A 60,948-nucleotide genomic window follows, 5' to 3' on the forward strand; every position below is an offset into this window, starting at 1 on the left:
TCGCCACCCATTTTTGTTTAAGAGAAAATGGGTTTTCTATTCAGGTTAAATGATTCAGATTTTTAGACAAATAGGGACTCCACTTTTTCACCAGCCTAGATGCAGAAATTCAAGAGTTCTTTGAATAAAGAGAGGGAAGGGGTTAGGCACCCATTTCCTTAGTTGCAAAGACAACCCAGTTTGAGATCTATTTAGACTTCTAGGAAACAAACTAGGTTTACTTAATCAACAAACAATACTAGAACACAAGAAACGACTGAAGGACGATAAAGTTCAATAACTACTTGTTAATCTGATAATGATTTATTGATTTATCTAAGTTAAAATTTTATTCTCCTGAATATGCGAATCCTAATGTTATAGATTACATAATTTGGTTGCTCATCATCCTAACACATATCAACAAAGATATTGTCCCTAATGCATGTCATGTTTCAAAAACAAGTTTGCATATATTATTTGCAGCAACTAAATTTGTCATCCAACACATTGTTATTCACACATCGCATCAAAAAGTAACATGAGAAGAAAAAAATTCAGCACATGTATTTTTTCAAATCATTCCATGCTTCACATACAAGCAACCTATTCCACATTCAACCTAGAGGTCAACCTTAAACCACGATAACTATTTCCTCTTGAGCCTAAGAGATCACAAGGGAAATTAGATTTCAGCATAGTGATCACTTCTAGAACATAACATTGAACACATGTTAACACGAAATTTACATTTCAGCATTAACATGGAACCTAAAAATCATTGTTTCCATCATTCAATAGTTTCAAACACAATGCAAAACATCATATTTCAGAATGGTAATGGATTCTAAGCACAATAAAAATCATTGTCCTCACATGTTATGCTCTTAAGAATGTCAAGACACAATCAAATCCAAGCTGAATTCCAATAACATAAACATGTAACAGTTCTATTATGTCAACAAGCTAAGGGAATCAAAAGGTGGATAGAACAAGAGAACTTACCTCTCTTTCTAGTGCCAAGCATCAACCCAAAACATCACCAAAGAAACAAAGAAAAGGGTTTGACAAGTAACATTCAAGCATATACAATTTATGTTCAAATACCAAAAAAGCATATAATTCAATTCAACATATTTAAAAGCACAAGAACATTAACACATGCCTAATATTTGGATTTTCAACCATACAAGAAAGAAAAGAATGGGGAAAGGGGGGATAATTCAATTCCACCTCCTTAATTACAGCATTAGAAACAATAACAAAAAACTATATCATAGAGCAACTCCAAAGCTAAACAATCAAGTTTCAAGAAACACTTATGATGGCATCTTAAACCATTTGAAATGAGACTAAAAAAGGCATTAACATACGTGATTTCAGATCTTAAAATGAATGGTATAAAGGGGGAAACAAGCTTAAAACAATTACCAACAAATTGCAAAAGAAAAAGAAAAAGAAAATAAAACCACGCACTTTGACACTAAGAAGCCTTTATGATGGAAACTTAAACCTCTTGAATTTGGATTTAAACAAGCCTTGACATGATTCATTTCAGATCTGAAAACATGTATTAAAGTGAAGATAAACAAGACGAAAAAAAAGAAACAGCAACAAACAAGACTAGAACATAACGAAGGGCTGAAGGACTGTAAAGTTCATGGAAAACAATTTTTTTTTCAAAAAAAATGTCGACCATGGTTTAATGGGGATGTTTTCAAGGAGTGGGTACTTAACTCCCCAAACCCCTCTCCTCTCTCCCTTAAGTAGCATGGCTAACATGAACCTTAAATTCCTTCAACCCTATCACAACAATAAACAAGAAAATGACCTAGAAATCAAATAAGATTAATAAAAATCAAGAAAAAACAATAACAATATGAGTTGAGAGGGTTACCTAGAGTGTATCATTGACAGACAAATTCCAACAACTAAGACGGACTCTGAAATGCACGTTGAAGGTTATCCTTCGTTGGTAGTTTGATTCCAAACGTTCTTGGATGGTAGGAAATATATATTTCAGAGTTTCTTAGACTTATCTATGAATTGAGTATGAGATTGGGAGAGTTGGAGTGATCTGGGCGCCTGTCAAAACCCTAGGACTCCTATTGGCATAGGGTTTGGATGTGTTTTCACTCAATGTCAAGTTTTTCTAAACCGGGTGTTCTCCTTTCATTTTTTTCCTCCATTTTCCCTTCAAAAATGCGCTATTTTATAGAGGGAAGAAGGCAAACCACGCCTACAACTTCTTCTCTATGCGTCCAAGACTTCATAGGGCTTTCTCCATGTGTGAAATACTGAAATCTCGAAGATTTTGCTTGTAAAAGCTTCATATCATCATTTTTCGGTGGTTCTCCATGAATGATTGAAGATTTTGGGGTTTCTAACCCCCCCCTCCCAATGAAGTGGTTTTCGTATTTGACCTTGAAGGGTTCGAATTAGGCATGCTAATGGCAGAAAACATAAATTAGAGATGGCCATAATGGCCTTTATGTCACTTCCTAGGTCCAAGAAGGGATTTTGGGGTTTTTGGGTTTATTTCGCCTATTAGGAGCATGCTAATTGGTCCAAATGTTTAGAGGGGATTATGTGAAGGAATGACATCAGCCATTACCTCCTTAAAACCCTAGATCAAGGCCAGCTAAGGGCGAATTAATTTGGAGCGCCGAAATAGAATCTTTTTAGTTTAACGGTCAAATGGAGAAGTTAGGCCATAAAAATTGACGTACTGGGGTTTTTTGGGTCTCTGAACATGGTGGTGAGGTCCAATTGGTCAAATAAATCTGGGATGATGGAGATCCATGGCATGATGTGCTTTAATCAATGAGATTTGTTGAAATAAAATATTTTTAGTTTAACGGTCAGATGGAGGAATTAGGATGTAAAAATTGACGTACTAGGGATTTTTTTGTCTCTAAACATGGTGGTGAGGCCCGATTGGTCAAATAAATCTTGGATGGTGGGGATCCATGGCATGATGTATTTTAAACAATGAGATTTGCTTAAATAGAATCTTAGCTTGATGGTGGGTCAAATGACAAAATCTCGAGGTGAAATTTGGTGAGTAGGCATTACTAATCATCTCGGGTTTGATGGAAAAGATGGATCTTTGATCAGAAATTGGATTGGAAGATTTAGCTCAGGTTAAGGTTTCAATTTAGAATTTTGTTTAGTAAACTAAATGAGATAAATAGACAATCATGTGGAAGAGTAAATATATATAAATATATACACGTTTCTATGTCTTACTTTGCTAGTAGTAATAATTTGTTAGATTATTAAATTATTAACTAATTAAATAATTTAGTAAAATACATAAATAAATAAACAAAACTTTATGTATTATCAACACAAGACTGGTAAAGGCTATCTCAAATTAATTAATTAATTTAGCACCGTTAATAGGTCGGACTGAACTAATGGGCTACCGAGCCCATGAACAGGCTTAGCTCGGCTCATGGCCCGGCCTAGCCTAAGAGTTGGCTCGTGGATCAGCTCGGCCCGCGGCACGGTACGGGTCTATGCAGGCTTGGGCTAAAATAAAGTTTTAAGATCTTTTTTAGTTTATGTTAAAATTTTCATTATTTTTTTCAAAATTAAAAAAAAACATGGCTTAGCCTAGTTCATGGCTGCGACATGGCACGGGCTCGAGCCGCATATTATCTACAATTATTATTTAATATATACTTTTATTTTCAATTTTATTATATTATTTCATTTTATTATTGCATATATAAACAATTGTATACATCAAAATTCATATAAAATAAAAATTTAAGATCTTTTTAAAAATTTGTATCTATTTTTTAATTTATGTTAACTGTTTTATTATTTTTTTCAAAACTTTTTAAAAAACATGGCCAGCCCGGTCTGTAGCACGACACAAGCCTGTGCAGGCTCGGGCTGAGAGCTATGTTGAGTCGACCCCCGAAAGTATCCCAAGGGAAGGAAGCACGACACGACTTGAAATGGCCCTGTTGTAAATAAAATGAGAGATAAAGGCAATTTTTAACAAACTAGTGGATAAGCTCATGCGATGGATGGGTGAAAATGAATGAACAAATAATAGTTAAAACTATAACTAAATTCATTAATGCAAATCAAGTATGATAAAGAAAGCACAGTTTAGGATGAAAATATCAACGTGACCCCAAGTTGGGAAGAACTTGGATTTAGGCCATTAGAAAGTGGTTTGATTGATGTTTGACAATTTATGATTATTTCTTTTCTATTACTTTCTCATCTGTTTGTATGTGTGTTATCGACTATCTTTCATGCCCTTTTTTGTATTGTCTCTAATTTGCACTTTTCACTACTTCATCAGAAAATATAAAGGGGGTTTTGTTGTGTCGACATGACACAATTTTGCAAGTTGTCTATGTTTTAGCAGGCCATGCCATGCTGACTCGTAGTCCTAGGTGGGTAGTGTGCCCTACTTGGCTTGAAACTCTTCAAAGGTTAGGCCTACAACACAAGCCCAGGCAAGCTCAACCAGGTCGGGTGTGAGAGGTATGATTTTTAATTTAAAAATTGAAAAAATAATGAAAAGTTAAATAAATTAACAATATAGACAATAAATTGAAAAATATTAAAATTTTATTCCATATGAATTTTAATGTATACAGTTGTTTATATATGAAATAATAAAATGAAATTAAAAAACATACAATATAATTTGAAGAATAGGTATATATATATATATATACACTAGTAATTATGCACGTCCCAATTGAAAATTTAATATATATGGTTAAAACATCAGAACATGGTACCATAAGTTGGATACAAGGAGGCATACAACATTTAAGAGATGAAATCATGTCGAAAGAATAACATAAGGTCTTGGATATTAGGCTTTTAGCATTTGTGCCCCCAAAACTAAAAAAAGGCTTTAAGCTGAACAGGTTGTCCAACTTTGATGGTAAAGCCTTATCTAAAGAAACTTCTATTGGAGGACCTTCTTCTGATGTTTGCATTCATCCAACAAACAACTAAGTTTATATATATATATATATATATATATATATATTTAGCAATAAATAATATATAGATATGTTTTAGGTATGGTATATGTATTATTTTATATTTAATTTAATCTTTATTTTTTTTATTTATAAAAATATTAAAAATTATAATTTGAGGCCAAAAGTTTTTGTTTTGTTTTTGTTTTTGTTTTTTGTTTTTTGTTTTTGTTTTTGTTTTTGTTTTTGTTTTTTGAGAATCACAATTCTAGAGCCAACCATTACACGATTTACACCCTTATTTTTAAGTACAAAGTTTATTTAGTTTCTTGCTTAAGTATCAAAATTACACTTGCAAATCCTTTTTCCACCAAACTTCTAGTTACGTAAGGCTAACAAATGTGGACATTTGATTAAATTTGCACCTTGGAAGTTTATCTTTTCGTGATATCAAGTAGATAGAGGAAAAGAAGAGCGAAAAATAAGAATATCTCATTTTTATAGTTGTAGCAAGATTATTAATTAGCACAAGACTAACAATCCAAAACAAGAAATATTACAAAGCAATAACCTTTCGACAGGCCCGAATTCTTTATGGTGAACATGATTAACTTGATAAACTCTTCAAACTACTAGAAGTAATGATGTGTAGTATTGCTTTGTTTCTCCCATTCCAATATGCCAAAAAAGACCTTGGTGAGGAATTCAAGAACTAAAACCCACAACTCTAACTTGATCTTGATCCTGAACAAGAACTTGGAATTGTTGTATAAACAATATATTCCAATAAAAGAAAACTTAATTCAAATCTCAAAAATCCCAGAAAACATATTCTCGGGTTGACCTAATTCACATAGAACGTCAAGCAATAGGATAGTGCATCCAATTAACACTAAGATTTACTAAAGAGTGATAAACTGTAGAAATCTCTAGATTCCTAATATCATAAAAAACAAAATAAAAAAGCCTAGAAAGTACATTCAACATAAACTCAATCGAATTAAAAGATATCAGGTGATGCTATTGTGCATCTTCTAAATCCTAGGGTTCATAAATTGCATAAGAACCCTATAATTGATGAGGTGTTGCAAAGAGCTTGACCAGGGAAAATGGGTCCAATGCAATTGGTTATAACTCAACACATAGAAAATATAATCATGGAGGGCTTTATAAGAATCTTGAGGATATATATATATATATATATAAAGATGAATGAGCATTTGGTGATCATAGAGAATAAGGGCTTCAATTCATGAATTGTTTCGAGGCATGACAATAGCAAGGAGGGAGGCTCCAATTCTATCATTTTCTTCTAGTAAGTGAAGAGTCATTGAATCGGTTCATGTGAAAGAAGAAAGTAACACCACTAAGAAGTTATACTGCTACCTCTCTATTTTCCACTTCGGATTTCCTATTCACCTCTCCCTACTCTCTTCTCTACTAATCCAATGAAAAGGTGCCACTTGCCTTTGCCCCATGTGGCAAGAGTTTAAACTTTCAATAACTAACCAAAAGTTGGCCTTCATTGCTTCTTCTTTTCTTCAAAAGAATAAAACTCACCATGAGTTTTCAACATTTCTCTTAAATTCACCACAACTTTTCAAAATGTCTAAAAGTCACCATGTCAGTAAGTTTTTATTTTCCAAAACTCACCTTCCGTTAGTGCACCATTAATGCTTCTTAATAGAGGTGTCCATGTCAGCATAAACAACAATTTTTATGACCAAATTACTCTTGAATGGTGTTAGAGGAAAATGGTATTTTTCAGTTTTCAATTTTCTTATGTTTTTTTGAATTTTTAGTGTTTTGTTATAAATTCTAATGTTTTTTACATTTTTCTATTTTCTACAATCTATAAATTTTCCTATATTTTTTGTTATTCATTTGCAATTTTTATGTTTTTCTGTAATTTTGGGTGTTTTTTCTACAATTTTTATTTTTTGATTATGTTTTTTAATTTCTATAGTTTTAATAATTTGAAAATAATTTTTTATTTTGTTTGAAATTTCTATAATTTTTTTGTAATTTCTATGTTTTTATGTATTTTATATATGAAAAAATGTTTTTTGAAAATTTTCCTTTTTTCATGTCTAAATATTAAAATGGTAATATATTAACACCTGTTAGTTTGTTTTGTATAGATTTTATATTTTTCTATGAAGGTTAAAATAGCAATATATTAACACCCGTTAGTCTGTTTGACGTCAAGTTAGTGACATGGTGAGTTTTAGATAATTTCATATATATACACACACATATATACATACTAACTAAATTAATGTTATGCCATGTCGATTAGCCTCTCTGTGCTCCATTAACCCATGGGAGCAATTCTAGAGGGGTGCAAGATTCCCCTAGAAGCCCATGGAGTTGCGACCTGGTATGGCAATCCCTCCTTTTTTGCCGCATTAATTTAGGAAGAAAACCCATTAACTTAGGAAGAAAACCCATTAACTTAGGAAATCTTTTCATATAATCTCTCTATCTCTAGTATTTTCCTATAATTTATCCCAATCTACACAAATGGAAACTTGCCTAAATATAATCACGTGGCAACCTTCTCTTCTTCATTAGAGTCCCACTCCAACTCTCTCTCTCTCTCTCTCTCACACACACACACACACACACACACACACACACATACACACATGAACCAAACACTTACCCAACCCCCTCCTAAAATTTCTCCTAAACTATCTCTCCCACCTAAAATTCCTTCTAAAACACTTCTTAATCTAAATTACATACCCAATAAACTATATAAAAACCAAAAAAACGTGATTAAATTTAATTTATTGTGAAATATTTTTGATATTTTTAATAATTACTGATATTATTGAATATTTTTTAGTAAATATTAACACCCAAACTATAACTTTTCATAATTTCGTAAATTGAAAAAAAATGCTGAAAATTACTGATTCTGGTAATTTAATTTCAGAAATTTTTAGAATTAATTAGTGAAATCAATAATTACTGAAAATTTGATAGCTAATTAAAATATTAATAAATACAAATTTATCAATTAAAAATTATTGGTAATTTTCATTGAAAATTTTATTTCAATAAATATAAATTTATCTTTTATATTTTCAGTAAAATTTATGTTATTGGTAATTTAGGAATAAATAGTTATTGATATTTTCAGTAATTTTGGTCAATTTATTAATATTTAATGATATTATCAAATAATAATGAAAAACTTTCAGTAATTTATTTTTTAGTGGAAAACTAATTTCAATAAATAAAATCTATTTCTTTTGTATTTTTAGTAATTTTGATATTTACTATAATTTTTTATCAATAATTAGTGATTTTGGTAATTTAGTTTAGTGAAAGTAAAATTATAAAACTTCCAATTATTCGAATAAATAATTAGAAAATTTTAATAGTTTCCATAAGTATTGGATAATACATTGCCATAATTATTGGAATCATATTTATGGGTTTGAAGGACAACCCCCTTGATAGGAATGACAATGGGCGGATTTGGAGCGGGGATCATACTCCTTTTCTCAATCCTGAGTTAATTTCTATTAATCCTATCCCCACCCTGTCCCTTATAAGGTAGTTTCTATCCCCACCCCCACTTGGTTGGGGAGGCCAGATACTCAATGGAGATGGAGAAATTTGCCATCCCTACCCTCGGGTTGTGTAGCCCCATAGATCAATAAGTTTTAAGCCCAATAAACCTTAACATCTTTTTCCTGTGCATTGTGCAAAGGCCGCTAGTATTCCCTAATTTTTTGTTATCCACGAAAAAGACTATTCTTTGCCTCTTCTCTCTGCTTTACCATTGGAAACCTAAATAAGGGAAAAACTTATAACCGGTTAGAGAAGCAACAAGGATGAATGGAGAGATGTTAAAGGTGACGGCAATTAATTCCTTTGTTAATACTTTTTTTTTTTGAAATTCTTCATTCTGAAATTTTAAAATAATTAAAAGTATCTATTTTTTTTATATGCTTCTTCTACATGGACAACAAATATCTATTTTTTAGAAAAGGTTTATGCAAAAAAAGGTTGATATTTTTTATTTTTTTATGAATTCAATGAGAAATTAGCATAACGCCTGGTCATTTGTTGCAAAGAAATAGGACCCTTACCACCACTATGGACGGGTGGAATTGTTTCATTGGGTTAGTGGAAAATATAGTAGAGTTAGTAGGAAATTCTCGGTCTTCTTTAGTTGTGTTTCCTAGCCAAAAAGGAAAGCAAGTATGTTCATTCTTAAATTGTGTCAATTAATGTGAAGCATTTTATGAAGTTATAATTACATGTATGCCCTCCAGAGACCTTAAGATATAGGGTTAAAACTGTCCAATAAAAATTTCAGAAGCCAAGACCCCCTATTTATACTTTTATAAGTAGCTATACACACACACACACACACACACACACACACACACACACACACACACACTTTTTGTTCTATATCGTGCTGACACACAAGCCTCAAAACCCAAGCCTAACACAACTTGGGGGTATGGGCTAAGCCCAATTTCTAAAGTAACCAGGATGTGTTGGGTATAACCCACTTTATAATTTCACATTTATGAGAGATCAAATATTGGAATAGCAAAAAATGATGAAGGTAAAGGGATCATGATTCGATCCGATCTAAAGTCTGATCCTATTTTATCATATCTGAATATCTTTATTACGGATTTTTGGATCGGATTGGATAATTGGGTTCGAATAAAAACCAATTCGGATTCGAATCACCCCTATTCGATTCAAAAGGATCCAATATGTTATTTATATTTTATTTTTATAAATTTTTATATTATTTATTAAAAAAAACATGTTTATATGATGAAAATAGTTACAAATACTTTCATTTTTTATGTTTTTCTTTATTTAAATTTTTATATATATTTAATAATTTATTATTAAAAAATAAATAAATCTGATTGGATTAGATTTGAATATCCAACATCCTTATCGAATTCAAATCTAAATCAATATTTGTGAGATTTGAATGGACCTATAATTTATCAGATCGGATTCGGATATACCTTGATTTGAATTCGATTTGATCCATTTGCATGATTGCATCCCTATAAAAAAAGGAAAGTGCAATCAGGATTTTTGACAAAACATTGTTAACATCCTCATTTTTATTGTAGATTATAGAAATATATAATGATTTTAGAGAAATTAAGGTACAATGGCTAAGGAGGGACAATAATGAAAATATAAAATACTATATATAATATTATAAAATACAATTGGAATAACAATGAATAAAGGGGGCAATAATAGAAATAGATATGTAATTGGAATAGTAATGACTAAAGAGGGGTGATAATGAAAATAGATAAATGGATTGCTCATCTACCATTCTCAATTTTATATATGGTAATAGAAATAAATAAAAATATCCTATCTTCATTCCTCACTTGAATTTTTGTGTCATAAAAATCAGGGTATAATGATTGAAGGGTAATAATGAAAATATAAAAATCAAGGTCTTTTGACAATAACCATTCTCATTTTTATAAATGGTACATATATGTAAAATGATGAAGTTTAGTGGCAGCACTGTGAATAGTTAACAATGGCACCATTGTAAATAATTACATATTTAGTATCAAACATGAAAAAGGAAAAAATGAGAAATGGGAAGTTATGATGTTTTATTCAATGTCATCATTGTAATTAATTAATTTTGTAATGATAATGGCTAAAAACATGAAAATGGAAAGATTAAAACATTATAAGATTTCATTTAGGTTATATAAAAAAGATTACATTTGGCAAATGCACAGCTGGGTGTACAAACTTAGGCTTGGGCCCAAGCTATTGGTTCATTCGGGTTTCATGTCAGTAGAATTGTGGACTTTGTTAAAGGGTCCAAAGCAAGATAACAAGGATGAATTAATCTTGGATTTGATTTAACTGTGACCAATCGGATGGAAAGGTAGAAAAGAGAAAGGAGAGAGCCGGAGAGGATGAGAGATGATTTTTCACTATAAACATTCAACAAACAATTAAGGATTATTGCAAACACATAAAAGAAAATGCTTATGTAATGAATTGAGCCCCAAAACACCAATTAGCAACCCTCATATCTACTGCAAAAGCTCTCTTGACATGCCTTAAATGCAATGCAAATTTGCCAACGTGAACACGATGGCAATGTCACGGTTAAAACACAATAATGGGGCATTTAGCAAGTCTTTTTTGAAATATTTTCTGAAACTCTTACAGTCAAAAATGACGTAGTGAGTTTTTGTATCAAGATTTTGACAATTTGAGGACTCTTTGGTTAAGGCATGTTTTTTGTGCGTTTTTTCATGATGAATTGAAAAAACCAAAAAGCTCCATTTTAAGCTTCCTAAAATATAGCCCAAGACAGGTTTCATGCATATTTTTCAGCGCAGAATGGGAATGAGAAACAAGAGATACTTTTTCTCGAAATATGGACGAATGGGAGCTTAACTCCTAAAGAAGCACTTCACGAAGCCTCCCGGAATTTGATTGATTTATTTATACCTTTTCTAGATGCGCAAGAAGAGGACATCCAATTAGAGGACAATCAAAACAAGGTTACTTTACCTTTTTTTTTTTACCTTTCATGATAGATTAACTAAACTAAGGAAAAACAAAAAAAGAAAAAGAAATAGCATTGAAATGTATTTTTATTGACCAATCAGAATTGCCTCCCAGGACCTATAATTGCCTCAAAATCCCAAAGAATCGAGCTTTCTTTTAGTTGTTGAATCTCTCTTTGATTGATCAATGTGTGATATTCCAAATCCTCATTACTAATGGTAATGGAATCGAAATGATCTCTGGATTGATCAGAAGATCATTTCAATTGGCTAGAATTTGTTACTTGAACGAAAATAGATCTTGTGGAATCATATTGAATATTTGACGATACATTCCATACCTTACTAAAAAACTGATCCTTGTTTACCAACCACACATTGTCTAACCAAATCCAATTCTCTTTCATACATTCCTCAAAAAATCCGATTCGTGCTGATTCTTCCCTCCTTTCTTTAATCCGTAGGAGGTCAAATTAGGGTTGCTGTTCAAATTCGTGAAGTCATCATGACACTCGAAATCATGTGCGGTAGCAATACCAAACCAAATACGACGAGTAGTGGGGTCCTGAGCTAAGCCTTGGCTAAACCTTGGAAATCTTAATGCCATAATGCTTTTCAAATCCTCCTAGCCATTATCCTACTACAATAATTCTCGCGAAGAACGCCCATGTTGTGGCTCTCCTCCGAATCAAATAGGAAAAGATCACAACACGATCTTCCCGGCTTCTAAATAGCCTACAGACTATTCAGAAAGATGCGCCAAATGGGGCCTAGTGCCCGTTTTGGAGGGTTGAAGTGTAGAGGATTCTGGGTTCTGGCTTTTCAAAGTGGGCCCCACACAGGCAGCAGCATATAAGATAGATTTGATGAATATGGAGAGCCCAAATTGACTGAATGTTAGTCATATAAAGGGCTGTTCATTTCAACCTATTTGAATAACCGACTGTTTGGGATGGTTGGGCTGTGAACATTCAGTTAAGATGGTTTAACTACTTATTCTGAATGAATTATTTAAAGAAAGAGGCAGAAGTAGTTAGTACAAAAATAGAGTGACTAACAGTAGATTTAGGCTATCCAAATTCCAAATATAACTTAAAGGTTGCTGTAGTTAAATGAGCACTAGTTTTGGGAATGCTTCAAATTTCGGGAGTATTCTAGAAAGTAGATGAAAAATTGAGTGGTGTGTTGTGTTGTGTGGATGAGAACACACCACACCCTAACGAAGTAGTTGTTCTGAACCGTGGATAAAGAATTGTGGAAGGCATTCTACAAGGTGTGGTGCATTTCAGTCCACACCATGTGTTTTGATTCCATGTATCACACCTAGAATATGTAGGGTTGTAATTGGATTGGACTTGGATTGCTTGCATCATATCCAATAGGATTTAAAGACTCGTATTTGAATTCAAATTCTAATAGACTCGGATTAGATTCAAATTTAACTCGATTCTGCTTTAAATTTTTAAAATACCAGAAAAAAAAAATTTCAACTTTTATATATACAAAATGAATGTAAATATAACACACTAAATTTATTATATATAAATTCATATATAATATAATATATAAAATATATTTTTACAATTTTAAATATATTATATATTAAAATTAATAAATATTATAATATAATCAGATACAAATGGGATCAAATTTGAATTCGAATTTATTACATAAACACATCATCCAAATCCAAGATAATCAGATTGAATGTTGGATGGGCCTTGGATTTTTGGGTGTTAATAAGGAAAAACAATATTTTATTTTATAAAAATAAAAAAAATCATTAGGTAGATAACATTAAATATTATATAAAACAAAAGAAGTAATATTTTATTTTGTAATAATATACATAATTAGGGGTGCAAATGGATCTCATCATGATCTGGTCCTATATGGTCCAATTTGGTTCACCCCTATTCTTTGGTTCCACTGCTGTTTTCTTGATCTACTCAATCAGTCAAGGAAGCTTCTTTGATAGTGTAGCTGGTGTATTCGGCATCTCCCTATTCAGTGCTATGCATGGGGTTTTTGATGCATACCAAGGTTTAAACCTCTCGGAGTAGAGGAATTGATCGTTTGTTATCTTTGTTCGTGTTGAACACATTGCACCCGAATCACCGTGCAATTGCCATATGCTGTTTAGTTGTGTTTACCCTTGCCATGCAACAATCAGATGCAATTCGTCAAAAATAACCCGGGAGTCATTCTTTTTTGCCTCTTTAATATTTATTACTTGTTTGGATTTATTAGCCATAGTTTAAGTGACACTTGTATGAATCGGTGAACTATTTGCTTACTAAGTTGAGTTAGAATCGAATTATCTTTCTATAATTGTTCTCTGGATGATAATTATTGCAGTGTGATAGCTAATTATTACAGAATAGAAGAAAATCGTCGCTGCTGAAGATTGCAATGGCGGTGGTGGGTGGAGATGATAACAGGGGAGGGGAAATAGATGGATGGCCTAGAGAGGTGATAGAGAGATAAAGAGCGCGAGATAATAAAAAAAGAGATTGGTTTGCCGCTGTCTCGTTTCATTTTCCGTTGTGAAGAGCTCGGTTTGCCATTGCATTCAAGATTTGAACGAAACTGCCGCTTCCATCGAAAACGCAGGCTAGCTTATCAGAAGGCATCCAAGTCTTCCTCAACGACCTTCGCCTTCCAAAGGATCCAAAACCAGTTTGAATTCCCACAAACCCCATCACCTTATCTCTTCTTATCTCCATCATAACCAACACAGTTTTGATTGCCAACATTGTTCCTTCTTTCCCATACAACAAAAACAAATCTAGCTTCACCATTCCTACATTTATAACCAAAAGTGGGCTTCCGAAAAAAAATAATTGAAGTGAAGGAGTAAAAGAAAAATAGAACATTGCGACACAGTTACTCGAAAGCCGAAATTGAATAGCAGATCTAAGGCTACAACTACGACCAGCTTGATAAACACAGTTACAGAGAAGTTCTCGACATTATACTATTTCACAAATCTCTTGCTGACATTGTTGAATGTTGATGGGTTTAATGACGATCGACCACGGATCGACACCGGTTTCTGGGAAAAGGAGAACCTTCTAGCATTGAGGATCGGCATAAGCTTTGTATCTTAATTTTTGTTAAACTCAAGTAATTTTGATTCATCTGTGATTGAACGTTCTTATGTCATTTGTGATCTAAAACCCTAAAATTCTGCTTCCTATTTGTTTTTCTTCTGTTTGATATGTGTTATAGTTTGACGGTTAATATTTAGGATGTATTGGGATTTTTGGGAATTCTGTCGACTATTGATTAGTATCATAATTCTGGGAGGAGGGTAAATTTTTCATCATTTGGGTTTAATTTTGAAAATTTTAGGAAAAGTGGATGATAAATTTGATAATTGTAAAAAAAAAAAATAGGGATACTTTACAATATATAAATAATAAGGTAGGGTAATTCAATTAACTAAATTAAGGTAATTTAAGAAAGTTGTCCAATCCCAACCCAAGTCCATCGAAGTTGCATCCCTAGTTCTAGGTTTCTCAATTCATGGAACACCTAAAATGCCGCTTTGGAAAAGCTACCTACAGTGGCTTCATTTACACCAATTTTTGCTTTTGGAAATTTTTACTAAATCCATTTTGGATTTCTAGAATTTGGATTAAGTCTTCATAAAACTGTCTTTCACAATGTCCTTATACCCACTTGCAGCTGTGCATTGGGAACAATGTTTTAACAATCGACATAGAACAAGAACCACTTTGGCCATGGCCATCGATTTATGGGTCAACGGTTTGACTGTTTGGTTCAAATGAATAATTTGTTCTATTTAAAAAAAAATAAAAAAATAAAATAATTAAAATAAAATGAAAAAAAAACTATTATTTGGGGTGAATGAGTTACCAGTTTAATCGCTTGTGTCAACAGGTCATTGAGCAAGCCAATAATTTTTGGCCAAATAACGAATTTACATGGTGTTTAGAAGCGTGAGCACTTTTTGCAACCGTATTTCAAGAAAAAAACGCCCATGCTTCCAAGACCCGTTTTTTCACAAAAAAATGCTTCAGCCACGTAGGCAGTGAGCAACACTATGCTGTTTGGTAAGGTGATTTTCATCACCATTTTTTCATGTATGTGCTGACAGATAAGCACCACATAGGATACACATCAGTCAACCATTGGGGGGAACGGGTCACTGATGCATGAAACACCAAATATGGCATTTCATGCATCGGTAGGGCCTCGATTTTTGAGGCATGCTCAATTTTTTAATAATCGGCTGAACCAAACAATGAGATACATGGGCGTTTGTTGAAACGCCTATGTGGATCCGATGTGTCACAATTTTTTTTTTTGAAAAGCGGCCACAATTCCAAACATCCCCTTAGGGTAAAATGGAACTAGTTGAATAGATGGTTATCGAGCTGAACGGTAAGACTGTTCGAGTCAACGACGGTTTGAAAACTAATTGGGAATATTCCCGATGAATAAAATCATACAAGTTACCGATGCACTACTTAAAAAAAAGGTATGAGGATTGTGTGAGAACGATTTTGTAAGGATTAATAGATTAACATGGTGTTTGGAAGCGTTGGCACTTTTTGAGACCAATTTTAAAGAAAAAATGCCCATGCTTCCGAGACCCATTTTTCACAAAAAAAAAAAGGTTTCTGTCACATAAGTAGTGAGTAATACTATGCTGTTTGGTAAGGTGATTTTCATGTCAACCGTTAGGGGAGGAAACAGTTCACCAATTGTTGAAATGCTTATGTGGATCCGGCGTGGCACCATTTTTTTGAAAAATGGCCACGGTTCCAAAAATCCGTATGGCTTCCATTTGGGGTTTACGTTTTTCGAGGATAAACGTGGATGCAACGTTTATTAACGAAAAACGTTTTCAGATCGTTTATTTTTTGACTATTTGGCACCGTTTATTCAAATACATGCCGCATGTGCGTTTAAAAAGTGTTTCCTCCAATGCCAACTATTTGGTATCATTTTTTTCGTTGACGTTTTCAGTTGTTGAAAATTGAATTGGGTGTGTGACATATACTCATAAATTCCACTCATCTGACCGTCAATCTCAATCGGATGGCCGAAATTGTTTCGATCCATTTTCCATACTAATGACAATCGAAACAGGGAAATGGATTAACATATTAAAAAAAAATAACATATATCAACATCCTCTGTAATCTGATGCCTATGACAGAAAAAATGGGAAGAACGAAGAAGATGAGATCAAACCTACCGGTGACAGTATCGCAAACTGAGAAGAACGTTTGAGATGAGATGGATATCACCTGCAATAGATCAAAAACCATTGAGAAAAAAAAGGGCGACAACTAGTAGAGGAGAAAGGAAAAACGATGGGAAGGGAACTGCCGAGTGACAGCGGCAGTGGGAATGGCAGAACCGATGACAAGAGTCGGAGAAACAGCAGTGTGTGGGAATGACAACGATAATAGTTCGAGGAGGGGGAAGAACGAGTTAGTTAGGGTTTAGTGCATACTCCTTTCATACCCCGCAAAGCACTGTAATGTTTTTATTGCAAGCCACATCATTTGTCATATCGGATCTACGTCACTATCCCATTGGGAAGCGGTATTTTTTCGCTTCCCATACGGAGCGTTTGGTTACTTTTAGGTTAATTTAGTTCATGCATGCATGTCAGCCATTTGCAAAAGTTATTTTTTAAAACTTAAACAAAGCGTCATGCATTTATTCATAGTTACCTTGAGATGTTATCGCTAGTTGTTATAAACTATTATAGTTATTATAATTTTTGGTTTTACCAACAAATAAATACAAACGTTTATTTAATAAACATAAACGAAACAAAATACGTGGAGACGTTTCCATTTTCTAGGGTTTTTTGTGATAAACGATACCAAGCAACTCCCGTTGATCAGAAAAAAACGAAATTGCCTCGCTGGCACCTATGTGGCACCATTTTCCGGTAAACGGAAGCCATTCCAAGTTCGGGTTTCTGTGCTCATACAACGCCCAAAAAACGCTGCATGAGTGCCAATAACTACTGAGAATACGTAATAATAAATTAATAATATCAGAAGCCAATAGAAATAGGACTCTGGACGTTAATTTCAGTTTCAGTCGCCTCCCGCCAATCGTGATCGTACACGTGGTTGTACATGTGAGAATGAGGAGGCACGGAAAGAAGTTCAAGCGACGTGCATGAGCACTGCCACGTTGTTGTTCCCTTTTGCAGTGCTAGCCCACAGGAGCCAGGCGTCTGTCTCTCTCTCGGCTCCGTTGTTCATAAATCTACCTCAGACTCAGAGTGATTTTCGATCATTTCTTTTAGGGTTTCATTGCCCTTTCGATTCTAGTGACCGGGAGTGCTTTCCTCTAAAGTTATGGCTGATTGGAGCTGATCTATCGGAGGATTCTTATATTAGTTCTGGTCCTTGTAACTACAATTAAATGCTCGAATTGTAAGAAAGATTCCGAAACTGTTTTCGTATGGTTGCCATTCCCAGTAAAATTGATGATTTAAGGGAGATACATGCATCCGTACGAAGGATTTCAGATTCTAAGAGATCTGATTCATTTATTGAACCGCTGATAAGCCAAATCGGGAACTAATATCGGGGGATTAGCTCTTAATACGATCTTTCTGAGTTAAGAGTTTGGAAGGAGGATCCAATCAGTTGTTGTAATTAAGATTGGTAGATTATCTGTGTTCATTCCTTTGTTATTATTACCATTATTGTTGTTGTGCTTTCGTATTTTTTTTTTTATCTGTAGAGGATACATTGATCTTGATTTAATGCTTAGTTTAGTTCATGCGGAGGTGCTGCGGTGTTTCTATGCAGTTTTGTCGTTGACGAAAACGAAGTTCTGGTATTTGACGAACACGAAGTTCTGGTCGTTTATTTTAGATGTTATACAACGCTAGATTAAGGAATATAATCGTTCGAGTTGGGTTTATTAGGACTTTTTCCAAGGGGAGAGTGCAGTTGACGAAGGATCTTCGGGGGGCTTTGGATGGAAGATTGGGATTAGCAGATCTTTCCAAACGCAAATTCAAAGGAATTGTAAAGATGATGGTTGACACAGGTGAATCTGCTAAAGCAGGAGTTATTGTTGATGTCCTTCCGGAGAAAGAAAGTATGGAGGACAGTGGCTATGCCAGCGGAGGGTGGAGAAGGTACCTTGTTTGTTTCGCATTGCTATTATTTGCATCTTACACATGTTAATTGTTAAATTTCTTCTGATTTTCGTTGTTGTTGTTGATATTGCTTGATGTTGTTTTGTCCTTATGATCTTTGAGAAATGCAGATAGATGTAATTTTTATTCTGTTGCAGCTTCCATCATATTACCTGTACTTTCTGCTTTTAATGGAAGCTGGCTCATGATTAAAATGACATGGTCAAGTAAATGTGTCCTACAAAAGGATCATTACTAGGGAATTTTGTTCAACAGGTCTTTTGTGCAAAGTTTCCATGAACCATGGTTTTCAAGGCTTCAAGGGGAGGCTAGGCGACAGTGGGGTGCATAGTCACCTAGTTGCCTAGGCGATGGAATTTTTTTTTTTTTAAAACTTGAATCCTAAGGTAGTGCCCTAGGTTTCTTAGCAACTAGTAACCATCATTCATTGATAATTATCTATGATTTTCATAAAATCTAAACTTCATATTCAAATATAGAAAATCAACATATTCATGAGAAGAAAGAAGAAGAAAGAAAAGAAAATTCATATTACTTGTTCAGGCATTTACTTTTTAAGTTTTTGAGGGATGAAGACAGCATGCATCAACATGTGTGTTGATTGAACCCTAACAAATAACAAAATAATAAAAGAAATTAGTATATAAATCCACAGAATGAACATTTTAGTTTAACAGTGTTTATTTTATTATTATATTTTCAAAATATTAAGAATATAAAAGTATTTCGTTGTGATATACACAAATTAGCTTGGTGATTAAGCAAGGTGATCCTCCATGAGCACCTTGTTGCCTAGGTGTCACCTTGACAACTATGCCCATAAGATATACTTCCACATGCATGCACATACATTCAAGCTAGGTGGTTTTTAAGCCATTAACCATTATAAAGAAACTGGTGGTGGAAGGTGACTCGAGCCTGGTTATTAGGTGGCTGCAGAAGGAAGACTTCAGTTTGTGGAAATACTTGAATGAGAAAAAGAAAATTAAACATTTGACTCAAAACATGGAAGTTCAGTTTCAGTGGACTAAAAGGTGTGCTAATTCCCTGGCAGATTCTTTGGCTGAGCAAGGGGTGGGAAGAGCTTTTCTTTTCTGGGCAGCTTTGTAATGTGGAGTAAACTTTTAGGGAGATATAAGAGATTTTACCCCTCCCTCCCGTTGTATCCTCCTTTTTAATCTCTTTATTAATAAAAGTTTCTGTTATCTATATAAAAAAACCATTATAAAGATATCCACTCATTACCAAAACTCTTTTTTACCATTGTTGTGGATAAAAAGGATTGAAACATGTCAATGGGGAAAATGATATGAGATATATAGGGAAAAAGGATCTGTTTGGAATGTTTTGTATGTGGATGCATGGAGAGATACCATGGAAACTAATCAAACATATGTTTGATTAGGTTTGAAATGTTATCCACACTTTGGTGATTGAAATGCCTCAGCTAATCTAGAAGGTTAAATGCTAATCAACCATGCCCAATTAGAACCACATAAGCATTGCATGTGTTACCTTATTTTGGCATGGATTCTCCTATCAGGGTTTTTATTTTCCTAAGTTTCATGTAGATCTGGTTTGGTAAATTACCCAGCCTGCATCAAATAGGAATGCATATAATTTTTTTTTAAGGTTTTGTTTATTTACTTAAGCTCCATAACATCCCTAACTCAAGGCTTTTGTGCAAATCCTAAGCTACCAGTCAATGACCAACCAAAGCTACCTAATAGCTCAAGTGGAATGCTGCTATAAGCTGTTGATTAGAATTCATTATATAGATTTCTTTTGATCTAGATGATTTACAATGAAATGTAGTTTGTCTTGGACTTTTACTTACATTAGATTACTTTAGACACGCTATCTTTGGGATATGGATATTCTGCATAGTAATCCGAGGTCATTATCAGCCTTCAGTTAATTGCTAGATCCTATTTAGTTGTCAACAAGTAATAATTGGAGTGTTTTTGCTGATTTTGGATTCAATATTTCTGCTGTTCTTACTCCTCTGGAAGCTGATAGCTTTTCTTTGAAAATTGCCTTTAAATTCATAAAAACATTTCATGAATAATGATGAGAAAATTTCCTACCTATAATCTGGGTAATGAATGGAGGCCAAAGGGCTAGGTCCCTGTGAGGTTTTCATGCCCTGCTTTGAATGTTTTATACTGATAAACGATGTTTGTTGATTTATGATGTCCAACTGATTATAAAAGGTGTACCATTGCCAGGGAACCATGCTGATCAAACTGAATGTAGAAATCCAATTTCATACCCGCTTCTCTCTTCTCTCTAAATTACCATGCCCCCTTCTCTTTGTTGGTGTGATAATTTGTTGCTAGATTATATATAGCTGTTGGCGGTGTAGGGAATATTGTTGAAAGGATGTTTACTGTTTGATACTTGGGTATGCGATTTAGACTATGTTCCAGGACTAGTGGTAGAGACTGGACAGTATGTAAAGCATGTTAAGATTCATCCTGTTCTTATTACATGGCTTGTTTTTGGCAGTGCATCTTATGACATCACACCAGTTCGATTCTTTCTTACTTGAAATTAATTCCTAGCATTCCTATTACATGCTTACTCTGGAAGGCATGACATAAATGGTTACTCATATTTTGACTGATATGACAGTGAAGATGGGAAGCTGAGCTGTGGCTATTCAAGTTTTATGGGGAAGAGAGCTAGCATGGAAGACTTCTATGATGTTAAAATGTCGAAGATTGGTGGAAAAAGAGTCTGTCTGTTTGGGATATTCGATGGTTAGATATTTTCTGGTCATTTGATTTAAGTGAAGTTATAGTCTTGAGAGTTGAGTCTAAAATGTGATAATCACAACATGAATGCAGAATAACAGGATGCATGGTGTAGATATGTGTTTTTTTATCTTACCATGCTATGGGTCTCACTGAGATGTTCAAAATCAAAGATTGGTGTATCACTGAAAGGAAATCATGACCTCCACCCCCCCCACCCAAAAAAAAAAAAAAAATCCAACTTATGATAATTATGATAATAAGAAGGAATTTAAATTGGTGTGTGGTCCAAATCTCTTTGGTGTCAACTGGTGTCTTGATATTCTGTTTGGATGGTAATTACCTTCTTAAGGGGTCATTGCTTGGTGCAATGTTGAAATCTTGGACTGACAAGCATGACAATGTGGGTTCAAGTCTGAGAGTGGCCACTTTGTTCCAAAAGTGCTGGAGGTTAGGTCTATATCTACTTTACCCCTCAAAAGACCCATTACATTGGGTAATGGGCTTTTGTGGTAATTACCATTTTATTGTCTTTAGACTATAAATTATACTGCAACCTTTTCAAAATAGAATTCTAGATTTGATTATGATATGTCATGACAGGTCATGGTGGTTCACGTGCTGCTGAGTTTTTGAAGGAACACCTTTTTGAGAATCTCATGAGGCATCCACAGTTCATGACTGATACGAAATTGGCTATAAGTGCGTTCAAGTTCTCCATCCCACTGCTATAAGTGTTTTCTTAGTGCTGCTACATGCTTACAGGCCTGTAGAAAGTCTGTCAATGGTAATGATATGGTGCGGGGATACCATCTTTGAGATCAAAAGACACGGAAATTGCAAAATGGTTTTCTATGCTCTTTCTGACAAGGAGAATGGTTAATGACCTCAGAAGGAACTTAAGGGACCTAGCCCAGTACATAACATCATAAAACTCTTATTCAAAATTTTAAAGGAGTAAACACTTCAAGGACTTCCAATAGCTTTTAGAAGGTCTTGATGCCAAACAACATAAATTTAGTATTGTTCTTTTTCCCGTTTCCTGGAAAAGCCACTGATTCTGGTCAAGCTGGGGGTTTCCAACCCTCATTTGAGGTTAGCTTCTTGTCTACCTAGGAGTGGCACTATTCCAAACACTTGGAATAGATATTCTCTTATTCCACTATCAAGGTTTGTGAGCCCATGATTGGAGTCCTGGGCTTTAATTCCTTTCATGACCCCAACACTGCATTTGACTTGCAAAGAAAATGAATGAAAATAAAATAGAAAAAGAAAAGTAAAGAAGTATGGGCAGTGTAGCTTCTTCTCATTCTTCACTTTTTCCTTTGCTTTCTTTGCCTTCATTTGTAAAAAATAAAAGAAGTCGAAGAGAACTTACCTTCCTAGTCTTAACTTTCTTTTCTCCTTTGGTTTTCTTGTCAGTCAAACAAGGCAGAGTCTATTGTTTTTATATTTTATTTTCCTTTCTTCCATTTTTGCAACCAAATGCAGTTTAAAATTTAGGAGGAAGATTATTGGGTTAAGATTTTACGGGCTCCTGTGCAGAACACTGTTTATAACTCATTAACTTTTGTTTTCATTTTTTTTGGTGAAACTGGGCAAACTTGCAGGTGAAACATATAAAAAGACTGATGCGGACTTCTTGGAAGCTGAAAGAAATACTTGCAGGGATGATGGCTCTACAGCCTCAACAGCAGTTTTGGTTGGCAACCATTTGTATGTTGCAAATGTTGGAGATTCACGAACAGTGAAATCAGAAGCAGGAAAAGGTTCTCCTCATATCTTATATTTTCTATTCACTGGTTTAAAGGAAATTTACCAATAACCTAACAATAAAATATAACGTTGGAAGTTTTAATTCACATATCGAATCATTCAAAGATATTTTTTTGAGTGGAATCTCAATTCAATTTAGTTAAAATGAAAAAAAAAACCAACATTGATGAAGGATGTGGGAATTGATATTTGAAGATATACTTGTCTTGGATGAAGGTGTGCAATTAGATTTTCTTTTGCACTCATGGCCAATAATAGTAAGGGCATGCACATATTGATGAAGGGGTCCAGAATCCAGATTACTTCCTTTCTGTGTTTTTATCCCTGCAATAGTTTAAATTCTCTTTGTCATGTTGATCAGAATACACTGCTCTGCTGATAATTTTATTGAGCAATGAAGGACTGGTTATACACTTCAAGAAGCTATTCATAAATGATAAGCCCCCCATCTGAAATACATGCACATAAAAAGAATGATTAGATTGTTCGTATGTATCACATATTCACATAAGTCTAAGGCCCCATTCGCTTTTCGGTAAGTTACTTACCCATGTTCTTGAAACACTTAACTGAGTAAGTGCATTTACCCATGTTCTTTTTATTTCCCAGGTAAATAAGGCAATGGCCATTTTAGCCATAAAAATCCATTATTAAAAGGGGCATTTTTTCCCAAGTGTTCGAAACTTTCCTCAGGAAAAAGTTTGCTTGTTCCCTACATAAATCTGGAAAGAACATGGATTTCTTGGTCAATCCCATTGACCAACTGTCCCCCCTCTCAAAATCCAAAAAAAGAACGCCCTTTTAAATACCTCTCTTGAAGGCATTCAAGCTGTGCAAAAACGATTAAGGTCCTTGGTTAAAAGAGGGCAAAAATTCAATATTCAGCCTTATCCTGAAAGGACATTAATGCTCCTTAAATTCAAAGGGTTTGAGGCACAAGGATTTTGTTTATATGTGATATTTTGTATTTACCATAAAGGATGATATACTTATATCTGGCCTTTTTGATCCTCTCGACAGTGTGGCCGGCCAGAAATAAGAGGAAGAGAAGAGAAGAGAAGAGAAGAGAAGAGAAGAGAGGGGAGAAGAGAGAAGGTTTTGCAATGTAACAGTACTGGCGGCGCCGGTCTTTATTTTACTATATATAGGGCGACAGAAATAACAAGGGAAAAGACCCTTGTGCCCCTGAGTACAATAATAATCATAACAGAAATAAAAAACGAAACAAAAAAAACTTTAATTAGCCAAATAGGCCCTAACATCTGCAACTAAGTTATTTTAACATTATTTTAACACTCCCCCTCAAGTTGGAGCATAGATGTCAATCATGCCCAACTTGTCACACAAATCTTTGTGCCGCACATGATGAAGACCTTTGGTGAAGATATCTGCAAGTTGCTCTTCCGAGCTGACATATGGTGTACACATTTCTCCACTTTCAAGTTTCTCTCTAATAAAATGCTTGTCCATTTCAATGTGTTTCGTCCTGTCATGCAGAATTGGATTAGCAACAATATTGATGGCAGGTTTATTGTCACAGTAGAGTGACGTAGGATTGCTTACTGTGAAACCCAGTTCACCTAATAGATTTTTTATCCACATGATTTTCGCAACCCCATGAGCCATCGCTCTATACTCTGCTTCAGCACTGGATCTAGCCACCATACTTTGTTTTTTGCTTCTCCATGTGACAAGGTTTCCTCCTACAAAGGCACAATACCCACTGGTAGACTTTTGGTCATTGACTGCTCCTACCCAATCTGCATTAGTATATACTTCCACTTTTAAGTGACTATGTTTCTGGAACAACAAACCAGCTCTAGGAAACTTTTTGAGATATCTCAAGATCATCTCTGTAGCCTCAAAATGAGTTGTCCTCGGGCTGTGCATGAATTGACTAAGGACACCCACTGCATAGGCAATATCAGGCCTTGTCATAGACAAATACAAGTCTCCCCACGAGTCTCTGGAACATCTTTACATCTTTCAAAAACTCTCCCTAACTGTCTCCCAGATGGTGATTAGGCTCAATAGGTGAATCGGATGGTTTTACCCCCAACTTGCCTGTATCTTCTAGTAGATCTAGTACATACTTCCGTTGGGAAATAAAGATGCCCTTGTGAGAGCGGGCAACTTAAATTCCAAGAATGTATTGTAAGGGGCCTAGATCCTTCACCTCAAATTTAGTGGCTAAGAATTTTTTTAGTCTCTGGATTTCAGTTTCCCAATCTCCTGTGATCACTATGTCATCCACATACACAATAAGAGTTGCAATTTTACCTTCACCTCTTTTCACAAACAGGGTATGATCTGACTGGCATTGTTTGAATCCCATCTGTTGGACTGCTAAATGGAACTTACTAAACCAAGCCTGAGGTGATTGTTTCAACCCATATATGGATTTTTTTAACCTGCACACCTTTTGTTCACTGCCTTTGGCACAAAACCCTGGGGGTTGGGTCATGTACACTTCCTCTTCCAAGTCACCATTCAAGAAGGCATTCTTGATGTCCAATTGGTGAAGATCCCAGTCAAGATTTGCTACCAAGGAAAGGAGAATCCGGATAGAGTTCATCTTCGCTACTGGAGCAAAAGTCTCTGCATAGTCCACTCCATATACCTGTGTAAAGCCTCTTGCTACCAGTCTAGCCTTGTACCTTTCAACAGTTCCATCAGCTTTGTGTTTCACTGTGAACACCCACTTGCACCCCACTGGTTCCTTCCCTTCAGGAAGATCTACCAACTCCCAAGTACCATTTTTGTGTAAGGCATCAATTTCTTCTTACATTGCATCTGTCCATTTAGGTTTTGACAAAGCTTCTGCCATGGTCTTAGGAATGGGGACACTATCCACAGAAGAGAGAAAGGCACGGTACGAAGGTGAAACATGCTCATAAGACACAAAATTAGAGGTAGGATGATTAGTGGTACAAGATCTAACACTTTTTCTCTTAGCAATAGGAATATTAAGATCATTGGTGACAGGGGAATCAACATTTAAAGGAGCAATGGGAGCAAGTGTACCTGGATGATGAGACGGATCTGCCTCGGGTGAATCCGATGGTGTTGGTTGCATGGTGTCCGGCTCCACGACTCTTGAACTCTGCTGGCTCTTATGGCGATGATGAAAAATCCGGAACGGAGGAGGGTCGGGTAAAGGAGGTAGTTGAATCCGAGAAGAACGGTTGACTCTCAAAGAATGAGACATCAATGGAAACATAGTACTTGTGGGCAATGGGATCATAGCAACGATACCCCTTTTGAGATGAAGGGTAACCAAGAAAAACACAAGGAATAGCTCGAGGGTCAAGTTTACCACGAGTAGGTGACAGGTTGTGGACAAAACAACGACACCCAAAAACACACATCGGAATGGTGGACAGCGGGGCTGTAGGGAACAAGAGCTGATGTGGGGCCTTATACTCTAGTAGCCGAGAGGGCATGCAATTGTTGATATATGTCGCACACAATACTGCATCCATCCAGAACTGTTTTGGCACATTCATATGAATCAGCAAGCCACGAGCAACTTCGAGAAGGTGACGGTTTTTTCGTTCAGCCACACCATTTTGTTGGGGTGTCCTGGCACAAGAGCTTCGCTGAAGTGACCCACTCGAAGCAAAGAACTTCGTGAGATCACTATGGAAATATTCCTTTGCATTGTCCAACTGGAAGATATAATTTCCTTTTGGAACTGAGTGAACACCATGCGTTGAAAATCTTTCACAATTTGTGGCACTTCATCTTGAGATTGCATAGGGTAAACCCAAGTGTATCGAGAATAATCATCAATCAAAGTAACAAAATACTTATAACCAACCGCAGTAGGTAGAGTAACAGGACCCCAAACATCAGAATTAATAATATGAAATGGAAATTCAGATCTTTTATTTCGTAAAGGTAAAGAACTTCTACAATGCTTACTCAACTGGCAAGTTTGACACTGTAACTGACTCACTGACAAGGACTCAAACAACTTTGGGAACATAGCTTTTAACGGCTCAAAAGAAAGATGACCTAAACGACTATGCCATAAATAGGCCTGACTCTCACTCAACAAACTTGTGGACTCAGTCGCCACTAGACCAGTATTATTCTCCAACACGTAGAGACTATCCACCATGCTTCCTCTACCAATCGTCTTCCCCGAGGTCAAATCCTGAAACACACATGAAGATGGAAAAAAAGTGATTGAGCAGTTCAAAGAGTGAGTAAGACTACTAATGGACAACAAATTAATAGGTAATTTCGGAACGTGCAGGATATTAGGAAGAGTAAGGCTAAGTAGGTGCCTCGGCCAGCTATGGTAGAAAAAGAACCATTAGCCAGTTTTACCTTACCTCTCCCAGAGAGAATGTTATATGTCTGAAATAAATTTGACTTACCGGTCATGTGATTTGAGGCTCCGGAGTCAATAATCCAAGGAGAATCAGTAGTATGAGATGACACATGGAAGGCTGTGGCATTACCTGATGTAGACGCAATTGAGGTAGAAGGAATAGGCCCATAATCCACTTGGCGGAGAGTCCTACCATACAATTCCAAATGTTCACGGAAGGAGTTGATAATATCTTCCTTAGGGTCAGAACTAGGATGTCTCTCCTGAGTTATAGAAGGACTAGTCTCTATTGATGCCATATTAGCTGAGTTATACCTTTTTTGATTATGCTGGCCTGGTTTCTTGCCCTAATCCGATGCTGACTTCTTACCCAAATCCTGTGCCCATTTAGGTTTTCCATGGAGATCCCAACATGTATCTTTCGTGTGTCGTGTCTTCTGGCAGTGAGTGCACCAAAGCTTGTTTTTATCTTCTGATTTTTTCTGAGTGTCACCCCTTTTAAAGTCACCGCTGACATTTGTATCTGAATTTCCCCGGACAGCTAGGGCAACTGACTCCCCTTCTACACCATTCATCACACTTCGTCTGCTTTCTTCTGACTGCACCAAGGCATACACCTCTTGGACTGATGGCAAGTCTTTACTACCCAAGATCTGTACCTCGATGGACTCATATGACAGATTCAGCCCTAGGAGGAAGGCAAACACTCGTTGCTGTGATACAAGTGACTTATAGGCCTTTGCATCTTCATCACACTTCCAATTCACATTTTGATAGTGATCAAGTTCTTTCCATATTGATGTCAAATCAGAATAGTGCATCAAGAGACTCCTCTCTCCCTGCTTGCAAGTAGAAGATTCAGCTTGTAGTTGATATATCTTGGCATAGTGTCTCTGTTTTGAATAAGTGGACTTCGCTTGTTCCCATATCTCACAAGCAGTTTTAGCCCACATAAAAGTCTTCCTTACATGTGGCAGCATTGAAACCAAGAGCCAAGACATCACCATGTTGTATCCTATACTTCGGTTCCTTTACTCTCCCATTGATGTATCCTATTCTCCCCCTAGCAGTGATGTAGAGTTTTATTCCCCTAGACCACTCAAGGTAATTCAGACCATCAAAGGGAATAACAGCCATGGGAAAGCTCATATCCATTCCCCCACTCACTCCATTGTGGCTCCCTGAGATCTCTGAAGTAGCAGAATTCTTAGTTGACATGGTCAAGCAGTTAATCAGTCCCAAATACCGGACTTAGGACCCCTCCTTACACCACAAAACAATGCTCCACTCAGTTCACACCCACACACTTGGGTTTAACAACCAGGTTGAGTACAAACAGTACAAAATTCCTGGACAAAAACTGAGGTAATATTCGGCATATTTCAGACCTGTATAGTTTTAACAGTCCCCACCTACCAGAATTCCAGAATGTCCAACAACCACTAATCAGTAGGAGAGATCCTTCTTACTTATAGTCAACTCAAACCATGAGAAGACAGGTCATCCTTGATCTACAGTTGTCGTAACACATGAATAGGATCATACGATCCAAGAAAACTGGGGTTACACAGGTTCGACAGCATTCAGCCGCCCCAGATTCATAGGGTTTTCACTCGGCACATGACCAAGGAGGGTAAAGAAGAGAAAAATAGGGAGAATTGTACCAGTTGTAGCTATTTTGTAGTCCAGAATCAGATTTCTGTTCTTCTAGTCTATTCGATCTGTTCTTTGGGTTGATCGATATTCTCTCTTTTAATCAGCATTCCCGCTCTGATACCATCTCGACAGTGTGGCCGACTAGAGATAAGAGGAAAAGAAGAGAAGAGAGGAGAGAAGAGAGAAGGTTTTGCAATGTAACAGTACTAGCGGCACCAATCTTTATTTTACTATATATAGGGCGACAGAAATAATAAGGGAAAAGACCCTTGTGCCCCTGAGTACAATAACAGACATAACAGAAAAAAAAACTTTAATTAGCCAAACAGGCCCTAACATCTGCAACTAAGTTATTTTAACATTATTCTAACAGATCGTTTCTTGTACATTGCTACACATTAAAGTGTTCTGGTTATACATTAAAAAGAAAATTATTTTCTAAGGATAAGGATTTCCCTTTCAATCTTTTTGCTATTTTCTTATTTTTCTTTTTCTTTTATTTTTTTATCTGTTACTAGTAATGTTTCTTGAATAAAGTTTTTACTGTGGTTTATTATCTAGTCCTAATCATTAGGGTTGGGTGCTTGATACTAGTTCTGATGTTCACCATATATATGTTTATAAAGGTGGTGAAAGAGGTCTTGTTAGCCTATGTTAGGGAGTGGAGCATTGGAAATGTATGCATAAAATGAAATTCATGGAGACATGTACGAACTGAAGGAAGAAAATGCTTTTTTTCTTGATTTTGCATTTATGTGTGCATGGATTTCTCATGCTTTGTACCTTGATAAATTGGTGTCAGCGAAGACCTTGAAAGCTAATTGTTCTTGTACTTCTAGAAGACATTCTCTTGCCCTTTTGCTTTTCCTCTATGCTCTTCTAGCTGGTTATTAGTTCTGATTGATGTTATATGCATTAAAGGAATAATGGATTTTAACTGAAGTTCCTGAAGATAGTCCTTGTTTCTTCCTCTTTGTCAGCTATACCTCTATCTGAAGATCATAAACCAAATCGAACTGATGAGAGGAAGAGAATTGAAAGTGCTGGAGGGGTTGTTATGTGGGCAGGTGAGACCCTTGTCTTGAATTACTAATTGAAAGTGCTGGGGGAGTTGTTATGCAGGCAGGTAAGACCCTTGTCTTGAATTACTGGTACTCTTCTCTAGCAGTTAAGGTTCTTTTGGTTGTTTAACTGCAAGGACAGACTTGCACAATCATGAAACACCACTTGCAATTTGCAATTGTTGACATGCGCTTGGGGTAGTTACGTGATGCCTCTGAACTTAGGATTAGTTATTGCCAAAATCTACAATGGATTTTGGTATGATTCCAGGGAACCAATTTTGGTTATTCTCATGTTCCAGATAATGAGATTAACTTTGCATGAATGAGAACCGCAAAGTTTTCCGATTTAATATCCAAACTTAAATGTCTTATTAGTTTTTTATATGGTGATAATAATCCAATCCATTTCCATCTTTTTTTGTGCTGTCAAAAAATAAGTAGACCATTGAATGGTGATTATAATCATCACATACTTCTTTATAATGGAGGGACCATGCAAATGGACCTCCTTGCTTCTCATATTGACGCCCATTGGTGGGCTGTTTTGATGTCCTAGGTGATTGATGTCATGGAGTTCCTTTCTTGGTTCTTGCGCTGTCATTAATGTGAGGCTAGAATCCATGTTTCTCTTAACAATGTGATATCAAGGATTGAGTTTTTTGCATTCTTGGGATTATACTGGCGTCATCCTAATTGTCCACCAAAGAATGAAGGGGGAAGAACCTTTCATAATCACACCACCTCTGATTGAAGACCAACATACTTGCCTTGTGGTGTTTTGGAGCATGGTTAGAATTAGACGTGCCAGAAACATAGTAGAGAGGGTGAGGAAATAATTTAGTTTTCAACTCCAAAAATGGGTTAAAAAGTGTTGAAAGTTCAATCTTAAAAGAAAATTGCTACATGCATGTTTTATGTGATTTTTCTGTAAAGTAACATGGGGAACTCTGCCTCTATCACCCTTTCACTTCCTCCCTCCTCCCTCTCTCTAATTTAATTGGGTCTCTTTTTTGAAAGGCGACAAAGTATTGTATTATATTACTATGAGGGTGAGACATCCTCAGACTTTACAAAATGCTAAACATGAAGCAATGTAGCATATAAATTACATCCCCAAAAAGCATCAGAAAATGATAGAAAACCAACCTGCCCTAATGGAGTCGATTTTAATCCCAGAGAAAAGGTGTAGAACTGAAACCCGACAATATCCAGAGAGGAAACCTTTCCTTGAAAGTTGAAACACCTTATTATTCCTTTCCTTCCATACCCCCAGCTTACTGTGAATAGCAAAAGATGCCACAAAATTTTTTCTTTGATAGAAAGCCCCCCACTATCCATGAAGATAGGAAATCTGCCACTGATCAAGAACAGACCTATTGCCTAGAAAAAAAGTTAAGGAAATGACTGGACAGGCTAGAGAAGTAAAAGGACAAGGAATAAGGAAAAGGTCAGCAGACTCAAGTGATTCCCCACAAAGGCAACACACATCACATTGTTGATGATCAACCCCTTCTTCAGTAGCAAATCCACGGTTTGGATCTTATTCCATCCAGCAGCCCAACAAAGAAAACCACCTTGGATGTGGCCTGGGCTCACCAAATCCAGCTCCAGGGAGTAGCTTGAAACTCACCAACTGGCATCTTATAACAATATTTAGTGGAGAAAGATCCTGAAAGCTCTCTCACCTAGATACGGGAGTCCCTTTGCTGTGGATTCAACTGAAAAGCCTCTAATCTTTTCAATAGCTCTACGACATAACCCACTTCCCAATCATTTAAATTACATCAAAATTTAGGTGCCCACACCAACTGATAGCCAACCCAATCTGTACACTTTTTCACTAACTTTTATTTGTTGTCTGCAATGTTATAACGACCAGGACATACAGAACAAAGAGCCTGGTCAGAACTCCAAACATCAGTTTAGATGAAAATCTGCTCTCCATTTCCGGGTTTCAACTGGATGTTCCTGTCAAAAGACCTGCTTTAAGTTCATCACCCCCTTCCACACAGAAGGACAATAAGATTGAACAGGCATGAGGGTTTCTGTTAGGACCTGTACCAGGCCCATGACTACAACTATGGGCCATTCACCCATCACGTGCAATTTTCCCACCACTAAACAGGTCGATTATCGCAGGGCACATGCACCATCTTCCCAGGAATGATTCCAGACGTAAGATTGAAAATCCCATGTAACGACCTGAGCAGAATATATAAACTCTTGTCGGCCATGTAATAAGGGGATATCAGAAAAACCCTTTTCAATTCATCTCTTTATCTTCTTCTCTGGAGGTCGGTTCCCCTCAAAGGAACCCTGTGACAGGCAGAACCTATTACTTTCTCAATCCATAGGGGACGGTGCTATATTTTCTGCTTATCACCTGCCTCCATAACTGATTGTGTTTTCTCCCAAACCGCCATAGCCTTCTTCTGAGTAGCCCTTTATTCATTACTTTTAGCTTCCTCAAACCAGTACCTCCCTTGGCTCACAGATTTCGTCCCACTCCATGCGATTTTTTTTTTTCCTCTTCATTTGGTCCTTCCCAGAGGAAATCCCTAAGTAGCTTTTCCAGTGTAGCTTCAATTGATCTTGGAACTGTGAAACAATGACAGGTAAATAAGTGAGGAGATTGGATAAAACACACTGAATAAGAGTAAGCTTACCCCCTTTGACAGATATCTCTTTTCCATCCCAAGAGCTTTCATCTGAAATGCTTGATGGCAGGATCCCAGATGGCTATGGAGTTGCAGCCAGCCCCCAATGGAAAAGTCTCAGATACTTTGTTGGCAGAGAACTTGCCCAGCATCCCAGGGTAGAAGCTAACTCATTGATTTGGGGAACACTCCCAACAGGAATCGGCTGACTTTTCTGCAAATTAATCTTCAAAACAGAGGCTGCCTCGAAACAAATGAATCTGAGAAAAAGCAAGTCATCGCTCATGTGGAGATCATGGTATTGTCTGCAAATTGCAGCAATGCCGCGGTTGGACCTGAATCACCAACAGGGAAACCTTCGACTCCCTCAGCTTTCTTCACCATCCTGCCCAAGGGATCAACAACTAGAGAGAACAGCAGTGGGGAAGGGGATCACCTTGCCTCAAACCCCTATCCCCGGGAAAAAATATCTAAGGAAGCGCCACTAATTGTTCTCCTCAAGACTTTAACTGGGTCTTATTTTATACTGGAGTGAAAAATACATTATTTTGTTTTATTTCTGTCAAATTCTGCCGCTTCCCTTCCCTTCCCTTCCTCTCATTAGGTGGGATTTTAGCATGGCACTGGTGATGTTTGTAGAAAGACAATCATCATCATCATCATCTAAGACTAAGCCTTATCCCAACCATATGGGGTTTGCTACATGATTCCTGTTTCACAATTCCATTCTGTTTAATACCATATCAATTGTTAAATTATGAGTGCTCAAATCATTTTGTACTACTTCAACCCATGACCTTTTCAGTCTGCTCTTAGCCCTTCTATTCCCTTTAACTTATAATAGATTGCTTCTTCTTACAGATACTGTGGTTTCTATGCACATGATCAAACCTTCATATTTACTTTCTTTCATTTAATCACCTATTGGAGCTACTCCTAGGTTCCTTCGAATGACTTCATTTCTGACCTATCATTTCTAGTTTTTTTCACTCATCCATCTCAGTATATGCTTCTTTGCCATACTTATTTTTTGGACATGTTTCTCCACTGCCCAACACTCTGCTCCATATAGCACAGTTGCCTTATGACTGTTTTATAGAATTTTCCTTTTAATCTAAGTAGTATTTGCTTCTCACATAAGACTCCATACATACCCCTCCATTTGCCCATCCTACTTAATTCTAAGGGCAACATCCTCCCCAATTTCTCCCTTGTAGAAAGAATGGTGAAGACAAAACCCCGATTTCTTCCCTTTGGTTTTCTGTTATGTCTGACACTCCATGGCCATGTCAACAAATACTTTGACTTGTCAAAGAAGACAGAACACTTCATGTTGTTTCCCCTTTGTTAAACTTACAGGTAATTTGTTTCAAAATAATGTTCATGCATATCCACTGGTAACTACTTGTTTGTCAAATCTGTGTGTGCTTTGTCTTTTTAAGAAACACAAGCTCATTTATTTTTCTATCCATGTGGTGGGGTGTGACAAGTATTCCAAGTGGTTGGAATTAAGGTTTAGTTGAGTTGAGTTTATATGGTGGTATGTGGACTTGTTGTTCAACTGGTGTGACTGTCGGGGTTCATGCATGGTGAAAGATTATGTGCATGGGAATTAGGAATGTACCACTCTTTCATATTTAAGCCTAGTGCTTTTGATCGGTATGCTTACAACATCATGATGTGTCTAGATCACTTCACCTCTGATTCAGAGACCCTCTTGACAATCTGGTATGTTTTTAAATGTCCTGGGAAAATGCAATACATCCAATTATAAATTCATACGGCTGGCCCAATTTCTTGTATTTTGTGTATGTATGTGTGTTTGCACATGCATGTGCATTGGGACTGCTGGACTGAAACAGAGGGAGTTGTAAAGTCCAGTTGAGTATTCCTCCTAGATAGAAATTATCAACTAAGTTGTTTTTTTTTTTTTTTTTGGTTCAAGACTCGATTGATTTCTTCCTGTTATTTAAGCAGGAACATGGAGAGTTGGAGGGGTGTTGGCAATGTCTCGAGCTTTTGGTGACCGCTTATTGAAGCAGTTTGTAGTGGCAGAACCTGAGATTCAGGTACATAAAAGTCTCTACTCTCTAATCTGCAATGAACTAACCTGGTGTTGTGTCAACTTAGACAAACTTGGTATTTATAGAAAATTGATTTAGGAGAATCAATTTTCCTTGTATTATGATTTTCTTCTTCCGTTTTGGTCCCAGTATGTAGTAACTGATGCTGATGACTTTAAAGATATTTATCTCTTGTTTGATCAAAAGATGTTTATCTCTTGTTTAAAGGTTTTGACTTGTTCAAATGCTTTCAAAAGAGAAGATAAAAATGGTTTAATTAGAAAATGTGGGGTAGGCAACTGTGTCTTAGGAAATTTCTTGTGTATCTCATTGCTTTTTGTTGGTCTTGACACTTATTTTATGGAATGGCTTGAGGGATTTTTTTTTTATCAATACGGGTTGAGTGAATTAAAGAAGCTATGAATGAATTACTTGTGGAAAGTGTGGAGGGATGATTTCAAGGTTGATTACCAAAATAAGGATATATTCTCATATGACAATACGAATTTTGTCTGAATAAACTCTGCCTTCCTTGACAATATGAATGCTATGTGTCGTGTTTGACTAGGCCAGCTTTCAAAAGATTTTCCTCTGTGGATTACATTGAAATCAACCATTTTGGCTATCCATGAGGGCTTGAATATTGCAAATTAGATCGGGTGCATATCTAGCTGATTTATGAGATGCTCTATAGAGTCAAGGGTTGATGAAAGCATGAATAAGCTGCATGTTGAGCACTTAAGCTAGAGTTCAATATTTAGTATTTAACTACATGATTTTCTATGCAATTGTATATTGCTAAAGTTCTAGCCAATTAACTATAACTTGCACTTAAATTTATGGATTGAGTGCCATGTCATGTGATTGCACATCTTTCAGGAACAGGAGATAGATGATAAATTTGAATTCTTGGTGATAGCTTCTGATGGGCTATGGGACGTGGTTCCAAATGAGGTCAGATTTTTCCCTTTGAATTCCCTTTGTGAGTTTGAAAATTTGGAGGAATGTATGACATAAAGGTGTGTTTTCCCCCTCCAATTGGGGTCCAATAATTGGTTTTTTTCATGTTAACCTATGATTTAATCCTTTTTACTAATTTCTATTAATTGTTTTGGTACACTAATTTTCTAGGCTTTAGTTATTTGGTGTGAAGGCTTAAGGATTTTTTTTTTTATATTTTTGATAAATAAGCCCTAAGGAAATATTAGAAAAAGGAAGAAAATGGGATGGTAATCTCTCATAAAAGTGCATCTGCACTAATTTCTTAACAAAGGAATGCATACGAGGAAGTTATTTTTTGGGTTCGACTATGATACCAGAAAGGCATGATTGCCAGAAAAACTTACAGCCGATCAACTGGTATCATAAAACAGGTGACCAATCAGGTGGTATTCATGACAATTCACGGGTGGTTTAAATTTAATTGGTCAAAGCTCTTCCGGTACCATGTCTTTCTGGTATCATAGATTTTCCCTATTCATTTGTCCATGCCATATTTTCCACTAGCATTTTGTAATTTTAAAAAAGTCTAACTAAACAACCAAAGTTCAAGGTTTTGTGTATTATTTCTTGCTATATTGGTTTTTCCTGTTCAGTTGATTCAAAATTATAGTAAATGTATCTGTGCCACTATTTTGCACACTAGGATGCTGTTTCCATTGCAAGAACTGAAGAAGAACCTGAGGCAGCTGCCCGGAAGTTGACAGAGACTGCATTTACTCGTGGGAGTGCCGACAATATTACATGCATTGTGGTGAGATTCCACCATGAAAAAGAAGATTGCAGTTCATCCTTGAAGGCAGGGGATTAGAATCGATCGATCAGCTCGTTTGATGTTGACAAATTTCATATTTGAAAATTATGGGTGGGAATCTGTCTGTGCATGCCTGCATGTTGAAGTACAGGTATTTTCTTTCTTTTCTCGTTTCTTATTTACCTTATGTCAGTGGTGTGTTCCTTTTTTCCCCCTTTCTGGGTGTTCCTCAGGGAAGTAGGGACTGGGTTCTCTGACTGTTTTTAAAATATTGTGTATAACTTCATTTTGGTCATTCAGATATTGGCCGCCAAGGAAAAATTTTGGCTAGTGCAGGTATCTCTTTTTTCCTTCATCGTTTCCAATTTTTGTACGTCCCTTTCATTTTTTGCATTTCTGCTTTCTGGGTGTTCCTCTCTCTTTGTTGGCAATGCAATTTCATTTGTACTAGTGCAAATGCATTTGAGTACAAATTAAAACAGCATAAATATTAGATTACTTTCGGTTTGGGTTTTACTTTGCCTTAAGTTTTATTTATTTTTTTTACTTTGCGCTTCAATTAAAGAAGAGTAAAATTCAAAACAAAAAAGAATCAGTATTTGCAATATAACTCATTTATAGTCCCATACTTTTGCACCAGTACAAATGCAAATGAAGTTACATCGCAAACAAATTAGGCCTTTGGGAAGTAGGGACTTAGGGACGGTGCTCTAGAATCTTTAAATATTGTGTATAAATTCATTTCGTATACCATTTGTCTGAGTCCTTCGCTTCTTGATTGAAAGATAAGCGTGTGAAATTGGGTTTGCTCCTCAAGGAGCGTGTTTGACACTAACTTCACAGCACATCGCAGCCCTGCATTAGGAACATCTTGTGAGAAGTGACAAAATCAAGTGTGATAGATGTTCTCACTGCATGACTAAAAGCGCTGTGAGACGTGCTCTGTGAGGAGCAAACCCGGATTCAATACAAGCATCCTAATGATATATTTCTTTGACCCACGTCACTTGTGCCAAATTGACTGAGGTTGGGCAATTTAGAAAAGGGAGAATGACCAATAAGCCCAGATCAGAATTTTATAGCCCCAAAGTATAGGGGAATGCATCTTGACCGTGAATTGATGTCAAGTTCACGGGCAGGATGTGGTTTATAGCAGGGAGAGGGCTAGTAGTAGGGGGGGCTGGAATTCAGAATTTTGCATGGTGTGTATCTGTACTTCTCCATTTTGCAAACGCCATTAGCCCGTTACCTATCTCGTTCAGATTCAATATAACCATAGTAAAAGATTTCGTTCTCTGCCATAAACTCGATCTCTCCGCTAATGGAACCAAAGCAGGGTCGTCTTTCTCATCTCCCGTGAGCCAAACACAGTGAGTTCCATCATTTCATTGGACAGGGTGTCTCAGTCCTGTCTTGATTTAATTGAAACAAAATGATAAACCTCAAACCATACAGATTATTTAATTTGGATAATTGGGTCTGACCCAATAGACCCACTTATATTGACACCTGTATTTATTTATATAAATAACAACTCAAATTTTATTTTTTAAAAATATATAATCTTAATAAAAATGACAGTAATTATTTATATATTAATAAATCAAGTGTTTTTTAACTAAATCTATCGTATATGTTATCTAGCAAATTTAATCCTTTCAGATATAAAATATGATAAAGATACAAAAACTTGAGAAACATTTATATATTATTCATAAAATAATCAGTTCAGGTCTGAATCGGTTCAGAACAGGCAAGAACCATAAACGAACCAATTATTAATTGGTGAAGATAAAGTCCAATAGTTTTAACTTTTATGACGTAAGTGTATTTTGTTGAGAAAATTTCGCTCCTTGCTTAAATGATAAGAGACAATCAGTATTTACAAATGCTTGGATTTTTTAATTTAAGCTGACGCTCAACATGATTATGCCCCTTTGCGTCAGCCGAATGCATGGAAGCCTTCATTTAAAAGGAATTCCCATGGGTGCCCCACAGGGCCACAGCATAATCCAACTGTGTATGAAATGGGATCTGTTCCTTACACATGGGCGCCTCACAGGCACATCCACCGTGCATTGAGAACATCTCCCATGAATAATAATTGATAAGTATGGGAGATGTTCCCAATGCATGATAGGATGAACGTGTGAGGCACCAGGTGTGAGGAGAAGATATGTCTCCATCCACCTTGCATTGGGAACTTCTCATGTGAATAACAACTTATTAATATGGGAGATGTTTCCAATGCATGGTAGGATGTGCATGGAGCAGATCCCATTCCATACACAGTTGAATTATGCTGAGACGTGCATGTGGGGCACCTGTTCAGGACAGCACAGGCTGTCAAAAATAGATTCCCAAATTTTTCCCTAATTTACCGCAATATTTGAACCCCTTTGATATTTTTGCAGTCTGATTTGGTAACGTCGCTGCTCATTAGAGAGGGGCTGGTTGAATGGCTTGAGTCATGATCATGACAGTTGAAACTTGAAAGCATGCGCTGCTAATCTGAAATAGTTAAATATAAATGAAAATGTAAAGTTGTTTTCAAGTTTATGAAAAGTCCGGATGTCATTTTGGACAGACGTTGGTTTTCCAATCATTCAGCTAGACTAGCATCCATGATTCCATGTCAAATGGACTTCTTCTAGATTGCCAAGAGACGAAAGCAATAATGCACGACCTGGTTGGACTTGCGCCACGTATTTGGCTAAATGATACCTTTTCTTACAGGCCTTCTGGCTGATATGGTAATTGTTCTTTTTATTTGAAAAACAAAATCATGCATATGGGAGGACATATCAGAAAATTAGATGCCAACCCATGGCTTAGTTGCCAAGTTCTCTGGTCATAGCGCATTATGTCTACATCTCACCATGAATTAATTCATACAAAAGATGCTCCTGATATGCGGCTGCTAGGACTGTGACTCAAACTCATAACACTCTGAATCTGCTACCCACATCCCTACGCACAAAGCACCACCGTGTATTGGGAACATCTCCCCATGAATGACAAGGGAGATATTCCCAATGCGCAGCTCGAGGGTAAAGATGTGGGAACAGCCAGTGGGTAGCAAATCCGAGCCCCCTATTTTAACCATCCAAAGTATTCGTACTTATTCTGTAGAGCCAATTCGAAAAGCACTTGTATTTAATCATAAACAGTACTTATGACTGAACTCTTAAAAGGAATTAGGACTTTTGGACACTACAAGCTTGAAATAATATAGAATAAGTAGAGGTCTATCTGGTACTAAGTAGATCAAAGTAAAAGCCATCTTTGACCATATGGTACTTCCTCTAGCTCTAAGCTTTCTGGATTTTATTCTTCTCTGGGTGTCTTAAAATTCCTATCATATCCCTAGTCGTTTGATCTTTCTCTCTAACCCTCTTCGCTCTTAAGGATATAGGTGACAGCGGCGGCACAAACTGTAGATGTTATTGCAGCAGTACTGGTAACCCCTCTCTCTCTAAGCTGCTACCTCTTTTCCCAATCCCCCACTTAGTTTCTCCCCTCTCTCGATCAATTGATCGTTCGCCAATGACCCCCTGCTTCATCTTTTAATGGCATGAATTCACCCACCAACCCAGATGGTCAGACCAGTGAGCCATCACCTGGAAAGGAAAGTGGGTCTGCCATCGTCCAGGTTTTAAAACATTGGTTTCCTACTAATATAAATATTCAGTTTAAACTGCAACAAGCTTAAGACAGCAGGGTCATGCTGATTATTTAAAATAGGTTATCTCAGTACTCACTGTTAACTCTTTAAGTTGTATTCCCAGCAAATTTCAGGAATGGGTCATGGCTTTCTTAACATGCAGCGAACAGATTCAACTTCTAATATTCTTAGATCTCCGCTAAAAGTCTAATAGTAATATGACCATGTATCCTATCGACCTGCTAGTGTACTGCTCAAATGTACTTAGGTGCAGTCAACTACAATGAAGATTGAATTCTTTAACCTCTTCCAACTCTTTCGCTTTAATGGACCAGGATTTTGCTTTTACAGACATGCTTTGTCAAAGGACTTGAGAGGAAAATGAAGAAGGGGAACATCTCACCTTTAGTTCTTTATGATTTCTCTTCATCGGACTGAGAGCATGGCCCAGGAACGGAATCAACAAAAAACTCCTCAACTGAAATCAAGGTCAAACTATTAGCGAGCAAATTTTTAAGATATTCAAGAAAAAAGACTAGTACACATTCTAAAGTTTGGAAATAAATAAAAAGCATTTTGAAATTCATCCTTTGTGGTCTGTACCCAGCTGTCCATGAAGCCTTCTTGGCCAATTTTCTTAAATGCACAATGAAAATGAAAAAAAAAAAGGTTCCTTGTATAAAATGTAAGCTAATTGACTCTTCTAAACAAAGTTCAGTCAGTCTTCAATCATAATGAATTAATATAGTTTTGCCAATACCAAATATGGGTTGTCATATTGCAAGCACACACGGTTGACATTCAGGATTGCACTTGCCAGTCAATGGGTCCCAAATGGGTCAGTTATCAGGAAATAGGAGATCTCTTGATCAAAATCATTATATTCAGAAAATTTGTGTTGGGGAAGATGCACTACAGTAGCAAAAATGAGTGTGAAAAGCAATCCCAGGACAGCAAGAAACTTTCCTCTAAGTTTGTGTGTTAAAATGGGTTTGTCAACATCAATGACAGCAGATAAACAATTCAACCAAGTAACAGAAAATACAAATAGCACACCAGAATTTTTATGTGGAAAACCCCCAAATTGGGGAAAAACAATGGGACCTATGGTCCGCAAAAGTCTTCCACTAATTCAGAAATTAATGGGTACAACAGTCCTCTCTAGTAGCAACTAGAGGTTTATAGACATCAAGGAAATAATCCTTGGCTCACAAGTCACCAAGTGTAAGGTGGATTCAACAAAAACAAAGGTTTAGATCTCACCAAGTTCCTGTAAATATGAAACTGAGAAGAAAAGAAGAGGCAACCAATCTGAACTGGAGTGAGATTCTTGACTCCTTGAACAGAACTTAATCACATCAAGAATGGGCTTGAAAACACATCCAAACTTGGCCTTGAATGGAATAGAAACCAGCTCTTTCTTCTCTTCTTCACAAAACTCAAAACCCTAGAAAAACCCTTGGTTCTTTCTCTTCTTTCTCACTCTCCACTTCGGTGGTTATGAATGTTGGCTAAAACCAAAAAGGTGGAAGCCTTTTTGGCTTACACAATACAACTCCTTTTTGGGAGCATGAAAAGGTGGGGTGGGCCCCTCATATAGGTTGGACCCACACCAAACAATTCAAACCATCACACCACTTATTTGGATCTGGATAGCTGACTGCAAACTAGTTATCTCTTCATGGATCTAAATGAAACCCATTAGATAGCAGATTTCAATACTCTAGGCATTCTTCTAGGGCTGCAAGTTGGGTTGCCTGACTTGACTTTTCAACTACGTTGGACTTGGGTTAGGGTTCTAGCCCATTGAAAATTTAACAAATTCCCAACCCAACCTGACCTAAGTTGCACCCTTACATTCTTCTGCATCATGTCCTTGAGCAGGTAATTTACATGTAGCAAATGGGTTCAGTATTCTCAGACAATGGAAGAAGATTAACAAACAAATAAAATGCGTCAACTGAATTTATGAAATGAAACATAAGAAAAACAAAGGAAATTCATTTTTCATACCTATATCATCTTGCTCTGGGGAATCGAGCAGAATATTATCTGAATCAGAATGCAAGAAGGGGGAACTGGGATAATTACCAAGGGCTCCAAGATCTGTGAAAAGTTTGAAAATATGTTCAGAAAGTTAACATTTTCTAGTAAAAGTAATATTTATCTGTATAGAGTAATTACATGTATTCTGGTTTTCAGTTCTACTTTCATTTAGCTTTGTCTGCATTTCAGTAATTGAGCAACAGCTAAAAAATATATTATAATGACTGCCAATGTATTAAACTGTGGTTCTAGAATTTTAGCCTTCTCAATTGATACTTAGTCTTTTTTGAAAGAACTCTTTTTTACCTTTCACAAAACTTAAAATTATTATTATTATTATTATTATTATTATTATTATTATTATTATTATTATTATTATCAAGCATTTACTCAGTTTCTTTATATGTCACATAATAATAGTCAATGTTGAAAATGCATATATATGCATATATTATTAAAAAATAATTAACAACATTTTATAAACCATACTCCAAAAAAATATAGGGATTTACCACACTTTAATTTCAAAATTTCTATTTATTTATTTTTGGTGGGGAGGAGGATTGATCAAAGAAACAAGGTCACTGTATATCAATTATCTGAAGTATCATAGTTTTCAGTGGCTGCAACAACAAAACTGCACACTCAAATATGGTTTTAACTTGAAAAATGACAAGATTACCTCCCAAGTTTGACAAGTCGGCTGTAAGATCTGAGAGGCTGAAATTCCAAGGGATCTGAGCCAATGATCTAAGGGAGTCCCTCAAATTTCCAGAGCCACTATCTGCTCCTAGTTGCATACCTACTGAAGTTGTTACATCTGATGTAAAAGCTGTGTCTAGTGCTGATGTGTCAACACCAATACCTGATATCTCTGATGGAGTAAATGGAAAGTGACCACTAGAAGCCACTGATGTAGGACTCACAGCCATCTCTGTCATGGATGACATGGCACTGCTTGGGGGTATAACTGGTGCCACATCAGATGTGTTGTTGTCCATTATGGTACTGCAAAGACAAGCAATTGCATTAACAAAGCTTCTTGCAAGAAAAACCAAATGCATGGACAAACCAGTAGATCAAACATTATCAGGGCACCTCACACCATACATTCCATACTGTATTCACATTCAAGGTTGGACTTGTAAAAGAGTAACTCTTTGACAAGACAAAAAGTATACACATAATAGAACAATTTATAAAGACAGAAATATGCTAGGGTTCTCAAACATTCTCCGACAGAAATTATCAGGTTTACTGATAGGAACAATCATTTAAACCTGTTTGTACTAATTTATCTACACTTTGTGTTGACCAATAGGCACAGATTCCAAGGCTTAGAACTGAATCCCCTGAAAAGTATCAGATCAAATACTGACATGGAAACTTGGGAACATGTCTAAAACAAGATCATTTTAACATCCTATCCAATTGGCTCTATTTCTGACTCAATAGGGTGCAAAGTTCAGGTTCCTCTTCATACAGTTTTTACCTTAATTTTGATAAAGTAAATTCTTTTATGCAGTTATTTTCAGCAAAACAAAAAAAAAAAAAAATCATCTAAGAGAGGAAGGTACACATGTAACCATGTAATCAGCATTTCATAAGAAGAGTACCGGAGACATAAACATGGAACATAATCATAGATATGACAAATTTGAAAACTAATGCTTCAACAGGGAAGCTGATTAGACGTTGCTCACTTGCTTGATCTGCCTCAACCATAGGATTCACATGGGGAACTGAGCAACTAGGTACCAAGGAACAACAAGCTTGAGATAAAAAATGTTCTTACTCATTCCCAGAATTAACCCGAATGGGATGAAAACTTCCTGGTGCTGGGACTCCATTTACCACATGACAGCTTGATATGCCGCAGGCCATGGAATCAATATGGGGCTGACCTGGAGCTGGAATTGGGGGCTGCTGCAGGACGGGGTAGCCCATTGGTAAATTGTTAACTGCACTGAAAAGGAGGTGGCATTGAATAAGAATGATAACAGCGATCTAGCTCCTAACATATTACAGGACTGAATGTAGTTATAAACTTGAAACCTAGAAACTTTTTCCAAGAAAAGGATGTAGAGAATTAAACTAGCTATCCTGACTTTTATATGATGACAAACAGAAGATTCTTTCTGTTTCTCAGGAAGCATGATAAAACATTATAAAATCAGAAACTAAACATGAACCCAACTAATTTAGACAAGTGGACCATGACTCTGGGCAATAGTTTTTATCACAAGCATTGGCATATGAACATTGTTAAATTAAGGATTGAACCATAAAGTTTAACAATGCACAAATGATGCTCCATTGAAATTGTCAAAAGAAATAGGAACTAGATTGACACAACAGCATCGGATGATTAAAACAAGAGATCATTAAATTGGAAAGTCATGTTTTTTAAATGTAGGTAAAGCCAAGCCTGAATTCTGTCAATTTGCAGCTTTAAGTTTAATTTAGTGAATTTTGTTAAACACACTTGTAATCTGGTTGATTTTATGCAACTTTGGACATTTCGGGAAGGTTGTTCATATCAGGAGGGTACATAGACTCATAGGTTAGGGAGTTTGGGGACTTGATGAAGTCATGAAGCTCTAGCAGATGGATTGGCAAAATCAGATGTTCTGGGGTTCGGTGACCCATGGAGCTATCTACCTATCTAAGGGAGGGGGATTGTAGGAGTATTTTTATCCCCTTAGATAGGTAGATAGCTTCAGGTAACCACTACTACAAGAATGTATTTTTCTTATTTTAAATACATTTGATAGTTACTGATCAAAAAGCGAGGGGGATTGTTCATCTATTGAAATACAAAGGTTATTGCAGTGCCTTCACCTTTCTGATCAGAATATACTGAAAGATTTGAAGTGAGAATTTACCAGGCATGGGGTGGATTCCATTTTGTATTGGAGCAAGCGGAACCTTTGGAGGTGCAGGATACTTTATCAAGTGGTATTGATGGTCAAGTAAATGATTGAATAAGATGATCTGTTTTTTCAGCTTTAGTCTTACATAATATGCCCTGAAAAAGTCTGCATTTTCTTCTTCCAGTTTCTGCCATACTGAATTAACAAGAATCCAAAAGAGAAAAAGAGAGAGACATTAGGCCAGCCTGCACAAAAAAGAGTTGACTGAAGAATCAATAAAAAAGGTTCAGCTGAAGAAGATAGATGGTGGCTAGGATCATAGTTTCAAATGGATATACATATCCTTGTCAGATGCATTGAAACAATAATAATGCTACAATCCAAATCTGTAATGCATTTGGTGCCAATGGAAACAGTGGGACATGGAAACAATATTTTTATCCCTAGGCAAGGTTTAAAATTTTGATACGATACGCCTGACATGGGGTGTATCGTATCGTATCATATCTTTGAAAAGCAGATACAGGATACGCATGGAAATCGGACGTCTCGTCTTTTTTTCATGCGTACCGGACCTGTATCGGGGGCATATCAAGGTGTATCATGAGTGTACCGGGGCATATCAGTAATGTATCGACGAAAAAGATACGGCCAAAAACTGAAAAAAAAAAGGGGAAAAGCAAGCTTATTTTCCCTGAAATAAGCCTTCTTTCACCCCCAAATGACTCTAAAACTCCAAACCTCGTTCCTAGAGTGCTAAATTTGCAAAAAATTGCAAAAAAATAAGTGTGAATCATTAACTTTTTTTTGAAATTTTTTGAAATTTTGAAAAAATATGGCAAAAATAGATATGTTTTTTCAAATTTTTATAATATCTTGTGATTTCTTTTTTTTTCTTGAATGTTTAAATTTATGTTGATCTACATTTCTTACATTCAAAATCATATTTTTTTGTGTTATTAATAAATTTATGAAAAATTCATGAAGATATTTAGGGAAAATACAAATTAATAAAAAATTTGAAAATGTAATTTTTCTCTCCTATAAAGACTAAATATGTTTTAGATCTATGAATTTATCTATCATATCCATGGAGCAATTGAAATTTCTTCTTTAGTATTTTTTTGATTTTTTATATTTTTAGATTTAAAAAATAAATAATAATTCTATAGATATTTATCATATCCACAGACCAATTGAAATTTCTTATTTAATGATTTATTTTTTTTTTATTTTTGTATTTTTATAATTAAAAATTAAAAATTAAATAATTATATTTTATCATTTGATCATAATGATTGAATAAATTATAATTCTATGGATGATCTATCATATCCACAAAGCAATTGAAATTTCTTCTTTAATAACTATTTTTTGAATATATTATATAATGTTTATTCATTTTTTATAATTTTTGGAAATAGATAATAAATAATTATTGATTATATTTTCACTTAGAAGTTGTGCTAGTGCATGTTTTATGGTTGGATAGGAGAGTTGGGTTTTTCCCATCCCATAAAACATTAAAATTTAAGAATTATAATTTATAAATTATAGTTAAGCATAGGATTTTTAATGAAATTATAATTAATTACAATATATTTCTTCATAAAACCATTAAAATATATTAATTTATCGTATATACACCTCATTGAGGTCTTATATTTAGTGTTATTGATGTAATTTTATGATTTATTAAAGTATTTATAGTATTTCCAAGTGTATTTATGTGTATCTTAATTTTTCTCTGATACGCATGCATATCCAAAGTGTATCCCGATACGTCTCTTAAAATTGCCTTTCCGATACACTTGGTGTTTCCGATACTTTGAACCTTGCTCCTAGGTGGTTTTTTTTTTTTTTTATCAGCAATTCAGAAAAGATTCATTAAATTAACAGAATGTGTACAACAAGTTGTGGGTAGACAAAAAGTCCACATAAATTTAACAATGCAGACCCAAGCTTAACACAGCAAAAAAATTCATTAGTTACAGACAAGCCCAGAGGACCCAAAGGATGTCCCACTAGCTATAATATAGCCCAGAGCATAGCTTGCCTTTGGACTCCTTGCTTAGATAGACAGACCATCAGCTATGCTATTAGCTGATCTCCTAATCCATCTTATGTGAATTTCCATATCTTTAGAAGCCTGCTTAAAGCGCCTGAACTCATTTCTTAATCTCCAGATTGATCATTCCTCTTTTTTTAGCCAGTTTACAACAACTTTTGAATCCCCTTCAATAACCAACCTGTTAATCCCTAGGTGGGTATTTCACATTATTCACTCTATACAGGGGGTGGGTACTCACCCATACTAATTCTCAAGCATGGTACATGGAAACAATTGTTTCATATAATATAAATAAAATACAATTAAGTATTTCATGAATAAATATAGCAAAATAATTAAGTCTCACGAGCAAAGCTGTTCCAGCAGTTGTGGTCTGAATCAAAAAGAATGGGCAGAGGAGGGAGGGGATCCCAGGTTTGGTGTGCAAACTGGATACAGAAAAAGCTTATGACCATGTAAACTGGAGATGCCTAGATTCCGTGTTGGAAAAAATGAATTTTGGACAAAAATGGAGGAATTGGATGAAAAGTCTGTGTTTCTTCCCCAAAGTTCTCCATTCTGATAAATGGCCAATCAGCAGGTTTCTTTGAGAGCTCCAGAGGACTTATGAAAGGAGATCCTTTGTCTCCGCTTTTTATTTGTATAGCTGATATCCTATCTCTCTTCAGTCTAAGGGTGGCTGAATCTGGTTTGTGGGAAGGGTTTGCAATTTCCCTAGGGGAGGAAAAAGGCAACATCCTCCAATTTGCTGACGACACCTTATCCTTCATAGATGCATCCCCGGAGTAGTTGGAAAACTTACTAGGGATTCTCAGCTGGTTTGAAGTAGTGACCGGTCTGAAAGTCAACCTCAATAAGAGCCAAATTATCCCAGTCGGTCAAGTTCCTAATTTGGAGGATTGTGACAGTGATGACTTGTCGGATGGAGCCTCTACCTGTGAAATACTTGGGGCTGCCCTTGGGAGCAAAATGCTCTTCAGCTATCTGGGATCTAGTAATTGAAATATTGGAGAAAAAACTTTCCTCTTGGAAGGCAAAATATCTTTCTTTTGGAGGAAGAGTAATCCTTTTAAAAAGTAACCTTTCAAATCTTCCTACTTCCTTTCCCTCTTCCCTATCCCAGCAAAGGTGGCAAAGAGATTGGAGACTCTTCAAAGGAATTTCTTGTGGAGAGGTAAGAAGATTCATCTTGTCAACTGGGAGCAAATCTGTCTTCCTATGGAAGAAGGGGGGACTGGGTTTAAGGAAAATTAAGGTGACTAATTTGGCTCTTCTTAGTAAATGGATATGGAGACTTGCCTTAGAAAGACGAGCTTGGTGGAGAAACCTGATTGCTGCCAAGTTTGGGGTAGAGTGGGGAAATTGGAGATCGAGAGATCCACGTCCTAATTGGGGTTGTTCTTTGAAAGGCATAATGAAATGCTTTCCCATGTTTAGAGAGTGCTTAAGTTTCAAAGTAGGCAGAGGAGATAGAATCAGATTCTGGAAAGATCCTTGGTGCTTGGAAAACCCTTTGGCTGAAGTTTTTCCTCTTCTTTATCAGTGAACCACCAATCAGAATGCTTTGATTGCTGACTCTTACACCTCCTCGGATAATGAGGTGACCTGGGCTCCACAGTTCAGAAGAAGTCTTTTTGATTGGGAATTGGACGAAGTTATGAGATTGTTGGAAACATCAGAGTATCAACTGCAGTCAGGACGATCAGTGGACATGGAGTTGGTCTAAAGAGGGTAGCTTCTCAATAAAATCAATGGCTGGAATGCTAAGTAGCAGATCTGCAGTGGGGAGTGAGGATTCTTCCATCTAAGCAGATTTGGATTTTGGAACTCAATCGGTCCCTCAAAAGTAAACTTCCTAGGCTGGACTATGGCTCTAAATAAATGCCTGTCCAGAACCAACCTAGAAAGAAGAGGCTTGCAGATTTCTGATAACTCTTGTGCTCTTTGTGAGTCACATCCAGAAACTACTGATCATCTTCACATTCACTGTCCGGTTGCTGCCCAGGTGTGGGACCATTTCTTAAAGGCTGTGGGGATTTGTTGGGTCATGCCAAAATTTGTGAAGGATTTGCTCTGCAGCTAGAAAATCAGAAACCTGAAGAAAAAAGGGAAGCTAATTTGGAGTACTTTCCTATCCATGGCAGGTTTCTGTTTGTATCTTCAATTTTCCTAATAAAATTACCTTACCTTTTCCAAAAAATAGGGCAGAGGAAAAAGACAATGGAAATGGAATGCCAAGAAATAAAGATCAGTGTTTTTCCCTTTTTCTATTGATAATAAAAGATCTAGTAAATTTATTTATGTGTTAAGAAAACAACAGAACTTAACTCATACTACCAAACAGTTTATTGGAAAACTAATTAGAATTATATGGACTTACCCAGAGTTGTAAATCCAGGCTCTATTCTTGCTCGATTTAAGAGAGTTTTTACCACCTCATCTTTATTCATATACAACTGTAGACAGCGTTCAATCAAATTCTGGACCTGCAACAACAAATCAATGCAACAGATGTTAAAACTAGAAATCTAGAATTAATTGAAAATCCTTTTGAAAACAAGGAACATATAGAATTTCTTACAAGTTCAATATCCTCACGAGAAACCTTTCTGCTATCATTACTTGAGACAGATATTGAACCCGAGTCTGCTACAGGAGCCTCAGCTGTCGTGTTGTTTGGTTGGTCACTTTGTGATTCATGTGACACCTGTGTTGAGGATTGTATTTCTGGTGTGCTCTGTGAATCCTGAAGGAGTTCTCTTCAATTTAGTGGCATGCCGAAAATGCAATAAAGCAAGACAAATTAGAATGAAATTCTATAAAAAAGACACCAAGTTAGAAAAGTTGTAACTTAAAAGGTTTAAGGGCAATCTGAGCTGCACCAATGGCCATAAGTTAATTGGTCCCCACTACCCGGGACCTTGGGAGTGGTGGACTGGATACTGTCTTGAACTTTGTCTATACACAATTATCTGTAAGTTGAGAAAATGCAATTGGCAAGTAGCAAATTATCAGTATCAACATCTATCTGATTTGGGATCATTAATCAGCAGCTGGTCCATTCACCGAGTCTCTTATGATTTAGGCAAGCCAAGTCATTGTTGATGATAGATAAAAATGCATGCATGCAAACATAGAAAGAAGTTTAAATTGATTAACATAAAAAATAATAGAAAAATATAATATTACCTGTGTGGTCTTCATTTCAGTTTACAGCATGCTTGACTGCATCCCCTATCCCCAATTTAGATTGGCATCCAATTAATTTGTTGGCAATTCTAAGGTTGATGAGATCAAAGCTTATCCTTCCTAATCAAGCTTTACAATGCTGATAAGTTCATAACACTTCACCTGGAAGGAGAGAGATATTAAGGACGCACAAAAACTAAAAAAAAACGATTTATGCAGGCTATGTAGCTTAGGAATAAGAAAAGGTATCTCTCCAGGAGACCAAGATAAGTACTCTATTGGGCCCTACCAGTGAAACCAATTCTCTCTAGGAGGCCAAGATGAGTGTCAGTTACTTTAAATCCCAACTTCACTCATTCATTTGAAAGAATAAGAAATCTCTAATTTGTCAGGATTTAAGGGCATTGCGAATATTGTTACTTTTTAGTTTTAGTTAAGTTTTAAGTTGTAATGTTTTTAGCAAGATATCCACAAAGTTTTCTTCGACCTTAAGCTGGAAATGCCAAACTTTTCTTTAGGGCTATTTTTCATAGATCAAAACTTCTTTTTTTTTTTTATTTTGATATATCTAGCGATTTTTTTTGAGTGAACTATCAAACAAGACCAAGATCTTAGATTTGGAAATCTATTAACAATTTTTTTTATCAAAAGAAATCTATTAACATATTATTAGAAGGGTATCAATGGATATGGAAGTGAAACTAGAGTTCTTGTTTTTATTTGAATCTTACTTGAAGAAAGTGTTACAATCCAGTTTCACCAAAGTTGCTTCATCTTGATTGTTTGAACATGTATATTTAGCATCCAGCAAAGGCAAGTCCACCAACTCCCATCTTTCCATAAATTCAGCAAGCCTCTAATTCCCCCATTCGATTTGGATCCCACCATTTCTTTTCATGAGCAAAGTTAATATTGTTGAGATCTCCCCCTACAACCTAGGGTTTGTCCCATCTTTAATACCATCAAGTTCTGCCTTCCCTCAGTTTGTTCTCATTTGGATCATACATTGAGGTGAGAACAAACTCCCAACCATCCTTTAGTGAGCTACACCATATTGAAATAAAAAATTGCCCCATTTCTGGGCCCTTGACCTCTATTGTGTCTTTGTCCCATATCACTACGAAGCCCCCAGATGTGCCTTTATCCAACAATGTTACCCAATTTATTTGACCAATTACAATGTTACCCAATCGCAGCTATGATCTTCCCAAATGCTTCTGATAATTTGAGCTCCCACTAGTTCTATCCTGATTTCTTGCAAACAGAGAATATCTATGTCTTCACATGAGAACTGGTCACCATTCTCCTATGGCCTGAATTCAGATCGCAATTATTCCATGAGACTATTTTCATGGTTGGTCCCTCTAGTAATGTACAACTAGCACCTCCTCCCTTAATCAGGGGGAGCTTCTTCCTCTCCTTCCCTCCTTACCATCCTTTGTCGCTACCCCTACATTTTCATTTAAGTCCCATGCTAGCCTAAAGAGTTTTCTCTTAAGTCCTCCTTCCCTTTTTACCCTTCTCCTCTAGTGTTCTCCTCTCCACCTCCACCAGAAAAGTTATTGTTTCCTCCTCCATCCCTTTCAGTGGCACTCCTAGGAAAGAACCAAATTCCGAAAGCTTTGATAGCATCCAAGATGGTGGTTCTGCATTCAATCCTCCACTTGTGAGTGCCACATCCAAATTAACCTATTGTTACCATCAAAACTCCTTCTCTAGGTATTTCTCATTTTTATTTGGACTAGCTAGGCCGTGGACATGTAAAGCATGTGCAAGGCTTGATGCTTTGTTTATGATAAGGGAGATGTATATGTAAAAGGTTAAGAAGGCCTGCATTCTGCAGCTTGGTACATGGTTTTTAGTTTAGGTGAAATTTCATGAAATTTTGATTTCACTACAAGAGAATGAAATCAAAAGCACCAAATTTCTCTCTAAAAAGTTTTCGACAAAAATTCAAGATTTCATTGAAATTTGAGTATTGTCCAAGATTATAAAATAGGTAATAAGTAATAATTACATAATATGCATAAAATCATCTATTTTGAACATCATTTGAAGGATTTTTAGAAGAGAATAGACAATTAAAAATAGAAATTTATGTTACAGTAGTTTGAACCAAACCGAGTGCAACCAATGCATGCATTATTTAGGGGGGGGGGGGGGTTAACTATTTTTAGATAATATTGAAGCTAGAGGAGCTATGAAGGATGGGCTACCCCCATTGTGTAGCCCAATGAAAATTTTGATAGTGGATTAGCAGTTTTTTAGGTTGCATGGCCTAGCCCATCCCACACCTTTAAGTGTAATAATATTTGACTGGGCCTACAGGCTTGCCCGTGTTAATTATAAAACTATGGTTTTTTACAAATTAAAATTTTTATCTAATTCTAGTCTGCTATATATATATATATATATATATATATATATAACGTTTCTATACATATTAATATAAAATTTGTTATCTAAATATTATATAATAATATTTACCATATATGCATATAACTTCCAAGTTGAGCTTATTAGGGGTTTCTTAGCTTGGGCCATATCCGCTAGGGCCATCATTAGACTCCGAAAGTTCGATACCCAATTAGACTTCGAATTCGATTATCGTAGATTTGGATGTTAGAACTTGCATCTGGTTAATAATTCGATTGGATGTGGATTTAACCCCATCCAATTTGATTAAAATCCATGTCTAATAAAATATTACTATTTTGTATATGTAGTATAATTATTGTATACACAAAGATATTATGTGTAGTTATACATATATGCATTTATGCTTTAAAATTCAAAATTTAACATAATAATAATAAGATGCTAGAAATTTCATAATCGATGTTGTGTGGATGTCGTTGGATTTGATTTGAACCTGATCCATTTACAGCCCTACTACCCACATTATGTGTGGGCTAGACCTAACTCAAAAGAAAATAGTTACTTGAGCATGGACATTTATAGATCAAATCGGGTTAGACTAAGTTATAAACAATTTGCTACTTTTTATTATTAATTTTAATTATCCTATCAATACTAATTTTTATTAATTTCTTAATTTTTAATAGTTGCTAGACAAAAGTTGCTAAAATTTAATACTTTTATTAACTTTAGTAAAATTTTTATTAATTTTACAGCCCTACTGCCCACATTATGTGTGGGTTTGGTGTGGTTCTGAGCTAGACCTAGCTTAGAAGAAAATGTTTGCTTGAGCCCAAGGTTGGGCTAAGTTATAAATGATCATCCCTAAGTGGAAGGAGTCTCACGACATTTTAATTATTTTTTATATGGAATGCAAATGGTTTATTTTATTAAATATTTTAGTTTTTTAATTTATGAACTACTAATTTTTATTAATTTCTTAACTTTTAGTAGTTGCCACTTGCTAGATAAAAACTTGCCAAATTTTAATATTTTTATTAACTTTAGTAATTTTTATTAATTATAGTAATTAGGTTTCAAATTATTATTATTATTATTATTATATTATTAGTCGTAGTAGAAGTATTATAATATTAGTATTATTATTTTATATTTTTATTATATAAATTACAATCATTATTACTATTTGTATACGTCGTGTATCACATGTTACAGGTTTCTAGACGAACTAGAACCATTTTCAAAAATAGGTCAACACAAACCCGTTTAGCTTGTCTTCTTTGTCTGAGTGATAAACGGGTTTTACATTTTAAATTTTCATTATTTTTTTATTTTTATATCATTTTAATGGGTCCTCTATTTTATATAAGTTTCTTGTGTAGTATGGGCACTATGCACAATAAAGGTCTCAACTCATAAAAATTATTAACTTTAACAATATTATTAATTAATTAATTAATTAATTAAAAATGAATTAATACAAAGTTATCAATAAAATAAAAATAATAAACAAAACAAAATACAACATTAGAACACAGGTTTTATTTGCAATATATCAAACCCATGTTTAAATCTTAATATTATTAAAACTTCCAAATAATATTTTTTGTATTTAAATTTCTTGTTTTTTTATTAGTGTTTATTAAGTTTGATATTTAAGTGGAATTGAAATGTTTTTAATTTTTACTAAGTTTTGTTAATATTTATTAGTTTTAAGTGGAAGTTTGGTGGGTTTTTAAATTAATAATTTTTAAAATAATACTTTTATTTTTGTTATTTCATGTTTGATTGTTTAACCTCAACCTATTTATATTCTTTGACTTATTAATGTTTTACTTTATTATGTTGTATTACTATTCCCTCCCTCCCTCTTTCTCTCTCTCAAATGTCTCTTTTAATAATAATAACATGCACTTAAATAAGAGGCCTTCGAAAACCCAAAGGCCATCAATAATAGTGTACAACTTTATTGGTCTAATCAAAATAGACAATGATTACTTTTTTATATTTTTAAAACAAAAGAAAATAGGAAAATACAAAAAATGGAGAAAATAGAGAAATAGCTTCTCTCAAGGGAGAGATGCTAATATGCTAATATGTCTCTCAAGGGAGAGACATGCTAATAGATAGATAGATAGATAGATAGACCCTTTGTCATCCATTGTCTGCACCTCCTTTCCCTTTTAAAGAGGTCTGGTGCAAACCTGTTCCCCCTAAGATCTTGGCTTTCTGTTGGGAAGTGTTTTATGGGAAAGTAAACACCTTGGATAATTTACAAAGGAGAAGGCCCTATTTCCGCATCTCACCCAATTGGTGTACCCAAGGTTCAAAATATTGATAGCTCGATGCGCCGGTAGGGGCATATCGGGCGTTTCGGTACTTGTTTTTTTACTTTTTACTTTTTTCAAAGCTGGTTCAGGGGAGCCGGTTTAGGACTCGTCCATCCCCTGAACCGATCAGACCCCCGATACACCCACTATAGGGGCGTATTAGAAGGGTCTCAGAATGATACGTATCGGCCGATACGTAACGATACTTTGAACCTTGGATGTACCCTTTGCAGATCCCATGGTGAGGACTGCAACCATTTGCTAATTTCCTTTACTGTTACAGCAGATTTGTGGGATTGGCTCTTCTTGGTTTTTGGATGCTGGTGGAATAGGCCAGCAGATGTAAGCTTACTTTTTGACCCTTCTACCTTTGCTTGGTGCCATCGAAGAAGAAGAATAATATGGAGGGTTGCAAGAGCAGCACTACTTTGGACAGTGTGGGAAGAAAGGAATGCTAGAATATTCCAAGAGAAGGTGAGAAGACAACAATATTTGAAGGAATGTATCCTGTACAGGGCTATAGTGTGGCTAAAATCTTTGGAGTTATTTCAGCAGTTTTATTTTAATGACCTATGGAGGCATTGGGCAGAAGTGGCAAGTGGTTCCTCATTGAAGATAAAGATGCACATGAGTAGGATACCCCCACCTGAAGGATTCTTGAAATCAAATTTTGATGGGAGTAGCCTAGGCAACCCAGGCCCTTCTGGGATGGGAGGGGTTATAAAGAATGAAAGTGGTGTTGTGGCTTTTCTATTTTCAGGCCCATTAGGTGAGGGGGACTCCACAAGAGCAGAACTACTAGCTGCACTACAAGGGGTACAGTTTGCTGTACAGATAGGAGGGAGCAGCTACTGATAGAAGGTGACTCTAAGGTGGTTGTGGGCGGTTACAGAATCCAGAGACTGCAGTTTGGTGCTTCAGAAATGAACTTAAAAGATTCAAATGCTCGATGAGAAACTTGTATGTTAGAATACAATGGGTAGGGAGATCTGCCAATGCTATGGCTGACTGTTTAGCCAAGCAAGGGGCAATGAGGGAACATTTGTATTTGGCTCAGCTGTAACCTTTTTTAGTGTTGGATGGGTTAAGAGGTCGCAGCTCGTGCCTCTCCAAGTGTTGGATGGGTTAATATATGTATACATATATTAAATGACATTAGCATTAATATATAAACAATGCAATAATAATATATATACATATATTATGCAAGTAGAAAACATTGTGTTTAGCACTTTTAAGTATACTATTAGAGAGGTTAGGTGATTTACATTTGTATTTGGCTCAGCTGTAATCTTTTTTAGTGTTGGATGGGTTAAGAGGTCGCAGCTCATGCCTCTCCAAGTGTTGGATGGGCTAATATATGTATACATATATTAAATGACATTAGCATTAATATATAAACAATGCAATAATAATACATATACATATATTATGCAAGTAGAAAAACATTGTGTTTAGCACTTTTAGGTATACTATTAGAGAGGTTAGGTAATTTACTACTAGGTCAAACAGCTTGTTTAGATTGCTCCCTAGCCAGAAAAAAGGGTCAGAAAACTGAGCTATGTCAGAAAACAACACTTTTAGGTATAGTACTCTAGTGCCATACATCTTCATACTTCTTAATATAAGACATCTTTCATAAAATAAATAAATAAAACAAAAGATGAGATCCTCCTTCCTCTTCTTCCTCCCCTCCCTCCTCCTCACCCCCCTTCTACTAAGGAGGCTTACGCCTGGACTACACCTTATGCATCCAAGTAGTGGAATGCCTTGCGTTATGCCTCTGTGTTTTAAAACATTGGCCAAAACAACATTCATAAATGCAATTAGCAGAAAAGGCCCAACCCCAAGGGGAAACCTCCAAGAATAGTCATGGAAACAAAAGCATAAAATAGAAAGTTCAATATGACAAAATACAAAAATGAGTATTGGCACCAAAACAATCATAGAACTCAACTAAAAACATAATTCTAGTATAGATTCAATGCCACAATAATTATAGAAATAAAAAGAACAGATGCCGTAAGTACTTGGAAGCTCTTCACTATATGCAACATGGAAGCAAGTGAAAAAAAAAAAACAACGGAAAATTGTCAAACTGCAATAACATGCCATTGATTGTTAAACAACAAAGCAGCAAAAAATACTAATTTTGAAGATTCAAGCTTCCAACCAACCGTAAGAATAGTAACTGAATATTCTCCCAGGAAAAGAAATTCCTGACAATTAACCAGTGTTACGCACATTCAATGCCTCTAACATCAGAGACGAGATTGCACGGCAGAGGAAACTTTCTCATGTGCCATCGAGTAATCGAAGTCAGAAAGACTAAAAAAAGAAATGAAAATCTAGAAATGAATATATACTACAAATTACCATGTACCACTAGCTCAATCGTTCCAAAACTTAGCAAAACAAGATCCAGCAAGCATTTACCTCCACCGAACTTCTAACATCTCCAGGAAACCGTCTATAGCAGTTCGTGTCGACGAATTCGAAACCCTAAGTCATTAGAGTTTCCTAATCCACAAACACGAAGAAATACATATCAAGCTTCACGGCACAGAATCACTAATCCAGCAGGAAACCAAAGAGTCTTAAATTTACAGGAGAAAACGAGTTTCAAAGCTAACCTACTCTTCCTCCGTTAAACCACTACCGCATTACAATTTAAGAGCTTATCCTCAATGAACCAGAGGATATTTAGATCAAAGCAAATAGGAGATTAAGTGGTCCGAATTTAAAAGCCAGTAAAGCTGAAACTGCTCTTAAAAATGCTTAGATATGTAAACAAAATCCTGTTAACATAATCTAGGGTTTGCACAACAATTGATGCTGCAAGGTGTCCTGAAATTTCATTAAGCGACCGAGTGGAAGGGAAGCTGAAGAAAGAAAAAAAATCTCACCGAACAAGACCATTGCTTCGGTTTTATACCTTTATTTGCTGTGAAAATACGATAATAATGACACGGTGAGTGGCATTAACATGCCGTGATTTTTTTTCGATAACTACCTTCAGTGAAGTAAATTCCTGATATCCTCCCTGCATTTAGAGATGATAACACTTAACCTCCTGATATTTACAAACTCCCTCAAACGTCTAAATTCCAGCATTTTGCCCCTAATTCTCTAATAAAAGTATTAGATTTCTCATCTAAAATTTTGTAAGGCGACAAGAATTGGGATATACTCCTTACATAGCGCTCCTCACTCCGACCTCACAACCACATCTTATATTCTTATCCTTGGGAACATCTCCCATGAATAATAATAAATTAGTACGGGAGATGTTTCCATCCATGGTTGAAACATGCTGTGAGACTAGTGTGAGGAGCAGATCCGGATTCAGCTGATAATAATAAATATCAAAATAACAAAAATAATCCTTGTATAGCACAAATTGTTGTAAGACATTGATCAACCAATCATTTTCAAGAATTCTTAAGATGAATTTTGTTAAAAAGAAATTTAGAAAAGGGGAAATCTATGATGTAGAAAAGATATGGTATTGGAAGAGATTTGACCAATCAAAACCCACCCATGAATTTTGATAAATAACACCTAATTGGCTACTACATTTTATGATTCCAGTTGATTGGTCAGATTTTTTTCAGATATCATATATTTTCCATATCATAGTCGAACCCAAGAAGAAAGACATGATACTGCTTGCTTTCACAATGGAATAGCTCACCCTTCAAACCCAAAACTCCAACCCTGATGTAGGCGGGATTTGATACCCAGTCTCCACTATAATGAGTTAGGATGCTAGAAAAATAAAGTCAAAAAGACAAATCATCACATAAAATGGCATAAGGATGGTTTGAACTTTTAAAAATATTTCACAAAATTAATTAAAAGACCTTATTGACCAAAGTATTGAAATCTAGGGATGGGAATTTTCTCTATCTTTGTCAGGTATTCCGCTTTCCAACCTAATGGAGATAGGGATGAAGAGTGAATTCCCCACCCACCCTGCCCATGTTTATATATATATATATTATCAAAGATAAAAGTTCATTTTTATCGCTGATAGGATACAAGTAAAAGAATATGGTCCCGCTCCAAACCCGTCCCATTTCCATTATTAATCAAATTCAAAAGAGGGCAAATACCAATTCAAAACAAAGTTGGGAGGGTAAGTGTCACTTTCCCCAAGGTGGCTGTGCGTAAGATACCCTTCCTTTTCACACTGAATTGAAGACAATACAATAGACCTTGGTGTGGTAAAAGCTAAAAACTTTAAAGTGGGTAACTATTTACAACCCGCTTTTACCGTTTTCCGTTGCCCGAGGACGGCTTCGGCTCCCAGAGTTGCGTTGCGGCTAGACCTCTTCATGGGCCGGGTAGTCCGATGGCCCGGCCCGGCCTGCCCTGCACCCTGACTGGGCTTGGTCATATAATTAGGCCATGGGCCTGACCTCGGATTTAACACAGTAAGCTCGACTGTATTTCAGGCCGGGTTCGGGATTTGTCAAAAAAGCCCGGTCTGACCCAACTCAGTATTATATATTTTATAAAATATATAATATGTATTTTATATATTATATAAAATATATAAATAATATAATATTTATTAAAATATATATATATATATTTATAATTTAATATATATATATATATATATTTTATTCTTTTCTTTATAATTTTAATCTATCTCTCTCTCTATTCAGCTGCTTCAACATTAATAATAATAATAGTATAGGCTAAATTTCAGGCCCAGGCCTAGGCTCGGGCTTTGGGCTTTTTATGAGGGCCGGGCTCGGGCCCAAGTTGTAAGCCCGATGGTCGGGCCGGGCTTGGGCTCGGGCCTTAAAAAAATTATTAATACACAGTAAAAGCTCGGCCCGAACCCGACTCGGCCCGGCCCATGAACAGGTCTAATTGCGACTGAGTTTCGAGTAGCTGAAGCCATGCGACAACACTCATTATTCACGTGAAAACCTCTATCTTCTCATAATCCTATTTTAAATCTCAATGTATGGATCTCAATATGATGGGTATTGACTATTGAGATGTTGGAGTCAGACCATGGAATAATAGATCATTTATGGTCCAGATCCAACTTGGGGAGTTCCGATCTACTCTTCAAAGAGTGCCTCTCACACAAAGCCCATAGCATAAATCAGTCGTGTATTAGGAATATCTTCCAATGAATAAATAACAATATAGGGAAATATTTTAAATGTATGGATGGTATGTGTTGTGAGGTTGGTGTAATTCGAACTCCAATTTTGATATATTACCCACAAAAAAAAAAAATCTGAAATAATCTGACTAGAGGCGTGATGACAGAATATATTTATGGCATGTTTAGAACAATCTGCTTCTCTTAGGGGGTGTTTTGTAGTATGGATAAGAAATTGGATGGAATTGATTGGTCCACACTATATCCTGTGGCATAGATCAATTTACACCACACCATAGTCCACAACTATTCTGAACTGTAAATATTGTGTGGATTGAATTAGCCCATACTCACGTTGGTGTTCTATAAGTGTGGTGTGGACTAGTCCATAACACACTTTTTGATTCCACGTATCTTATATACATTTTATGGAAAATCTACACAATCAATCATAAATGTCTAATTTTTGCATTTGATATGATAAATAAATTGAAAAAAGACATCAATAAATTAATATGTAAGCAATAATTGTACTT

The 60,948-nt window shown here is 35.9% G+C and overlaps 2 protein-coding genes across 15 annotated transcripts; one reads left to right on the forward strand and one right to left on the reverse strand.

The window, feature by feature from the left end:
* Positions 1-17,629: 17,629 nt before the first annotated feature.
* On the forward strand, positions 17,630-37,087 carry LOC148864479 (putative protein phosphatase 2C 52). Of its 10 annotated transcripts, none has more exons than XR_016109184.1 (11): positions 17,630-18,165; positions 18,313-18,340; positions 18,432-18,647; positions 21,303-21,430; positions 22,028-22,126; positions 23,035-23,193; positions 30,176-30,262; positions 34,894-34,985; positions 35,859-35,933; positions 36,625-36,883; positions 37,033-37,087. XR_016109184.1 is itself a non-coding variant. In XM_088975143.1 (10 exons), exons 3-10 carry the CDS (start codon positions 18,541-18,543, stop codon positions 36,787-36,789), a joined length of 912 nt encoding a protein of 303 aa, XP_088831269.1. In that variant the 5' UTR covers positions 17,630-18,165; positions 18,313-18,340; positions 18,432-18,540; the 3' UTR covers positions 36,790-37,087. The 10 variants fall into 10 exon arrangements, 6 of the variants coding, with proteins under 6 accessions (XP_088831269.1, XP_088831268.1, XP_088831267.1 ...); XR_016109182.1 differs by having other exon boundaries at positions 17,684-18,165; positions 18,280-18,340; XR_016109183.1 differs by having other exon boundaries at positions 17,690-18,165; positions 18,275-18,340.
* Positions 37,088-40,463: 3,376 nt separating this feature from the next.
* Positions 40,464-58,397, reverse strand: LOC148864480 (uncharacterized). 5 transcript variants are annotated; one of them, XM_088975146.1, is made up of 10 exons: positions 58,220-58,397; positions 57,721-57,804; positions 50,576-50,737; positions 49,968-50,132; positions 49,767-49,872; positions 45,328-45,510; positions 44,238-44,403; positions 43,125-43,450; positions 42,410-42,502; positions 40,464-40,874 (listed from the first exon to the last, which is right to left on the reverse strand). In XM_088975146.1, the coding sequence occupies exons 3-10, from the start codon at positions 50,588-50,590 to the stop codon at positions 40,810-40,812; spliced, it is 1,119 nt and encodes a 372-aa protein (XP_088831272.1). In that variant the 5' UTR covers positions 50,591-50,737; positions 57,721-57,804; positions 58,220-58,397; the 3' UTR covers positions 40,464-40,809. The 5 variants fall into 5 exon arrangements, with proteins under 5 accessions (XP_088831272.1, XP_088831273.1, XP_088831274.1 ...); XM_088975147.1 differs by having other exon boundaries at positions 58,298-58,392; XM_088975148.1 differs by lacking the exon at positions 58,220-58,397 and adding an exon at positions 57,918-58,195 and having other exon boundaries at positions 57,661-57,804.
* Positions 58,398-60,948: the final 2,551 nt, after the last annotated feature.

Source organism: Nelumbo lutea, chromosome 3, assembly GCF_056320005.1.
Source record: "Nelumbo lutea isolate HS-2025 chromosome 3, American lotus-T2T, whole genome shotgun sequence".
NCBI lineage: Eukaryota > Viridiplantae > Streptophyta > Magnoliopsida > Proteales > Nelumbonaceae > Nelumbo > Nelumbo lutea.

Bases quoted from the DNA above. Each gene is read 5' to 3' on its own strand.
- LOC148864480 (XM_088975146.1), bottom strand. The intron at 44,404-45,327 runs GTAAATTCTCAC...TTTTCAGTGCAG, and splicing joins TGGAATCCACCCCATGCCTG to TTAACAATTTACCAATGGGC. The intron at 43,451-44,237 runs GTAAGAACATTT...TTGTCTTTGCAG, and splicing joins CGGGTTAATTCTGGGAATGA to TACCATAATGGACAACAACA.
- LOC148864479 (XM_088975139.1), top strand. From the start codon at position 18,379: ATGTTATACAACGCTAGATTAAGGAATATAATCGTTCGAGTTGGGTTT. The intron at 22,127-23,034 runs GTGCGTTCAAGT...GCAAACTTGCAG, and splicing joins TGATACGAAATTGGCTATAA to GTGAAACATATAAAAAGACT. The intron at 34,986-35,858 runs GTACATAAAAGT...CACATCTTTCAG, and splicing joins TGGCAGAACCTGAGATTCAG to GAACAGGAGATAGATGATAA.